Consider the following 72,089-nt stretch of genomic DNA (forward strand, 5'->3'; position numbering starts at 1 on the left):
GACTCCATCCCCCTGAAGATGCATTCATATTAGAGGATAAATAATGTATTGTCTCCTCATAAAAAGGCATACAAAACTCCAATAACAGCTCCTTATCTACGGCCCGAGGTCCAAAACCCTGACATACTTTTACTTGAATTCATTTTACAAATTTTCCAGCATGCAAACACGTGTTTAGTCGTGTAAAACAAGAGTGCAGCGCTGCTGTGAAGTTTATTTTCCCCTCCACCCATCAGAAGCAGTCTGAAACCGACACTCTCGCGATACTTCACGTATCTCATTTGAGCTGAACTGGAGGGATTTCTGTATGCAGAGTGTGGAGCTAACATGCTAGCAGTGCGAAGATAACGTATCTAACGTTGCTACTAGCCCGCTACTCTTCACAAACAAGTCAGTTCTGAGGTGAGGACATATGCTTCAAAGTGCAAACTGTGTTAACGGAAATGCTAGCTGGTTCTCTTAAGATTGTACGTTATGTAGCGCCTAAACAGTAGCTTTATTTTTAGCTGCTAGCTTAACTTCTGTTGCTGTTTGTGTTGGTGAGACAGGAAGCTAGTTTTAGCAACAGTTACATAGCTATCTTTTATTTAATGTTAGCTAACGGCTAGCTATTGGTGTTTTGTATCTATCTATCTATCTATCTATCTATCTATCTATCTATCTATCTATCTATCTATCTATCTATCTATCTATCTATCTATCTATCTATCTATCTATCTATCTATCTATCTATCTATCTATCTATCTATCTCATGCATTAGCTGACATAGCTCTGTTGTGTTGTTTCTATTTCTGCAGTATAGATTTACTGACTCCTGCTCTTATCCCTGAACCTTCCATCTCTGCATTAGAACACCAGTGACTCTAAACATGGACTTCGAAGATGACACCACTGTATTAACAACATTGAAGTCGTTCAATTCCTTCATCAGCTGCACTGACCCTCCACAGCGGCTGTCGGAGCACTCAGCAGGACCTGCAAACTTGCAGAATCAGTACAAACGCAGCATGGAGGTATACAGAAACTGACAGCATCTACAGTAAGCTTTGTGAAGGCGGTGTTAACATGCAACCTTCTGCACTGACTGACTTGTTTCTCCCTGTAGTTGTTGGAAGCAGCAGAGAAGGTTAAATCCAAGAATCGCTACCTTCAGCTGGACCAGGAGAAGAAGCAGATGGAGCTGAGTCACAAGCGAGCTCGATATGAACTCGAGAGGGCTGCTTCTGACAGCGCACGAGACTTGGAGGTACAGGTCTCACAACCTTATACATCCATATAACACAAATGAACATCAGAGAGGACATTGGGTAAAACTTGCATCTCACCTTTTTATGCAACAGCATGAGGTTGACCGGAACCAGGATCTCTTGGGGCGAATAAAAAAGTTGGAGGAGAGAGAGACGGAGGCAGCTAAGAACCTCTCCGAGCAGCTGACGGTAAATCGTTCTCTACGGAAGAACCTGGACGGCCTGAACAGGAAACTGGAGGAGCGAGATACGAGACTGAACACCGCTAACCAGGTACACACACACACACTGACTGCTTCTGTACACTGGTTATGTATCTTATGTTACCTTGACTTACTTCTGCAATCTGTTCCCAGACCATCAGTTCTTTGAAGGATGAGATCCGAGAGCTGAAGCAGAAGATTCAAAACCAAGACTCTGCAGTTTCTTCTCAAACCCTTGAAAACCAGGAACTGCAGGAACAGTTAGATTTACAGCGCAGGTACAGGCACAAACTGAGACTACCAACTTGCTACTAGCTCTGTTTCATGCTGTACCTCCGCATGCTGTTTCTCCGCAAGGAAAACGCTGACCTAACACTTCCCTCTGCTTGGTATTATAATCAGGAAGCATCAGGAAGTCTCTCAGCTTTGCCAAAGTCTCCAAGCAGCCCAGACCTCCTGCTCAGAGCACATCATCAAGATTAAGGTGTGCTACACACAGCTGACATTACTGACTATCAGAAACCTTGATAGTGTAAGGATATTGTATACAGCAATGTGGTGTTTACATGCAGAGTGAGTCGCATCATATCCCATACAAACTGTAGGTCTTCTAAACATACTCGATGTCACATGTATAGTTTATCATTTGAGTTGTTAGACATGTTTGCTTTCTAATTGTTACTTTTTCCATTTTAAAATGTTGGTTTGGAATGTTTTTACCTCACTTTTTCACTTTTTTTACGTGATAATGTTTGAATAACGTCATTCAAAGGTTCCTATATGTGAAACAAAGGGCAGTGAATGCTTTAACAGTGGACCGAATACACACGTGCTGTTGGTATTTAATTTCTCTCTCCACGTTTTGACAGGAGTTGGAGAGGCGTCTCGCCCTCCAGGAGCAAGACTTTGCCATCGTGAAGAATGTAAAGTCAGAGGTGGCCAAGGTTCCAGACCTGGAAAAGGATGTGAAGCGCCTCAGAGAGGAGAATGCCTTTCTCAGGTCAAATACATTTTCAATGCCTTTCAATAGAATCGACAGGCTTTTTCTTTTTTTTGTAGACCACCGCCTAGTGCGACCCAACAGTGGTCAGAAAGTCTGCTTCGACATGTCAGCGTGACTTTGGGTCCTCATGCCGCACGAGGAGGCATTAGGTGGTATCCTTTGAGGAGGGAACAGATGAAGTTTCTGTGAACTTGCTACTGAAAAAAAATGCCATTTCTTCATCAGAAACTTAGTCCACAGCCTTGAAGCTAATGTTGAGTTTTGTTTTTGCGCTTCTCCCTCCGGCTGTCCAGGGAGAGCAGGGAGAACTGCAGCCTGTTGAAAGAGGAGGTGGAGGGGCTGAGGAGGAAGCTGGAGAGGACGGAGAAAGCGAAGGAAGAGCTGGTGATTATGGAACTGGAGAAGGAGGTAAACCCAAGACCACGTGGAGTTGTGAAGTGTTTTTCACTCTGTAGCATATCATTATCCTGTTGAATAATTCATAGTTTTTCAAAAGTTATTTTGTTCAACTGTCTTGCTTTTGACTGCTGGCATGATAATAACAGTAGCATGGACGTCCAATACATGGACAAACAGCTGACCTAATGATTCTTGGATCCTTAGAGGTTGGCGGAGAAGCTCCGAGCCTGGGAAAACATCGGGCAATCTACCGGCCTCAACATCAGGTCAGACGCTGTGTGTGTGTGTGTGTGTGTGTGTGTGTGTGTGTGTGTGTGTGTGAGGCAGAAAAACAGAGGCAGACGTGTGTCTGGTTTTAACAGTTTTATCAGTATATATTTATTTATGAAATCTGATTGAGTACCACTAGGTGGAGCTGTGGTCACTCCAAATAAATGTGCCTCATCACTGTGGATTGATTCCACCAGCCTGTATAGGTGTGCATGTGTGCTAGTTTAATACCTGCTTGTGTGTGTGTGTAAACTGGTAATGAGAGAATGATTGCATGTTTACCTGTGAGCAGCGGAGCAGATCTGACAGATTATGAACACGGCAGCCTTGTCCATCGCATGCACGATCACCATTTTCATGATGATTAACTCGATGATTAACTAGCTGCGATGTAATCAGAATGTTAAATGGAACCATTTCCACACAGCATATCCGGTCGGGTGGGTGTGGGTGTGTCACACATCTTCCTCCAGGGTAGGAAGAAAAAGGTAGAAGTATTGTAAAAAAAATTATAAAATGAAGTATTTCCTCATGTAAGGTTTCATTTTGGTCCTACTCAATGTGTCAAGGGACCTGATGGCGTTTGTTCAATTTACAGTTATTAAGAGAGCTGGAAGGATCACAGGAAGGTAATACCAATCTCAGTTTAATATAGGTAATAATTTGGCCGGGCTGTCCATCATTTCTCTGAAAATCGTATGTCAGACGAGGCTGTCGCCCTGGGTAAATTGAGTTGAAAATTTGAAACCCTCCTGAACATTCAGGTGTTCAGACTGCCATGTCATTGGCTGCCTGAGTGCTGTAGCTGAAAAACCACCAACAACAAAAAAAGACTGCATTGCACATACAGCTTCTAAAGGGCAGCCACATGTGTGAGGCTCATACTGATCAAAAGTAAAGGTTAATGCAGCTTGCAAATCAACAGTTTAAAAACTCCTTCCAGCTGTTTTTACTGTTCACTAAATGGCCAACTTAATTGTCAGGATGTTGTTTTCCTGGGATGTGGAGCCAAAATGGAAAGCTAGAGTGTTTCATTTAGCAGTCTGGTCACCTTTCGTTCACCTGGTGCAACACTACGCGAGTACAGACTCTCTGATTTCTGCATTAGTGGCACACTGATCGCCTTTGAGGCTGTTAAGCAGACGTTATTATCATCATTTGTAATGTGCTGAATCTTTTCAGGTGCGTACGCTTCATGTGTTTCTGTGAGAAAGTGAAAGAATGGCGGCGTAAGTGAAATTGAATCTGGATTTATGTCGTCATGCTGCTTTTTGGAGTTAAAAATAATTTCATGAAGCCTCGTCTTTGAGCCCATGTTCAGGCTGCTTCTTGTTCCGTCATTACATGTGAAATATCGCATTAGGGCGTGTGGCATTTTGTGTTATTGATTTGGTAATTCCTCATAGCTGCTGCTGATGGTTCACACTTAGTTTACAAATAACTCTCTTTGTGTCAGTTGGGGCTGGTCATTAGTGGTGTGAAAGTAATATGTTGTGGAGCGGTTGTTCATGAGGAGTGAACACATTGGTGCCGTTCGTCTCCTGCAACACAGGATTTGGCTGTTTTTGCTGCACGGAAAGCAAACTTTTGGACAGAAGTGAACCCTCCCCATCAACAGTCACTGTGGCTGCCTCGCAGCCGCAGCTTGCATCTGACAGCAGTTGGCCGGTTGCTGGTGTTTATTTCCTTTCCTTCTGCTCCACAGTCTGATAACATTGTGCTTGCTTACGTGTGCACCCATGTGGCTGACAATTGAATGTCAGCGTGATGGAAATATTTTTCTGAAAATGAGGCTGTTAAGTCAGGCGATGCAAATATTGGTGAAGGTTTTCTGGAAATGGATTTCCTTTTTCAGTTTTGTTTTCACCGGCTGAAGAGAGAATTTGGGTGAGAAACTGCTTTGGGTTTTAGAGTGTCGGGTGGGGAAAAAACCCAGCAATTTGAAGATGATAATGATAATAATTAGTTGTGCAAAAGCCTGGTGTTGGCACAGTTTAATTGTGTGAATGAGACACATTTGGTGAAAATGTTGCTTAAATTGCACTTGACCGACCACAAACCTTTTCTAAAACTAAACCCACAGCACTTAAACAAGACTCTGTTCTCCAAAATCATGTTCTCACAGTTACCTCACCGTAGTTCTCGCCGCCTCGCCCAATAATATGCAACCGACCTGTTATTCTGCCGCACCAACGGAGACGACTGGCTCGTGACCCGTGAGTCGCTCTCTGCTCAGGTCTACGTGCAATTACCCACTTTGGGTACCATAGTTATTCCATCATCTGATTCATGGACTCATATTTTAGTCATGATATTATTTTCATGCCTAAGGCTCCGACCTAGCAGAATTGGAAGTGGTGATGAATCCACGCCAATCAACTTTCACGTGGCGCACTCACACATTTCAGCCTTGGCGTTAACCTCGACTGCCCAGCCTCTTCCTATATATTTCATGATTCCAGGTGTCAGGTTACTGGTGGTCTCTAGTGAAAGCTAAAGTTTGATGACTTACTGGAATAAAAAGCAATGTAACTAAAAGTCTCTTGCCTTCATGAGCACACTCCCACTCTCATGATGTCGAGCTGCATCACTTTCTCAGATGTGTCATTTGAACTGCGAGCCGGCGGCTACGCTGTGCTTTTGCGCGAAGCTAAGCTCCCCTAATGTACGCCCATTTCACAAGAGATAAAGAGATAATGGCATTCGCTATTATTTGGAGCGATCCATAGTAATGGCCAGGGTTTTGGAGGTTGTGTGGCGCGTCTCTGTTGAAGTATGTGACCTTCTGCTTTGTCGCCTTCCCATTGTGAGTGTGAGTGAGTGTGTGTGTTTTGTAATCTGTCAATCTCTCCGACGGAGTGAGTTTGTTTTGCAGAGCTGTGACCAGTATTTAGCCCACTATCCTCCTCCTCATCTCCCCCTCTGCAGCTCGTGTCATTTTCCTTCCCAGCTCCCCACTGGCCGAGTAACAAAAGAATATGAAAGCGCCGCCGCTTCCATCTATTCTCCGTCCTTTGCTGCACTCTCAGTCCTATTGATTTTCCATTGTGTGTGTCCACGTGTGTATGCTAACTGTCCTGTGTGCGTCTCTCCGTAGGAAACCAGAGGATCTGTCCAGGGAGGTGATTCAGATCCAGCAGATAGAAATTTCTCTGAAAGAGCAGAACTACACACTCGACAGCCGGTAACACACACACACACACACACACGCACACACTTCTTCACACGCACACAAAATCTCTGTTCCTCAACCTCTCACTCCCTCTGCCTCCCTTCCCCCATGTATCTATTAGAGCGTATCTCTGAGAAGTCCTTAATTGTCAGAAAGTTAATTAAACTGGTCCTGATTCTGATAGCACTCTCGACAGTAACCACTGGTGTGTGTGTGTGTGTGTGTGTGTGTGTGTGTGTGTGTGTGTGTGTGTGTGTGTGTGTGTGTGTGTGTGTGTGTGTGTGTGTGTGTGTGTGTGTGTGTGTGTGTGTGTGTGTGTGTGTGTGTGTGTGAGAAGGATTGTGAGTGAGAGCGAGAGGGAGTTCACTAATTAAACTTGTCCTGTTTAGGCAGAGGTGATGTCCGTAGGGAGTGCTGCGCGCATGCTCGGGTCTGGTCGTGCTGCAGCTCAGTCCAGCTAAGAAAGCGTTCATTAGCTAACAAGCGTCTCTCTTCTGCTCAGCGCATTGGGCTCATTATGAAATATTAGAAACGGCAGAATGGGAGAGCGCCGGGTGGGGGAGGAGACGAGGGGAGCGTGTTGTATAATTATTGTCTTATCGATCAGACCTGTCGCAAGTCGCTGCTGCAAATAATTTCTGGACGGTCGTCCGGGAATTGTTCGGTGCGCAGTATTGTTCTAAATGGACTGAATCGATTCTGTCGGCTCGTCTGAACATTCAGCACTAAGCGACCTGTTTTCCCTGGTTCCCTGCCACCTGTTATTTACCCTCCTCCTTCCACCCGTCATTTCTCCCGGTGCGTCAGCGTGAGGAGCGCCGAGCGTTCGCAGGCGGATCTCCGTGCAGAGCTGTCCCAGCAGCGCAGCAAGGCTCTGGATGAGCAGAAGAAGAGGGAGGCGCAGGACGCTCTGGTCCGCCGGCTGCAGAAGAGAGTGCTGCTGTTAACCAAGGTGACCGACCGTCAGTGACTAACACAAACGACAACAAAACCCAGACATGCAGACACACATTAACCAGCATTCAAACTCTGGCGACACAATGTTTCCACCGTCACACAATGCCAGAACTTCCCTTTTAACTCATCTGTGCCTGGAATTTAGAATCTTGGCTTGAAAGAATTCAAACAAAGTGAGTTTTTCCTCATCATTCTTTATATTTCATTAAAATACATTAGTTCCATCTTCCCAAAGACTAATATTGTACTATAAGAAAATGCCTCAGAAACTACAAGAAGCACAATCAAGTATTTAGTGTCTATGAATTCATAACGAGTTCTAAAAGATATGCAGTGTAAAAGGTGTATTGTTAGATATTTGCACAAAGTGTACATATCAGACTGAAGACAAATCGGAAGAAAAGTGGCGTTTTTCTTCATGATACAAGTTATCGTCTTTGGGTACATGCGGGTTCACTCTGGGAACATGAAGGCCCTTGGTCGATGGAAGTCATAGGCCTCATCTATCGATCTTGCTTCCCCCTGCTCTGCAGTTCCTGACTAGACCTCCCTGTGAGATTGATTTCTCACTTTGTGTAATTCCCGAGGTTAACATGCTCAGTCTGTTAGTACACAAATCACACACACACACACACACACACTCTGAGGCACCACCATAACTAAGCGGAGCTACAGGCATGCTGAAAATATGACTCGGCCTCAGACTGATTTGCCAGAGACCGCCTGCTACCATTTTCACTTAACCAAGCACTCAGAGGGTTTGAACCATCAGTCTCGATGGACTGAAGGAAAATATCTGTTGCTATGCTTTTTAAAACTTTGCCCCCTTGCTCATGATTTTTTGCTCTAACCCGCCCAATGTTTTTAAAGTTACATTAGATTTAACGACGATAGCTGAGTATATTAATGCCTTAAGTTTATTTCGTCTTTTATTCTTCATTTTTGGTTCTCGCTGTCATTTAATTTGGTAGGGCTGCAACCAATCAATGCTTTTATTATTATAACATAACACACCCGAAGTCATCATCGTTGCTTTCTGAATCAAAGTAACCTTTATCTGCAACAACAACAACATGAATGAATGAATGAATCTGGTAGGTGTCCCACCACTCCACCTGTGTGAATGACTGCAGCCACACTTTGGCTCGCGAATCGATGATGATCGAGCCGCATCTTGACAGCAGGTTGTTAAGGAAGCGGCGAAGAGGACCAATGTCATCCTTCCCTCTCTGCCACAAGGCTCTGACTCCTTTACGCTGCCGTTTGCCCCACTCGGATGTTTTCTTCTGAACATCCTTCAGCGGGACAGACTCGCTGACCCATTAGAGGCACCGTCACATCTTCACGCACCAGATAAAACAGTCGACGTGAAAGCAATTTCACAAAAAAAAGAAATGGATGATGAGACCGGTAACGATGGTTTTATCGCCCTGTCCTCCCCGCGCCCTGTTTGTTTGTTTTCTAAAATTAGAGTTTTTATCGGAGAGGAGTCGACAGATTTTTGATTTAGATTGGCTGAATTTCATTGCACGTTAAGCGTAAATAGCCAGAGGGCCGCGCTGGTTCAGATTGGCAGCATACACACTGACCTCTAAATCTTCTTCATCTTCTTCTTCTTCTTCTTCTTCTTCTTCTTCTTCTTCTTCTTCTTCTACTTCTACTTCTACTTCTACTTCTTCTTGAACTTCCTCCTCGTGTTTTTAAATGAACCCGACTCAGTCATCTTTAAAGTGATTACGCTGGTTTGGCTCTTGGCTCATCGCAGGCAGAATCTGATTAGGGTAATCATGTTTTGTTTTCAGATACAAGCCTGTGAGCTAATCTGACAGAGAAATTGCAGTCCATTATTCATAGATGTTTTTTTTTTGTTTTTTTACAACACAGCATCACTCGGCAATCAACATATATTAGATGCAGTTATCTGAAATGGTACTCACTGTTTTATTACCTTGACTCCAACCCGAGTCTCGTACGCGTCCTCCAAATTAGCCCCGTTAATAATCGACGACTGAGCTTCCATTGAAGGATGCTCCTAAGCAGCTTCGCTTTATGATGAAGGGAGCGGAGGAGACGTACCATTACAACGGCTAAACGGGCTGTTTGCTAGTTTTTAAACGGATTACTTCTCTCTCATCATGTTGCCGGCCAACCAGTACACATTTACTACATAACGCAGGAATCATTTATTACTGTCACAAGTTAAAATGTTGCTTCAGGTACATCTTTCAGACGGATTGTGCCATTTCTGAAATTGATGTCAATCACTAAATGGTGTTTTTAAAGTGTCGCAGATGATTAACCAGAGGCTGATACCATTGTTGCTACATTAATGTGTACATTAACTCAGTCAAATATCAAGTATGCACTTTTCCTTTCTCCTCAAACTTCAAATGAACATATATTAACAAGTAGAGCACAGCAGACTAGTTATTCAAAGTGCTTTTAGAAAGTGTAATGACGGAGTGAAGACGTGAGCGTGAGGATGTTTCCTCTTGAAGAGACGCACCTGCTTGATGTGTTGAAGAACTGGACAGACAATGTTGAGGACACGTCTTTCATTCAAATATTTTACAGGAAAGAATTATGTCTTTTTTTTTTTTTTGATGACCTCGTCTTCTATCAGAGAGATGAGGCAGCATGATATCATATGCTTCTCTGTTAGGACTGTCTGATTTTATTTAAAATTCATTTTGTGTCCTTTTTATCTTTCAAGACTTTTGTCTTATCACGACCGCAACCCGAAGCTTCTCTTGTCACAGCTTGGAGGAGAAAGGAGCAGCTGCCTCGTGCTTTGTTCCTCATTTACAAAGGCATTTGCAAACATGCAAACATGCAAACATGCAAGCTCAACACAGACAAATCCGAAAAACATCAAAGAGCTTTGGTATTCTCATCTCACTCACTCTGTTACACGCAAACATTACATATCTGATAGCACAACACACTGCTGAGCCGTGACTTTCTTCCTCCTCGGCTCCATGGAAATGAGTTAAGTGTACTGCAGGGTTTCCTTTTTGTTGTCTTATGTTAATATTAGGGGTGTAACGGTTCACAAAACTCACGGTTCGGTTCGATACAGTGGAGCCACGGTTCGGTACGTTTCGGTACAGTAGAAAACTATAAATGCCAGAGAAATGTACTTTATTTAAAAATATATTTATTCATTACAACTAACATCATGAAGTTATTCTTTGACTTTGAACAATGATGGAACTATACCTGAGTGACTCATCTTCTGGGGTGTCTTCTTAGCAACACATAAGCATAAAAAACCAAAACTGCTCCTTAATGTTATGTAGTATTGTTACTTACATCTTGCAAAAGAGATTTTTAATCTCAATGGGACTACCTGGTTAAATAAAGGTTTAAAAAAGGTTTAAAAAATTTATTCGGTTCGTCATGCGTACCAAACCGTGAGCCTCGTACCGAACGGTTAAATACGAATACGCGTACCGTTACACCCCTAGTTAATATATATATATATATGTGTGTGTGTGTGTGTGTGTTACAGGAGCGTGATGGAATGCGTGCCATACTGGAGTCCTATGACAGCGCGCTGGCACCCACTGAGTACTCTCCTCAACTCAGCAAACGCCTCAAAGAGGCAGAGGAAGTGCTACAGAGGACCCAGAACCACAACGCAGAGATGGAGGTGTGTGTGTGTGCGCGCGTGTGTGTGTGTGTGTGTGTGTGTGTGTGTGTGTGTGTGTGCGGGCTTGTGCACACACATACACAAAAACGCCACATGCATTTAGAGTATCCTGGAACAAATTTGAATGTGAAGCACTCATTTATGCACCTCCAAGCTGCCGGACAGTTTGTTTAGCGTCGTTGAGTGACACTTTGCTCACAGCTAAAGGCACTGTCAACGCGTGGCACTCAGCTGCTCCTTGACGACGCGCTCGGTGCTCTTGCTTCGTGGACAAATTGACAGATATCTGTGCTGAAAACTGATAAAACGGCTCTTGTGGTGGACGGGCACTGTGAGCGACACTGGAACAAAATGTGAGAAGGCTAGAGTGTCATTGTCTCAAAACTGAATGAAGTTCACACTTTGGAAAAATATATGGTATATGCCGCTGCCTCTGTTCCCTGTCATATCCTCTGTTTCTGTCAATACTGTACCTCGGTGGGATAAGGACAGGAAGCCATCTTTCAGTTTTATGGCTGAGGACAGTTGTGGCCGGAGGCATTATGTCTGTCCGTCCCTCTGTCCGTCCATCTGGTCCGTTCTTGTGGACCTCTCAGAAATGCCTGAAGAGAATTTGTTCAAAAATTGTGGCACAAACGTCCAAGTCGACACAAGGAGGAACTGATAGGAATCTGGTGGTCAGAGGTCTCTGTGACCTCAGAACACACATTCTTTGCCATAACGCAATAAATGCTAATTATGACAATTTCACACTAATTTCAAATAATGATTTTGGACAGATAGATGTGAACTGCAACATGACTGGTTTGCGGAGGCTTACAACCACGATGCGGTAATTCTAGTTTTGTATTTTTGTGTTTATATTTTTTCCCTTTGTTTTGTCCTTTTGCTTCAGGCCCAGCTGACTAAAGCACAGGAGGAGACGGGGACTTTAAAACTGCAGCTGCAAACCGTAAGTATACATGTACACGTACACACACACACACACACACACACACACACACACACACACACACACACACACACACACACACACACACATGCTTGCTATTTGTAGCTTTCTATTCTCTGAGGTACAGACAAAACATTGTTTTCTTCCATTGTTTCACATATTTGACCCTAATTAACTTCTATTCGTTTTCCAACAGTAACTAACGACAAAAACAAAAGAAACAAGGATGCAAAAAAGTGAAACGTTTACGAAAGCTATAGAAATCTTAATTAGTACTTCATGATTAGTCATTGCAACCTCAGCCATTAGCGCTCAAGCTGTCACGGGTCACAACTGTAATCCTGGCAGGTGTATTTGTACCTGTGACTCAAAGACGCTTGAAAACGTCTGTGACTAATGTGCTGACGAACAGGATTTTTTCCAGTGTGCCAAACAATGAAGTTGGTCCCGTAGACCTTTTCATTTATTTACCATCTGGATTTGTATTCACGGTGTCGGTACAGCAGCTCTCCTGCGTTGAGTACCGCCTCTTCTCTCGCATCCCGTCTGAAGTGACGCTAATTGACAGGTGACAAGAAGCCGTGTTACCGACATTGGAACCACCAGCCGTAGAGCTCACCGAGGTCTGGAGCTCGATAATTACTTCCTTTTTAAAAAGAAAAAATATCTTTCTTCATTAAGGGTTTGATTACTGAAGAGTTACAGAAAAGTAGACTGCGTTAAAATATGTTCTAAAAACGGGATAAAGAAGAGTTGGCAGGTATGACCTAACCTCTCTTACACACTCTGTGATTCTACCTCTTGTTCTACGATCTCCCTTCTTTTTGTGGTTCCTTGTTTCCATCAACATATAGCTATGGCGATGAATATTGACGCGTGAAATCCACCTGTCTGGTACAGCAGTAATTACCTATATGTCCGGGTAAAGACTGGGAGGGAGGATGAGCTGCGAGACGGACAGATGCTCTCTGAAAAAAGAGGAACATGTCTGCAAATGGAAATGAGGGCTAATTGCAGACAGGAGAGCAAGCTTGGGGTGAAAACTACAGACTAAAAAAAATCACCAGGGGAAAAGATTGTGACATTGTAAAATGGAAAATGAGTCTGTTTTGCTGATGGTGTATAAATGATGTAGCCGTTTGTCTGGATGCCTGTCTCGAAAAGATAGCAGCACACCGGCATAGAGTCCTCGGGCTCTATCTGCAGCCAAAAGGTTTGTGCAAGGCACACAGCCAAAGGTGATGTGATGTTGGTGCAGCAGGCCCATCTTCTTCTGTCTGTGCAGGTGGAGCTGGAGCTGGAGTCTCTAAAGAAGCAGCACGCCTCTGCTGCTGATAGCAGCTCTTCAGGGACCAAAGAAGAGGTCAGCATACTCAGGTAGTTAGAGCGCGCACACACACACACACACACACACACACACACACACACACACACACACACACACACACACACACACACACACACACACACACACACACACACACACAAAACCTATTGCAGACAACCAATTTAACACCTCGGACTTGAAAGATATGAATGCATATACAAGGGTGTATATATATGAGTGGATTAACTGTGAGCAGAGCTGGATTACTCTACTGAGTCAACAATTTGCATCGTCGTTATATTAATAAAGTAGTCAGTGAATGTGTGTGTGTGCCTTTTTCAGACAGAAAATTGAAGATTTGGAGGCAGAGCGCCAGCGTTTGGAGCAGCAGAACAACATTCTGGAGATGAGACTGGAGAGACACAACCTACAGGTAGGCAACAGCTTTCTGGGATGGATTTACTCGTCTGGCACAAAGGGACACATTTGAAATCCCCAAGGCCCACGTATGACATTGCAGATTGATTCTCACAAACACTCGCCATATCTGAGAGTTTTTCCGAGTACAATCGGGTACACGCAGGTGTGATTCCAGTGGAAAAGTCTCAGGACCTGTGGTTGATTTAAAATCCTGCTTTATTGGTTGAAGGGATTAGAGTGAAACTGGCTGAAATGAAAGTAATCCTTGTTGGTAGCCACCTTAACATCACTAACACACACAAACACACACACGCATGTCTGTGTGCATCTAATCCAGCTACTTTCATCTTGAAAAGTTACTGCATTTACTCCCTAAGTTATCCCCGATCCCTTCTCCTTTTTTAAATTGGCTCTTTGTGTATGTGTGTGTGTGATTCATCTCAGTCAGGTCCTCTAACTCCTCTGACTCATACTGTACCGAACTAAGCCTACCAGGGCACTTTAATGAAACGTGTGTGGGCAAGCGTGTTGTTTCCATTTAGCCGCGGGGTGAATGAAATCCATGTGTTCTCAAGCGTGACCACCACTTTTAAGGCAATTGACAACTGAGTGTGTGTGTGTCTGGCTGTGTGTGTGTGTGCACGCATACAGGTTTCAAGGTTGCGCGGTCAACGGATCAGGTCAGTTCTCGGGAGTCATTTTTATGACTCCTCCAGGGTCTGATGCGCACAGAGAGACGTCCACATCAGACCGAGTGGAGAGATGAGTGACTGAATGGCGAAGCGTTTGAAAGGAGAAATAAATGGCTGAATGAATAGGCACTGAATTGAATGCTTGAATGAATTGACAGCGGGGGGGGGGGTTTCATTACATAAATTTGCATGTCAGGTTGTTGTAGCATAACCCGTCGTTTCCGCCCCGTCTTTTTATTGACATCACATCGACGAGTGTGACTGTCAGCCGCTCAGATTACCAGCGTAATCAGACTGCTTGGACTCGTGCTCCATCATCCCGCCGGTAATCTGACAGGAGGCACTCCTGAGAAATTCTGATCTCATTCATCGGCATGACAAGTATATATGTATTGTACAATGGACACTTTAAAGAGATACGACTCATGCATCCGATTCAGTCTGCGTCATGCAATTGTGAAGTAATCATCAGGCATATGGCAGTGTCACCTTTTCATGCTACAATTGAAAACTTTTTAACACTGCTCTCAGATATATCTGTAACTTACTATAAGTCACTATTACTATATTAGAATCGGTTCACAGCCGGAGGACTCTGTTCCTTAAACTGGCATTCTCTCAAACGGCAACATGGCAAAAGGTCCGATTGTATAGAAGTCTCTGAGAAAATGACCTCAGTAAAACAAATACCATTGTAAACATGAGTTTTATGGTCATAGTCTACAGCATGATGTTTATTTAGTAAATTCTAGTTTCATTTAGAGTCAAATAAACCATAAAGCAGGGCTTGATTTAGGGCGGGGCCACATTGTGATTGACAGGTCGCTACTGCTCCCAGATATACAGCATCTCTACGTCACGCCTCCGCTGTCTAAACATGGTCACTTCTGTTCACTGGTTGCAAAATAAACAAAGATGGCGACAGTCAAAATGCCGAACTCGAGTCCTCTAAACGGCAGCCCACAAACCAGTGTGTGGCGTCCCGACGGCTACGCCCACTCCTTGCATACAGTCTATGGTTACAAAGCTGAAATGAAACCTTCGTCACAGGCAGATCTGATTAATTGCCGCCTTCTTGAGGCAGCCAGTGTTCTCATGCGTGAAATGCATCTTCTCTCTCTTTATCGGCAACAAACTAAAGCCAGACACAAGCTTCAACATGCAACATGCAATTATTTAAACAATCAAACAAACACCAAATGAGATTGTTATCTTCTGTCTATACAATCTGCAATGTAAGAGCTGTCACTGTCCTCAAAGGCCTCCTTGCTGTGCAAACGTACCATTTCTAATACACTTCTAGTCTTACTAAACATACTATATTCTAGAAGTCAAAGTGGACGCATACATTTGAAATGTGAATGTGTTTTGCCAACTTCATTTCCACAAGTAATAATCAATGACTTCTGTGTGTTTTGGGCACATCTTTGAAAGCGGTCATATTCCTACAGATCTTAGCTATCTTGAGATTCCTACAGATCTTTTATTTAGGCGTAGAATTCCCCTCACAATCAAAGTGGTCAGGTCTGTGTCTCTGCTGTTAGTCATGCCAACTAATGAGTTCTGGCAATGTCGACATTAAGATTTAAAGTATGCATGTATGGGAAGGAGCAGAACTGCAAAGCTTTCATCTTTTTTTTATTTCCAGAAGGACTGGATTCTCTTTTTCATTCCAAACATTCATTCTTGTTGACGGAGAAGTAAACACGTTGGGTCCTGTTAGTGGTCCCACCACTTCGGAACAGTGAGTGTGGAGGCTTGATGAGTTGGTTTCAGGTGCTACTAGTTATTATTTTGCGGGGTAGATTTGAGCAGAGCGTGCTGGATGATTGTTGGATTGAATTTTGAAGGGTGATTTTTAAGGATGGCCGTCTTAAAGAAAGCCAGTCAACAGTCGGTCTTATTATGACGAACATTCATCATTTTGAAGAGAGAGTTTTCAGAAGCTGTCGATAGTCTGTTCTGCTCTCCTCTTACTTTACGTTGCCCCTCTGTGGTTTGGACCCGGTTTACTGTCTGGTGAGAACAATAGTGGACTGTGCTTTGTCTTGTTGCTCGAGCTGTCACGCCGGTGTCTAGACAAAGATAATTGTTGCCATTGCAAGAGGTTGCATCGACGTACTCTCTCTGTTGTACGTGTGCTGACATGGGCATGCCCCATTGTGCTCCTCGGCCACAGCAACATCATGATTATGTCTTTATTGTCAGATAGAGACATAGTACGAGCTGAAAAAAGCTTTTTGTATTTTGCCTTGACAATGGCATGCTTTGTGGCCAGTGGAGCAACTTCAGCTACAAACTAGTAAATGTTTGGGATTGATACCATCTGAAAAAGAGCGAGTGTTTAAAGTGTATTTGTCATCTAGTTATTATCTATTTACGTTTCTTGTGTAAAACTCTCAATAACACATACAGTAATTTAACTTTGGTAATCATGTAATCTGATCATTCATGCCAATAAAGCTTATTTGAGTCTGATTACAATGGATGGATGTATGTTTGCTGTTAAGCCGTGCGCCTGCTGTTGTAGTGATGTCAGGTGAAGGGTTTTCATTTTATTGGCAGTTACCGATTTAAAGGTTTAATCAAAGCTGAAATCATGAAGACAGTTTCAGCATTAAATATAGGTGAACACATGTGTAAGGCCTGCAGACAACCGTGAGGCTGCATTTTTGCTTTTGTTGCTAAAAATATGGTTTGTTCTGAATTTGGAGTTTTATGGCAATGTGGCGAGTTGTTAAGATATTTTGCTCTTACACTAGGTAATTGCCAGCAGCTGACACACCAGGGAAAATAGAATCTTGGACAAATAAAACAACACTTACCACTTTCATAACATACCACGTTTCCTTCGGGCAACCTTGTCTCTGCTATATTTCACTGAGACGTTTGAATACGATATTGTCAGACATATTTTCATTGGCAATGTCAAAGACTGGCTATTTACCAATGTCCTCTTCTGACCGCCGGATCCTTAAATTAACGAGGCTGTTGCATTGTGTGGACAGTTGAGCTCAGACTGATGATAATTGGTGGCTGAAGGACGGCAGCGACAATTGAGGGCAGGAAGGAGGCGTCTTTTCAATCAGGTTAGGGTTTAAGTGTCCCACATCGCACCAGCCTTCCACATTCCAACCTTCATTTAGAATTTGTCTAAACTTCTGAGAGCCTTCCCTTTTGAGACTTTGACGCTTTTGTTCCCGTGTTTGTAACTACTCCCACCAGACGGCGTGTCTTTCCATCACCCGTCACCGGTCTGGCATGTAGGGAGTTGTGTGCATTTGGTAGGGAGAAATGTTTCTGTGTGGAACTGAAAACAGCCTTCAGACTTTTGAGGCAAAGAGATGATGTCAGCGCTGCTCCGTTCTTACCCAGTAAAGCGGTGAAGTGATACGAGACGTCAGAAAAGAGATTCGTTATGTACAGGTGAGACGTTCAGCGTGATCAGAGTTTGATGAGGAAGAGGAGGACACATTGCAGTTACTCCTGAGGGAGTCGTCAGTACTTGTTTAAGAGGTGTGATATTAAGGAGGAAGAGGAGAGACCTTACATGGAAGAGTCTGCCGCTCTGCAGACCTTTGACCTTTGCCTTGTGTATCCATGAACTCTCAAAGGCTCAGGGCCCTGTGGCAGAGCCCACCAGACGTTCTGATGCTCATACTAGATGATAGAAAGAGCTCTTCAGCACCACCTTTACCAAACCCTTTCAGCCTGGGGTCCTCTCAGCAGTCCCAAAGCACAACCTTGGCTGCTGTTTCTTCTTGCCATCATGGTTTTGGAGGGAACGGGTCTGCTCTTCTGTAAAAAGGCCCAGAGGCTGTAGTCTGTCTCCAGACCTTTTCCTTCTTCTTGGGGTTTAGCGATCGATCTGTGGACCCTCACAATACCAACTGAAGACATTGACATGCGGGTGCCGCCTTTGATGTCTTTGCTGTTGGTTCTAACCATAGAGAAGCAAAATGGTGATATTCATGCCCTGCCATTTCAACTTGCCAGTACTAGATTTACACCACAGAATCAGGAGTTCACCTTCAGGCCTTTACACACCAGGGATGGTCCTTTTTACTTTTTGTTTTTGTCATAAGTACTTTCTGCTTTTAAGAATTTATTCAAACTTCTTTTGTTGAAAAATTGTTGCAACTGTCGCAAATTAGCATCGCTGCCAGTATAACTAGTTTTGACGCGAAATACTCTCCTGCGAATAACTTCTGTGTTGTTTATTCGTCACGTCCTTATTTTATGAGGAGGGAAATGCACTCGACACGTTTGTTAGATCTCAAAGATACACACAATGCTTTCTGGTGAGTGACACTGAATGTAAACATGACTGTTGTTGATTTACAAGAAAGCTCCACAGGGTCTCTTCTACCAAGCATTTAATCAAAGGATATCAGATATTTGTGTCGTGGACTAAAGCCTTACACATTAGCAAACAAATCTTTTTCAGTGTTTAGTGGATGCTGTTGCACATCTGCCATTGCTCCTCACTTCATTTGTCTTATTTCTCCCTAAAACATCTGAGCAGCAGCTAGCTGGTCATTTTCAAATGTAGCCCACGTAGGAGAAACCCACTGAAGTGTAGCCTCCTCCTAGATTGCTCCACGGTACCTGCTTAGCAACAGCCCGTATCACAAAGAGCCACAGTGAGATTTCTGCTTGTGGTGATTGCGCTTTTATTGACATCACACTGTTGTCGAGGAGCAGTTATCAGCAGCTTACCTCTCGAGCTACACTGCATGAAGCACATGTGCCACATTTAATCCCACATGTGATAGATGGAGACAACCGTGTCTGACATTGCTCGAACAATGTTGACGCATTATTGCCATCAACCAATGCACAGTACAATATTCATGAACATCTTTACAAAATCATTGTATACTATTTTAGGATGGCTTATAACCATTTATTTTGACTAGATTTCTGTCAATGTATGTTTACAACACAATCTCTTTTTATTACATTTATGTTATATTACATCCAGGTTTGATAACAGAAGTACTAGTGTTAGAAAAAAAACTTGTATCGCTCTACATTTTTACTGCGTGATTACAAAAAAGGGAATAACTCAAAAGTCGCATGAAACGAGGAACAAGAAGTTCCTCAGTTTTTCTTTTCATTTCACTTCAACAAATTAGACTATTCTGTGTGGGTCCCTTACATCAAACAATTGTAATGCAACACAATGGTAGAAGCAGCATGGGGTAGAACACTTTAGCATGTGTAGTTCGTTTGTAAAGGAGAGGGGCCCCGATGTGTTTTTGGATGATGTGACTCAAAAGAACAGGTTTGCCTCTCCAGTGTCTCACCAATTCAACCTCTCACTTCTTCAGTTCATGGGGTTTAACTGTGAGCTTTTATATTTGTTATTCTTTTTGATAGTACCCCCTCTGCTCGCACACTCACCCACCATCAGTGTGTCACCTGTTCCATCCGTGACTCCTGTGTCCCCTGTGGTCGGTGCAGTATTTAGTATATAAGTGGTTGTTTCAGAGCCATTTGTTCAGCGGCGTTAAAAACAGACATTGTTCCCCTGGACTGTGATCCCCCTCCCTCTGTCTCGCTCTCTCTCTGCCTCTTACTCTTACTCTTTTTCACAACCGACTCTGCTCCCTGGTATTAGATGTGTTGTTATTGTTGATCTATGAATAAGAGATGTGTAGCCTCGGGCACTCGGGAGATGTGTAGAACGGCTCTCCACCTTGCTGCACTGTAAATACTGTGGAAGAGCAGACTGGATATATGCATGTAAATGCACACACACACACACACACACACACACACACACACGTACAACAGGCCACCTGTAGTGTTAAGCAGTTTGCTAACATCCACTTTGAAACTCAGGCAATTTGGCGTTTTTTCTGATGTTGCGGCGGCAAACTAAATTATAATTTATGAACACGAAGTGCACCGCTTTCCCTTTTTTTTCTTCTCAAATGCAGACTTGCCTGTGCAGTGAAAGGTAACGACACCTTTTTGCATTTTATAAACGATTGTCTCTGTTTGTACTTTTAGATTTCATGTTTTCTACTTGCATCATACTTAATCACCTGATTACTCCTTTATTTTTTTCTTGCCCTCTTTTTCTGCACTGAAGGTAAAATGGAAGATGGCCTCCCCCCCCCCCCCCCCCCCCCCCCCATTTTCTCACTTTATTGTGATGCATGAGGAGAGTTCAACCAATTAAAAACAGATTATGCTATTTCCTGGCTTGCTCTGGAAGCGATGCGCTTTAATGCCAAAGAGAAATACATTTCCTTTGTTATTGCTGTTGAGCAGTCAATTACGACGTTGCCCCGCGGCTGAGTCCAGGCAATCAAGAAGTAAAGTATGAATTCCACGGCCCAATCATTCAAATTTTCTTTCGCTCGGCCTAATTTCAAGGAAGTATGTGTGTAAGAGTTTTTTTCCGCTTTTTGACAGGACGTAGCTGTTGGCTGCGTTTTGAGGACTTGACTCTTCTTTTTGCGCTCTAATCTGTATTATCTGTCTCACACTATCTGGCTCTGCCTTCTATTTTCTCTGGCTGTTGATCACAACACACCCATACAGAGGCATCCTCGAATAAACCCTCCGTATACAGATGTAGGACTTCAAAAGATTTAGCAAATAAGCCTTGACTTTATCTGTGTGTGCGCGTGCAGTCCGGTTGAAAATGTTGTGATATAAATACACGCATTCTGATTTTAGAAAAGCTCAATCACTCCGTTCCTTTTTAAATGATACAAAGCGTTATTTATAAGCGTGCGAGGCCTTTTTCCTCTTCATCCATGCTGTGTTTTCCCCCCGTCCGCTGTAGGCAACGTTACCCTCTTTGTTTTCACCGTGTTCTTTTCCGTGTCCTGCTTCACCATTGCTCCTCGTCTGCTTCTTGCTCTCTCACACGCCCGCAGTTTATTTGGCAACAGTCGCTTGGGGGCACGTGTAATCTAATTTAGCCAGTAATCCGTGTGTGTGTGTGTGTGTGTGTGTGTGTTCCTGTTTTGTGTGCGTCTCCTTTTATTGGCATTAAGCTAAGATAGACTCTTCTCATTTACCCAGACCCCATAGAGTCACAAGCAATCAAAGTAAGAAAAGAATGAAATCATGTGTTCCGCGGAAAACAACAAAACAACGTTCCCATTTTAGCTTTTGCTTCCTGTTCTGTGTTTTTTTTCTCTTCGCTAACATCCATCTGCATTCACCACTCATTGGATGTTACGTAATTTGCTGTTAGTCTGTTTTGATGGTTACATTTTGGACTGTGGTGAAATGGCATCGAGATATACACAACAGCACATTAACAGCTCCTTGCGTTGGCTGTAAATCAGAGCGGTACCCCTCTGCTGCTGTGGTCGACTGTGCTGAGGGCAAAGAGGAGCACGCTGTGAAATAAAGCAGGTAGGCAGTGCGATGCTCATAACTTCACTGTATGCTCCTGTAGCCTCTGCAGAGAGGAGTTTTGGCAGGCTAGGCAAAGCGGACCAGTCATAGGTTGCACAGAAAATAAACAATCTTTGTTGGAAATGAGGCTGCTCGTTTTGAATTCCAAATGCCCCGCCTCCTACACAACGGAGCCGCTTCACCCGTGCACCCAATAACCGCGACCGTAAGCTACAAAAGGGGATCAATAGTTTGCCGCTATACCTTGTGAGAGTCGGGATGTTTGCAAGTTTCGTTCTGGAAACCCAGGAAAAGAAGATATTTCGCAAAAAAGCTTTCATGCTTGGCTGAGCTTGAAAAGTCAGGGTTCAGATAAAAATAAAATGCGACGAAGTGCAATGGAAACAGACTTATCAAATATCTCTAAACTTACCTGAAGCATGTGATATATTTGTCATGACATAAGATATGTGCGTACCAATGTGGAGACTTGTTCATTTGAAGAAGGTTCTAAGCAAACGGCATGAATCCAGCCTGTTGTTCCACGTCCTCACCCTCTCACCCACTCTTGTTGAATCAACAGATAACCTTTGTGCAATGTGCAGGGTGGAAATATTCCTCTGCTTTTTCTTTCTTTGGCACAGGCTTGACGCTTAACCAAGAAAGGTCAGACTTGATAATATAGTGACCTAAAGTACTAAAAAAGAATGCTTTCAAACTTTCATCCCAAAAAAACCAGTTTGTGTTTCACTACCCACGGTCTCACAGCGGTACACTAAGAGAATGTGGACGAGGGCCATTTATTACGTCCCAGAAATCTCTTTAGCAGCACTGGAGTCGACAAAATGAAAACTAAATATCAGCGTAAATGGCAACAGAGTGCTTCATATTTCAAATGTACAAGTTTTCAGAGTCATTGTGACTGAAAGCATGGATTGATTTCCTGGAAACCACTTTTATACCACTTGGGTTCTGTAAAACTCTTTGATTATGAAAGTCTGTCCATGTTGTTTTCACCACACGTATCTGGTGTTGTGTGTGCTGTAGCTTTGTGCAGAACACGCATTCTAAAAGCCTGTGTGTTATTATGAGCGAGAACTTCAAATGCGGTTTACTTGATCAATGGAGGGGGGAGGACAAGAGAGACATTTTCTCTCCTGGACACAAATACTCTTCAGCCCCGTGTCCTCGTTCATCCAAACCAAGACCAGACGCTCCTGGATGGACTACGGATGAATGAAGGGCTGAACAAAGGCTGACGTTGTATAGTTGTTTACAGCCGATATATAATTGGTTACTTGTTTACATCTTGTTTGTAAACAATACATGTCAACCGTTCTCTGGTTTCAGCTTCTTCAGTGTGAGGGATTTGAGGCTTTTCTCTGTTTTTGGTTAATTGTGGATGGATTATCTTTGAGTTTTGGACAGTTGGTCGAAACAAAACGAGGCCTTTGCAGATGTCACCCGGGACTTTGAGAAGATATCCTCCTTTCTGACTATTTTCTGACTTTTTTTGTCAAAATATGAATCAAATAATTGTTCATTTTAAATACTAAGTCATGGCCCTACAGTCAGGGTCGGAACTGCAACTTAATGGGTTGCAGTTTGCAGATGGGTTGCAGATTACAAAGCACTCCTTCACAAACACATTTTAGACTCTTTGAGTTTCTTGCCATTATAGGAACATGGAAATGATGAGAAAATGGTTAAAACAACCCACTGGTTCAGCGTGTCATGTCTATTTCTTTAATTCAGAAGATTGTATTCCACTCACGTTAATGAAACCAGAAGACAAGCTTTCCGACTAATGGCCGTCTGCTCTTTCTGTCTGTCTCTGTCTCAGGGAGACTACGATCCCATCAAAACCCGAGTTCTCCACTTCAAAATTAACCCGACCGTGGCCGCCAAGCAGGAGCGCCAGCAGGATGTCGAGGCTCTTTGGGAGGAAGTGACACGTCTCAGGAAGCTGGTGCGCTCGCTGCAGGATGGAGGAGGCACTGCGGCCCATTTGCAAGACGACTCCGGTGTGCACGCCGCCAGCCTCAGTTTACCGCCGTCGAAGGAGGTTCTGGGTAAGCTCAACAGACAAATAGACAGGCATCACAATACCATAAGTACTTTATGGCTCTGAACACCGTGTGTCGATACTAGAAAAGTATCTGCTGTTAAAACCGTTCAATACCCCGTTTTATTTGTGCCGATACTTGAAGTGTTTTCGTGTGTGCGCAGCGGGAGAAGCGGCGCTCTGCCTTCACCTGCTCCAGGCACAGTAGACGTTTCTCTCTCTCGGATGCACTCTGCAAATACAAGTTCTCTCGCTGACCCTCCGGCGTTCTGCAAGTACTGTAGCTTAAACAAATCGGCTTCCACTACTGCTCCTTCTTATCGCTCTCTGGAGAGATTTGAACGTAAAGCTGAGCTAATTTAAGAGTTTCTCCACAACCGGTTGGATATTAAAATGTATTAACACACTATGGTACAATAGTACACTGCTGTAGTTTTACGGCTTATTTTCCCTCCCTCCACTGCCTTGAAATGACATCGTCAAAACATGTCCTATTTTTATATTAAAGAATAATCATAATTTAAATGGTCTGTCATCTATTATCCCGTTCATTTCCCTGATGTTTTTTGCCATGGTATCGTTTCAGTACCCAGACACTTTAGGCCGGTATCGTATCAAAGTCATAATTCCAATATCGTGACAACACTACACAGCCGAGCTTAGGGCCGGACCTCTCTCCGCAGCGCTGTGTCAGCAAAGAGTAAGGTCTGCTATAGGGGAACAACACGCCCTGCTTTGTTTGTATTTCTTTAAACCTATCACTGTCTTGGGGCGGCTCCAGGCACAGGATGCAGCGATCGTGCTTTTGCAAATTAGTGCAGATAGCAGAAGGGGAAGAGAGCGCTGGCTGAAATAGGGGAACAGTTGCCGGTTTGTACCCACGTGTCGACCAGTAGTCCGGTCCAGTTCCCTTTCAGACCGTTTACCGGCGCCTTCTGCTAGCTGCCACCTAAACCTATGAGGATGAGGAAAGTCTAGTCATGACGGGGTTAAATATTTAGTTGGAGTTCAGGGGCGGTTCATCGCCGGAAGTCAGTTTGCCAAGTTTTATATTGGAATATTCTCTCGCTCTCTCATATTCACTCTTCTGTCGCTCACTCGGCCATCTCCTCTCTCGCTACAACTTCCATCAGTCTCTTTCCTTCTTCTTCTTTTTTTTTTTTTTACACTTCCTTCCACGCCCGTCTCTTCTCCGTCATTTCCCCCCCGTCTGCTTCAGACCCATTCTTCTCCTGCGATGATGATGGGGTTTCTTACCGGTGTGCTCAATTTAACTTGTATTCGAGAATACAGACGAAGGGGCCAAAGCGAAGTCTGACAAAGTATCAAAGATAAACGGAGTGACTGTCGTGTCTTTGAGATTGGCACATATTTCTTTAACAAAGTATTACTTCATATGAACATTAGTTATAAACCCGGTAGAGTCACATGTGAAATTAAGAAATGATCACAAATAGACCTTTTGAAAGTTATTATCTCCTCTTAATACAACAGAAATCCCTAATTGTGCTGCAATACACTGGATATTGAGTCATTGTTAATAATATCATGATTTTAGTCAGTTGGATCATTTTTATGTCACTATAAATTAGTGATTGATGTCTTATCTTCCATATATTCTCCATAAACAGTATCTCGTAGATTTGTGAAATTGCTGTGGTGTGAACACAATGAATGCGCTCGTGAGACGTTCATTTACATTCCAAAAAGATTTTTAAATGCAGCCGGAAAATGTGAATAGACGTCGATGTTTACGTGAAAGTGAGCCCTGCTGTCAGTGACCTCAGAGCTAAGTATGCGAAATTTCTAATTTTCTGATTTTAAACAATTAGAATTTCAAAAAAACATGTAAAATGAAGCGGAGGATTACAGCGACGGGACTTATTCTTTAATTATGCTCATTTTTGCACTTGAAAACCCTTTTTTAAATTGAATTAAACCATTGCATGAAGCTGCTGTTGGTAAGTATCATTCCTAGCTTCATGCATGACTGTGTTTTGATGTCTTTTTTTTAATTTATTTTTGCTGCTGCTGCAGCTGAGGCACATCCTGAGGGTTACTTTGCAGTGGAAAGTTTAAAATATGATTGAACATAGTGCTTTTGAGCGCACACTTCACTTCTGCTGTGGGGCTTTTACATAGATTAGACTTCAGTGACAGGTTTTAACAGTGGTCTGTAATGTAGCCAGGGATTTAAGTGCTTCCCAACCTTTTGCCTTCAGGGACAACTTTCCCCATCATGGAGTAAACTGCATTATATTTCATATTTAATTCAATGCATAACTAACGGCACAGACCAACTGATACACTGCACAATTAACCCAAATAGTGCACCCAATCACTTTGAATATTGCCTCTGATGTAAGTTTACACTGTAATCTATAAGTCTGTTCTATCTTTTTTAAATGTAAACAATCATATTTAATAGACTTCTTCTTTTTGTGCTTTCCTCTCACCGAGGCTTGGCCATTGTTCTGTTGTCTCTATTGTTGTTTTAACTGTGTTCAGGTCTGCACCTTGAGAGAGAGAACAATTCAATTTAGTTTCCTTCACAGAAATGAATGAAATGCTTTCCTAAACTCCGGTTGTTTTTTTTGTTGGTAAATTTGGTGATTTGTGTCATTACCCATTTTTTTTTTTTTTTTCTCCATGTTCCATTCTACAGATACCAGCCTTTGAGCGTAGTTCGGGTTGGAAACTATATAGTTAAGCGCCTCCCTCAGAATGTCTTGACAGGTTTTAGGAGATCCGCTGAGACCAATTAAGGGCAAAAGTCAGAAACCACTAACTTTCTCAAAACTTGACAGTTGGTGTAAAAATCTTCTTCCCCCGAATGCTTTGAATTAGCAACTAAACACACACATTTGGCTCACGAGTGTGTGTGTGTGTACACTTCTGTCTTTGGACGGACAATAACATCCCCCCCCCAGTTTATTTCCCAGCATTTCGTGTCCGTTTGTATGCATAATGCAGTAGATTGAAACGGCGTCTACTTCCTGCTGTCACTTGAGAATTTACATCCATTTTGGGGGCTCTTTGATAGCTGTCATACAGTGACAGGTTTGCCACAATGCTGAAGTCTTGAAACGGTATTTATCGGCGCTGACTGACACTCAAGAGGAGCCCAGGAGACGGACGGCGACCCAGGCAGACACGCAGTCTCTTTGAGTTCATACTTCCTGGCCATATACGTGTTTGATGACAAATTAAAATGCAATGGGCTAAGATGTATGAAAAGAAGATTGATGAGGAGGAATGCGTGTCGGTCGAGGCAGGAGTAGAAGCCCCAGGCTCCTGCAGGAATATGAGACGTATGTGTTTGTGATGGCACAAGAGAATTGGTGACTCGTCGGTGGTTGCCTTAAACGAGTCAATAGTCCTGGTTGTTTAATCATTCGCATCAAAGTAAATTCACATTTGAAATGCTTTTGACCGAGTAGAAACGAATGAACAGAAGCTAATCTCGCCGTGTTAACAAACGAGCGTTTTATCCGTCTTGGTCTGAACAGTTTTTCACCCTTTTTTTTTCTGGTGCTCTTGCCCGTTTTTATGGCTCTTGCATTAATACTTACATTTGTTTCACTTTGGCAGAAATGAGGAGACCGCCAACGTACAGCAGCGTTTTGTAAATGGCAGGAACAAGATTGAGGAAACTACTTTCCGCTATTTATTTCGAGCAATTTGTCCACTTTTCATGAAATCTTAGTCCGTTTTGCTCAGACAAAGTTGTTCCTCTGCCTTCTCAAATCAAGTCTTCCAATTAAAGTCCTCATCGCAAATAGATTTTCAAGCTTCTCCTCTCTGCTCCCGGTTGGGAGACGCAGCTGACTGCTTTAGTTACCACGACACACATTATCGTGTTTAGTTGGACCCTAAGTGAGCAGATGGAGGGCCTCAAGGAGCGTGTAGTTGATATGGAGACGTCCATCGATGCTGCATTAGCGTTGGGAGTGGAGCATGTACGTCCGTGGAGAAGAAGACTCGCAAGTGTTTCAGAATCGTAGAGGGGAATGTTGATCATGTACATAAAGAGAGACGTGATTTTAAAAATACACTGTGAGAATGTCTGACTGTATCCGCCCTAACTTTTGTGTGTGTCTTCAGATTTACGCAAGCAGATGGGGAGCTCGGAGCTCAGGAACCAGAGGCTGAAGGAGGTGTTCCAGAGGAAAATCCAGGAGTTCCGCACAGTCTGCTACGTCCTGACCGGCTATCAGATGGACATCACCACTGAGAACCAGTACAGGCTCGCCTCAGTCTACGCAGAGCACATGGACGACTCCTTGCTCTTCAAAAAGGTACATGCATACTTCACATATAGGGCCAGAATCTTACAAAATACCGTGATTTGCATTTTTGGTCATACCGGCCAGCCCTAGTAGGTAGATAAGCCATCCAATAAAGTCATTGCTGTCAGAAAGCAAAGAGTTTCCACGAATATAAAGGATTTTAGTAACGGGTAAAAGTGATGCATGAATAATGTGTGACAACTTGAAACTGGATATCTGGGATTTTGTTCACGTTAGTCATATATATGATACGGTTTCATGTAACGACATCAATGTATTTCTAGCTTTACGTACATCTATATACCTCCACGCCTGCTGAGATCGGATGTGGTTGCGTGTGGCTACGAGCCTGCGGCAGCGTGTATTTCTGTAAGCGTCGCGATCATTAACGGAGATGTGTGACGTTGAAAGGGAAGCGCTGTCAACATCGAACCTCCTACAGGCTGTAGCGTCTGTGAGTGCTGGTATCCGTCTCGGTGGGATCTTTCAGGAAGTGCACATTTGACCTTGCAACGGTGTTTATTTTGTTCTCCCCTTTTTCCCCTTTACTGAATCATCCACATTTATGCACCATTACACCACGTTACAGCTTTGTACCCAGCTGAGAGGTGTGTGTGTGTCTCAGGGAGAGAGTGATGACTGGGCAATGTCACAGGGTTGGGCTGCATTAATCGATCACCGCTCCCCATACCCTCATTGAGAGGTCGGGATAAAACCTTCATGTGTGTCCGTCCCTCAGCTGTTGAACGAATCCTGTAGCTTCACAGTAAAAAAAAAAAACATCCTGTTGTGCTCCCTTCTTTCTCTCCTTCTTTCCCCCTCTCCCTCATCTCTCCTTCCTGTCCTGCAACACTTTTTTTCCCCGTCTTTATCGCCCTCTTGTTGTTTCTCCACGCCTCTCTCTGTTGCTCTCTGATCCGAGTGTGTAGCAGAAGCTAATCACCGTGTTGTTGCCGTGTTGCGATATGATAGGGGGCCCTCTAGCTAGAACCGACGCCGCGGAGAGAATCCGTACCGGCGAGGTAGAAGGCATCTCTATTATCTTGGCAATGTGATTACGGCGGTCAAGTGCTAGACGACTGCGTCTGTTCATTGCTGCCTTGCTCAAGGACTCACTTGAATGCCAGTGGAGTAGAGAATAACACAAGAAATGGAAGGGGGTGTGAACACGGCATGTGGGCGGACGCATGTATGCTTTTTTCTCTTCTCGCTGGTGTGTCGAATCTGGTCCATCGAACACACCTGCGACCCTGCCGGAAGAGATAACTCACTGTCAATATTCATTAACCTCAGGCTGCGTCCATAGATCGCACACAGGCACGCACGCACCCAGTCGTAATACCCTCATAGTATGCACTGTCACACTCCAATGCACAATCTCAACCCCCCTCTCAACGCGCATGCATACAGATGTGCAAAGACATATACACACACAAGAGACAGATGCTAACACTTCCTGTATTAGTATTCAGGGTGTTCTGTCTGTATGACACACACGCCTGGTGGCCTATGGGAGCAGAGAGGCCTGTCCTACTAATGGCATACAACACTCACACACACACACACACACACACACACTTAAAGGAACACACACAGGAATAACAATATACACAACATGCTCTTTACACATCTGTGTGAGTGCAATCTGTGTTATGAGAATATAAATGGACGAATTGTGGGATGAGGATCGTGTGAGTGGAGAGCAACTGGGGGATTTTGGACGGGAAGTATAGTCGTCTCTACAAATAGGATTCTAATGTTATTCACCTCAGCAACAGGGTTGCCAGTTAATCCTGCTAATATCCCCTCTCCCTCTTTTCTCATGCGCTCATTTATTGTGTCTCATTCGAATGCAAATGATTTCTTCACCCTTTATTCACGTTCACTGTTCAGCTCCTAGACATCACCATCATTTGGTAATTGAAATGTTTCAAATTGAAATGAGATGCTTTTCTGTCTGTTTCACTCAGTCAGTGTGAGTTTGAACAGGGATGGTGGAGACACAATGATGATGGTGGTGATCATGACTGAAAGGAATGTTTAGTTTATTCTGTCTTTCTCTGTCACTCAGAGGTTGTAATTCAACCTTTAAAGATTCACATGGATATATTTTTGTCATTTTTAAGAGTCAAGGGATCTTTAGTTGGAGAGAGCAGGTCACCAGCGACCAAAAATCCCCCCCCCCCCAGTTATATATGATCTATGCAATTCCAAAAATGCCATGCAAAATGATTGCGTGTTAGTAGATGCATTTTACCGTCGTGATATGGTGAACGTACAGACGGTTAGTCGTGTTCAAAGTCACCGATTCGTTTCGTCATGGCATTGACTTCATTTCCTGTTTAATCAAGACCTGCAACCCCGCAGTATTTACCATCACAGGTCTTGGCTTTTACAGACGTTTGTAGACTTCAAAGGCAAAAGGAGTCTAACCATGATGGCCCCTTCATGCTGTTGTTTTTGATCAATATTTCAGAAGAAGTTTGTGTGTGTGTGTTTCTGAGTCGTGGCAGATCAAAAGTTAATCAAAGTCGATAAAGTCTTTTATAATGTTGCAAACAAGAATCCAGTACGGTGCAAACGCTCCGCCGTCATAGCTAGTTTATGTGGATAAATGCTGTTTGTCAATTAATAATGGATGATAATGTTATGTTAAAATGCCTGTGATGACAGGATTATTCAGACGGGGGGTGTTAGGCTAACGTGAGCATGTGTGTGATTGATATTTTTAGCTCAACCCTAGGTGAGAGGGCTGATTAGCATCAGTGATTAGGTATTTATGAGGCTCTGCTAATCAGCGAGACAAACGTCCTCGCTGTGAGAGCGACTGAGTATTTATGTTTCCTCCTGAAGTTTCAAGTAGAGGGAGGCACTGCTTGCATTGTTCGACATTAACATTTATTGATTCAAAGGTTCAGATAAACACAAAGTCCATAAAAGGCAGTCTGACACAACAGGACTTGGTTTGTTTTATGCACACTCAGTGTTTTTTTATTCGAAAAATATACAACATTTTCATCATATAATGCTGACAAGAGACAGAATGAAGACTGAGACTTAAACATTGACAAACTCCAGTTGAGCAACTTTAGTTGAGCCATAATAGAAAAACAACAACAGATAAACAAGTCATACAAGTTGTGTGTCTCTGTAAGTAATCTCCAGAAGCAGACCCTCTCCCGGGCTTACACACCTCTACTATTGATTAGCTCATTAACAAATAAACAAACAAACACACAAACACACACACTCCACAGCAGAGAGTGTGTTCCCTGTCCACATGTTCCCTGTCGACCGATTGACTCCTCTGTCTCTTTCTTTCCCTCCCTCCCTCGGTCTCCTCCTTCACTTCCTTGACTCTCCCTCCTTACCTCCTTCCCTTCCCAATGAAAGCAGAAGATAGAATCTCAGGGCCAGCTCATTCACGCACACTCCCAATTAACGTTCACCCTTAGACAGACGGCGGGAAAGCAGAGTGTTCGGAGGGTAGGTGACGCGTAGACGGAGCGGAACGTTTAAAAAAAAAACCCGATGGTTTTGGAGAGAAAAAAAAAGCAACATAAGTTGTGAGAGTGGGGAGGACAGGTGATGAAGTACAGTTTGTGAACACTGTCGAGTCTTAATGACCTGTCTCTGTTTTTATCAGCCGCTGGGGAATGATTAACGCCACACCGCGTTTGCCTGTGAGTGCGTGTGTGTGTGTGCGTGTGTGTGTGTGTGTGTGTGTGTGTGTGTGTGTCAGACGGCGTGTATAAGCCGTCACTGCCTGGATGGTTGAGTCGTTTGTCCGGTGAAGCTTCATTTTTAAAATAACTTTACAGCTCAAACCGTCAGGGTCCACGCTAGCAACGGGGCCAGAAGACAAGCCATGGGAGCGCTCGGTCGGTCGGGGAGTACGGTGGCCCAGCGGGGCCACAAAGGTTCACGTGTCGCCCTTTATCACCCGGTGGGGGGCCTGTTCGCTCTGCCGCTCTTGTTTTCAGACAAAGCACATTGAATGTCACTCGAGTGTTGGTGTTATTTGCAGCACGCACTGGGGCGGCTACTTAAAATGATGAGAGCCGATAAAGGTGTTTTCGTCTTAAGCCATGTCTTTTTATTGAACGGTAAAGGGGAATGAGTGAGCTCATTTTCTACTGAATGGCAGTTTAAGCACCACAACAACCCTATTGACTGCAGCCGGTCGGGTGTAGAAAAATCATTACGGCTGATTTTAAGAAGGACGACAGTTGCAGAACCATCCTGTTTATAATCAGGGTTATCCTTTTGCTGTGGCACTGTAGTATACCTATGTTAAGCTGGATCTGATCGATATGTATAGGCTGCGCATTTTATCGAATATCAATTGCGATCAATCAATTTTGGCTTCCCACAATCAAATGAACACGCTCAACTGAGATGTTGACGATCAAAAGTCGTGCTCCACCAGGGGGCGATGGAGAGCTTTTGGGTAGCACCCGCAGCACCCAATGAAAGCAGCGCTCTGGTGATTTCATTTTGAGGGACAATTTTATTTTGCTTGTAGAGAATGCGCTGTGAATACGTTTTATTTTGATCACAGATCTGTAGCAGCAATGTACGTGCTTTAAATGACAACATGTAGGTGAAAGCAGTGCTCCGTTTATTTAAATGTGTGCAGAATCGTGATCTCAATATTAAAATGATCGTGATTATCATTTTAGCCATACTCGTGCAGCCCTGCGATGCAGAATGAAGACCAGTGCAGGTCTAATATAATGCTCTGTGAAGTGTGTGTGTGTGTGTGTGTGTAACGTATGCTAATCTAAAATCTCTCCCAGTTTTAAGTTATCTAAAATGACTGTGTGTGTGCACACGCATGATCTCTTCGTGTGTGTGCACACGCATGATCTCTTCGTGTGTGTAATACCGCGTTGACAATGAAACTAAAAAGGAAAGATGAACGGCTGTTTTTAAATGTTTTGGGCAGAGACGGAAGGCATGCTGGGACTGAATCTCACTTTTTGCTGCCTGACTGAAACAAAACACTCTGCTAGATCGCTGATAGCTATGAAGATAAACACGAGCCAAGCACGAATAAACGGTAAACACAGAAGGCTGATGGGAATACAACAGTGACTAAATGAACCGCTCTTCTCCGTGAATACGACTTTTGTGTTTTAAAACCTTCAGAGAGAGAAATCTCCGAGTTAGAGTCCCAGAGAAAGCAGAGAATGTTGACTCTGATTTCTCCCGACAGTTTCCTGTCCTGCTTGCCCTCGGGGTGTGTGTGTGTGTGTTTGTGTGCGAGCTTGTCGGCGTCACTCCGGTCGATCGGAACATATGTCTGCTGTCTCCATGGTAACGCGATCCGCCAGAACAACACTGAAGTTCAACTGAGGTCGTGAGTGTTCCTGAGCGGAGCAGACTCACTCATCATGGTTGTCTTCACCAGTCACTCGTGTCATTTCACCGGCACTCTGTGTGCATTTAGAAAGCATCAGTTTGACTGTCATGTTTCAAAATGGACTTGAACATGATCTCGTGTACTGTAGTAGAGTGAATGGATGCTATTGATGACAATCATCTAAAGGGGGGGGGGCACTGGGTCCAGAGAGAGCGGCGTGAAGTCTGATCACTGAAGGCGACACGCGTTTGAAACATCTGAGGGTGTGGAGCTGGAAAGAAGCAAAGATTACTCGACCTCCGTAGCTCGAGGCTAGCAGCTCGCGGCTACTAGCGTGATATAACCGAACCGCACCGACCCAACGGCCCGTTGCATTGCGGGTAATGTTTGGCACCAGGATTAAAGACGACATTTATTCAGCTGCAACGACTTTGATCCTTTGTGAAGTTTTCCCGTGACTTTCCCCTCAGTAAGAACAGATGAGCGGGATGCTAGCGGTGCAGATCTGTAGCATGGTTTTGCTGCAATGCGTCGTTGTAATTAGCCACCGAATCTCATCGCTCAGAAAATGTCCCTTGACACACAAACCGGGTTTGTAGAAGACTATTTAAGTGTCATTTTGTTTTATGAACTTGATGTAGGTTTGTGTTGTTTAAGTCTATTTGCAGCTACGTGTACTGTGCATGTGATGTACTGCAAACCATCCATGATGATTTTTGTGCTCATTTTCAGGTTCATATTTGTATTTTGGGTTTTGACTAGAACACTCTTTTTCTCATACCGTCTGTCCTAATATACACGTCGTCACCCTGTGTCGGAAGCTTTTCACATTATTTATAACTCTTAGACCTTATTTATAATAAAGAAGACATTCAAATATCACTTTTTTAAATAATAAGCAGAAATAATTAAAAACCAAACATTTGAGAGGAAAAACAAAACGATGGAATTGCAGTTTAAAACCAACAAGGGCACAATTAACAGTTGCTGATTGCATTTCTGGGAGATTAAAAGCTAATGGAAGGCTCCCAACATCTTGATAAACTCCTGCCAGAGGTAGAACAAAGCACAACAAATGTTCTTCATACTCTCTAGATATGAAATTCTAGATTCTTTAATAAATGTTTTACTGCGAAAGTGGTTGAGTTGATGGATATTGTGGGACTGTGTTCCAGCGAGGGGAATGACTCATAATAAATGTGATGTTTAACTCATTTCAGAATACGGACCCGGGGCACGGTGCACCACAACAAATAGAAGTGTCCGTAGTGTTTCCAGGTTGAGTGTGAACTTAAGAAGAAGGCTTTAAAATGAGTTATCATTTAATTTAGGTTTCGGGTTTATTAATAGGCATGGGTCAAAGATGGCTGCTACGCCGCCGCCTCGAGGAATGCGAGTGTTACTGTGACCTGGAGGAGTTGATTCATTTAGACTCGTCATGACACAGCCAGGTTCCAGGAAGACACAATAAATCAATGTGATTACCTGATATTAAATCATTTACTCACGCAGCTTTAGACGAGTCCACATTTAATTATCCTATTTTGTTGCACTGTTGCGTTGGTGGTGTTAACTTTGATTCGGTTATTTTGTGAAACTCTTCTTCCGTTTGCTTTTAATTTAATTAACTGAAATGGCCGTGGGGCAGACAGTCTCTATGGGTTTGTTTTGGGTGGGTAGCCGCAGAGAATTGACTTAAAAAAAACTCTGCTTCCTGATCTCAACTTTATGAGATGACAAATAAAGTAAAAGGATAACATTTGGAAATCTTTTCTTTTTTTGTCCAAATTGTGCAAATCTCTGTTTTTATTGATTTATTCACAGGCCAACATTTTCTATTTCGGACGTGTCAGTCTGGCCATCGGGCAAATAAAATGTTTCAGCTACCAAGTGGCTGACGGAGTTTAATGTCGAGTCCTGACGAGATATATATATATATATATATATATATATATATATATATATATATATATTCGTAAGAACAAACAGCTGAAATATCAAATATGATAGTCTGTGACGAATGTAATCATCTATTTATTTAGCCGACATCGTTGTGAAGTATTTGATGAGCTCGAGGAAACATTTCTCAACGTAAACAAAAGACTTCTTTGACATGTAGCTGCATCTGAAGTTTTAAACTGACAACTGTAACTAATTCATGTTTAATGTATTTGTGCGTGTGAGCATCAGGTTGATGAGTCGATCGGTAAGCCACGCAAACAATAGTTCCCTGTTAGATGTACGTCGTCATTTGTTAATTATTGCCCAGACGCATGAATACCGCTTTAAGAGCGGTAAACAAACCGCTGATTAGAATATAAATATGGATAGAATTAATTATTTTTGGTGTGAGCTCTACTCTCTCTCTCTCTCTCTTCATCGTCCCCCCGACTGCAGAAAAATGCCAAAATCTGCATTTAAATTGAAAGCTATTCATCTGCATATTTCTGATTGTTCACTTAGTTTGCCTTCTGTTTTTTTTAACCAGCAGCGGAAGTGTTTGTTGTTGACGCCGCTGCTGTCGGTGGGACAGCGTTGTGTGGAGGCGGGAATATGTGTGGGTGAAGGTGGGATCTGAAAGGAGGCAAAGGGTGTAAATGAAAAAATTTAATTGGATGTTTTAGATTTTCTATTCGTCTCCGCCGCTGCATTGAGACCAACTGGAGAGAAATCAATGCAGCAGACGGAGGACGGAGCAAGACTGGTGAAGAGAAGTCCCCCCCCCCCCCCTCCCCCCGTTAGCGCTGGAGAGCGGAGACGAGGGGTCAACTGATCTGTGAACTGCGTGTCGCCACCTCAATATAAGCCCATCTGTCACGTCTGAGGCCTCTATTTTAAAAAAGGAATGAAGTTGCAAAGTAGCATGTCCTGTCTGCAGGGATGGTGGAGCTGCCTCACAGCATTTAATGAACGCGTAAAGAGCCGGGGAGAGTTCGGCTGTAAAGTGTAGGAGAGTGACCATTAACCGTTTACAGAGAATGCAGAGAGCTTCTCCAAGTTGTGTGCTTTCTTGTTTTTCTGTGGTTGATTTGAGTTTTATTTTCTGCAACATCCAAAATGAGTATAATAGAAGTCTTTACAGCCTGTTGTGCTGACGTGATTAATAAGGTTTCATTTAATCAGGTTTGGTACATTTACGTGCAACAATAATGTAATTATTGGTGAAAGAAGCAATAGTTTATTATTAGCTGTTCAATTACAACAATTACAACCACAATTCTTCCTTATCTCGTATATCTAAATGAAAAGTATATGTGTTTTAAGTATAAAAACGCCACTTTAGTCAGACACATTGGAAAGAGCGCCACGTCTCGCATGGCTGTTGCCCATGGTAACCCAGTGCTTTTTGGATGAGCGCAGTGTGGCAGACGGAGACGAGGAAGAGCGAGGAGGGGGGGGGGGTTGGCAAATGGATTCGTAGAAAAGAGTCTGATATGTGCAGTCTGGTTATTTATTTGGCCTCAATCTGGTGTGTTGTTGTTTTTTTTGTGAGATTGTGAATGTTCTAAGTGCACTGAAGGATTGTGGGTAACGACACTTTTCAGATGTTTCAGATTCGGATGCTGCAGACGTCTGTGTGTGAACGTTAGTGTAGAAACAGATACTGTGGATCTTAAGCTTGCTACAGACTGCTCTACTGGCCTTCTCGTTAGAGTTGCATTCATTTTGCATCGCTGTTTTTTTTAATGTTGCTGTAAATGAATCCTCTAGTTGCAGAGATCTTAAAAGACGAGACCAGCATTACTAGGATTTCCATATGGTTTGTTGCTGCTGCAGTAGTGGGCCGACGCATATGTACAATAGAAGGACTCCTGCTGTGATTGGCTGCGAGCAAATTGTCACGAAAAGGATTAATTGCAGTTAAGAAATAGAAGTTTCGATACTACTGTGTTATTTTGGTCGATTCCTTTTGAGGTAAAAGTTCAACCTTTCTCCATGTGCATGGCCCAATGCATGCTGTGCAGCGCAAAACAAAAGATAACGTTGCGAATAAATACAATTTACACAATGTAGAGGCAAAGCTCGTTTCGAGAGGACCTGCAGCGTTGCCTCTTATCTTCTGAAGCTCGTGCGTTTCTGGCTAGCACCTTCACTCTGACGCCGTCTACTTTGGGAGTCGGAGCATGATTGTCATTCCGGCAGCATGCCGCTCCTTGGTTGGATGAGGTCACTACAAAGCCCCGCCCCGCATCTCAAGCCAGGAAGTATCGATTTCCTTTAATTGGACAGACGAATGAAAGGAGGGGGAGAATGGGGTGGCACTCCTCATCTCCATTGTTGAGGTCTGTTCAGAATCTCCCGTCTTTTGATTCTTACCGCTGATCCCGAGGAAACAAATCCACATGTTTCTTCCCACTCGTGTCTGTTTTTACTCCTATTAGGGAGAGACGGTGGTGTTACTTTAACCCCACCGTACGTTTGTTCTGCATCGCGCTCACGCCGCTGAATGAGTCGAGTTATTCTCAAATATAAACGGCACCTTGTTGTTTTCATAAAGGTCGGATATTGTTTAAAACACCCAATAAGGAAGCGTGAATATGCAAATGTCCATTGATAAGGTCGATATTTGAATAAAGCTGATTTCGAAAAACCTCTCTTGACCTTTTATTAACTTGTTTTTGAATTTTTCCATCCAAGAGGAAAGAGACTCGTAGAATAAAAATAACATGTGTTGCTCAATGTTTTAACCATCAAAAAAAGGCCTTTTCCCACCTGTGACTGCACTATTTAGCCCTCATATAATACATGTTGTAGTTTTAACCAAAAACTAAATCAGTGAGTCACCAAAATATGACCTTTAAAGGTGGTAACAAGCAGAAATTACGCAGCCGCTTCATCTGAACCCAAGAGCACGATGTGTTTACCAGATAAGATCATAATCACACGACGTCACTGCAGATTAGCCGATACAAGTACAGCCTCTGTGAAAGCATGCTAACTGTATTTAGTTGTTCAGTAACGCACGTATATTTGTGTAGCAACAATCAATTATTTATTAATTTTTTTTCCAACCTGTTTTTCGTCCTCGTGACAAACCGTCGCATGTTCTCCGACTTCTCTTCAGCTTTTAATGCCTCTGGTTTTTGCACAATCGACTTTATATTCATAAAGAAAGATTGTCCCAAAACAAACTAAGACATCATCAAACGCTATCTTCTTTATTTTACACTGGTCTGACACACACATGTATCCGAGAAACACAAAAAAAGAGACGCTATGTTGAGGAATTCTGCATTTATGGGTTACATGTTGTGTTGTTCAGTGGTGTAACTCTTCTTTTTCTCCATTTACACCAAGCTGAGTGTAAACTGTTATCATGTTAGAGTTAGGGAGGAGAGACATGTTGAACAATGGGAAACATCCCCGGCATGACGATCACTGTTATTACAGGCTTTACGCTGCAATGTAAAACGGTACGCAGCATTATTATACACACACACACACGTGTTACACACACTGAGTTCTCCATGGTAACTGGTCTTTGATGCATGTGTCCCATGTTCCCAGAGCCCCGGCCGTTTCTAGTGCCGCGTGCACACGCGCGCACGTTTAGATGAGAGCAGCAGCCTGAGGACATGGCGTGAGCTTTCAGAGAGGAAACAAACACCCTGGACCGTCGGGGAAGCAAAGCCACAGAGTGAGGACGACGTGAGAAAGCTGCAGTGATTAGAACAGGTTTGCCCGGCTGCAGCGGCCAGGCCTGTGTGCTACAGATGGCTTTAGATGTGGCAGATGCGTTAACGTTGGTCCATTGTGCATATGCTATTGAGAAAGTCACAGCAGTCTTACTCATGAAGCAGATTATTGGAGATGCTTTTGAATTATTGGACCCCTTTTTAATGACTATCATTTCCGAAACAAATTAGAAGGTGGGTAACCGGCTGAGTGTAAATTATGTTTGGTAGGAGGAACACATCCCCGGCATCACCAGAGTTCTCTGATTAACGCTCTGGATGCAGCAGGTAGAGGATAATGAGAAGATAAATTACAACATCGTCACAAAGTAGCTGTGGGACCGGATCAGATTGTTAATGTGATGCGTATCGGTCACAGTAGTCTTACTCTAACGTATCGAGCAGGTTATTGGAGCGCCGTCGTTTGAATTGTACGACCTGGAGTCTCTGGAAACATTTAGGTTGCAAAACATAATGGAAGCGAAGCCAGAGGAAGCAACCCTTTTTCATTTTCTTTTTTTTTAATGAAAAGATTTCAAACTTTTTGATAATGACCCAATTAAAGACAGCGGGAGTTCACATTTCAACCAGCGTGGTTGTGTGTCATGGTGGCCCAGTAGTGTGAGGTGCTCCCCATACATTCAGCTGGAGACCTTGGTTGCATGTCGTCCTCCATCCCTCCTTGATTTCGTCTCTCCAGCCTCTCGCCTGTATACCATCATAAAGGGCTAATTGCCAATAAATACTGCAGAGGCGATGCTGTTGCTTTGTCTCTCAAAGCACCTTGTAAACTCTGTTTTTAAAGGCGCTATATAAATAAAGTTATGATGATTATTATACCACTAGGGTCATACCATACGACTTGTTAGCCAGTATGAAAAGATTGTTAATAACACTCGTAAACTGTACAAAAAAGCTCCTCAAATATGCCGATTCTTTCTTTTTTTCATCATACAAAACTAAATATCTTTGGGGTTTAATTGATCAGCAGATGAATAGATAATGACACTATTTGTAGGTTGTTGCCCTGATTTGAATAATAGCGTCATAAAGTGACTTAAGGGATCATTTGAAGTACTCTTTGAGGAGACTCCACTAAAGCAGAATTCTACCAGATGAACCACGTTACGTCTTTTGAAGCAAAGATGAAAACAGAGCTTTCACTGCCATAAAGATCCACCGGTGTTTTAGCGGCGTGCTAGCTCGTAGTCAGCGCCGGCTGTGTGAGCTCCTGTTGCAGCATGTCTGTACGTTCGGTTTAAGAGCCACATTGAAGCAGCAAGTCATTGGGCCCGCTTCTCTCCCGTGTGTTCAGCCTCGGTTTAGCGCTGTGCAGCCAGCCAGCCGATGCCATTAGTTCAGTCATCCTCTCCGCTCAGCCCTTGGAGATTTGCCGCTGTAGACACAGAAGTGAACAGCTGAGTTCACCTCAGCCTGTTGTGTGTGAGGAAGCACACTAATTGGTTTATCAAGTAGGTTTCACAGCACCACTTTCTAACGTCCTGTAGCTGAAGTCTATTACATTTTCAAATGATAACGCTGAGCTCAAGTGGGATTCATTTTTTACATTCTATATATTTTTAAAGGTATTCCGCTCCAAATCACACTGAACATTTACTGAGTCGGGATTTCAGTTTAAATAAAAAATGTCCATGTGGGAAATCGCATAATGCCGTATTAACTTTTTCTTTGCGGACCTTGGCCGTCTGTTTTACGAGACTTCTCACGATGCTTCAAATAAAGATCGGTGTCTCTTGCACACATGACACGGGACGCTCCTCAGACGTCTCAATATCTTCCCTGCATGTCGTGGGACTCTGCTCCTCGCTGCCTTCCTCCATCCCTGCGATGCTTTAATTACTTTATGCCTTGCTTCTCTCATCCCTTTCCCCTTCACTCCATCGCCCCGAGCTGCTGCTCATTCCTTTTAATTAATCCACACAGATTTAGACACCTTCACCCTGCTGTGAATGAGTGCCCCACACACACACACACACACACGCCCTGACAATCCCCTGTAGACAATAACAACTTTAAGTGTTCTTGCTTCACTTTGAAAGTTTTTCTCTGGAGATGGATGTAAAAACCCATGTCTCATTGTTTGATATTGTCTTTTAATAACTGTGTGTGTGTGTGTGTGTGTGCTCAGGGCTCCAATGGAAGCATGCAGCTCATGGAGACCGAGTTTTCCAAAACTCTGGGGGAGATGGTGAACCTTCATCTGCATCACCAGAAGAGCATCCCAGCGTTCCTCTCCGCTGTGACCCTCGACCTCTTCAGCCGACAAACCGCCGTCTGAAGTAACTTGACGCCAACTGTTTTCCGCTCCCTTTCTTGCCGTTTTCTCCGTCTTACACAACATTCACAGAGTTCTTTCAACGGCTCTGACATGTGACGAGTGTGGTCGATGCTGTGTGTTGTGCAGGATGAACACCTTTGATGGAACACCTCCATCTTGTATTCAGAAAGGCTTCAGAAGGCAGCTTGGTGTTCCTATTTGTACGCTGAATATTTTATCAATGAAATATATTTTTTCTTAACATGACATCATTGTCATGAAAATGTCACACGAGCCTCTGATATTTGGGTTAAGAGCGTGCTGTTTTTACAGTGTGGCAGGTTGAAGTACATTTCCCACCGCGTTATTTTTTTTTTACTGTCGTAACCTTTTTGACACAGAGCGAAGTCTTTGGACGTGAATCGGATCGGAAAGAACGACATCGATTCCTCCTGTTTTGAATTCCGTCAATGATCGCGCCCGTGTGTGCGTTGGCGTGAGTACGGACTCGAGATAAGACGAGGGACATGTCCAGGCAGCGACAAAGCGACAAAAGGCAGAAATAAACACGAGCTGAGGAGGAAGCGGCGGAGCTGTCGGATAAAAAGTGGGAAACAAAAGGAAGCGGAAAATAAAGCCACTTATCACTGCGCCAGTAGAGGAGCGCCAGCTGGTGCAGCCATATGTCTCGTGTGAAAACATATTCTCCTGTACTGCACATGCCACATACTGTCCTTGTTTATTTTTTCACACTTTTTCTCACACACACAATCCCCCCCCCCCCCCCCCCCCGCAGCTCTAACCTAGAGATAAGATAGGAGAGGCTTTTATATGTAAAAGGTGTGATGTAAACAGTACTGTAGCTTCATCACGACTGTCCTCATTCAGTAAAGCTACTGTACCTCCTGACTGTTTTCAAATGTGATCAATAAAGCTGATGTGTGACTTGACTTGAATGAATATTCATTTTTGCAGCAGCTGGTCGACTGTACCTGTGACCGCGACACGCTGTGTCCAGAGTCTGAGGAACTGGAAGAGTCTGTGACACATTGTTGATGTGTGCTGTGTTGCCAGGTGTAATGGTTCCGTCCGGTTCCCCAAAGGCCGTCACGCCCCAGATCAGCAGTTGGACTAAAGACCTTTGCACACCAAGTCCTTTTTATCTCTCCGAAGGTGTTGCGCCTTTAAAAAAATGACTTTTCCACTCTGACTCAGGCTCCAGAGTTGTTAGCTTTCATCCATGTTCATCCACTCAGCTTTCATCCATGTTTATTTTCCCCCCATTTCATTATTCCACTACCTTTGTAACCTTAATTGTCTTCCTTCCTCCTCATCTTCTCTGCTCTTTCCACTCTTTTATTCATTCCTTTATCTTTATTTCATCAGCCCATCATCTCTCAGTTGAAAACAATTAGCACGCCCGCTGATACCTCATTTACTGTGAATGAAGTGGTAGACTGAGATTGAAAATGCCAAAGCTGAGCTTTATAAGCGCCGCAGCGTACATCAGGATTTCTCACACCAATCCTCATCAAGCCGTAAACAATCGTGCTTTTTAAAAGGAATCATTTCCAGGCAGCACGAAATCTTTAAAGGCGATTCTCGTGCATGTTTAATTTATTAAACTATCGGAGTGGCATTTCAACTTCATCTCTTAGATTATTTATTTTTTTCACCACAGAGAAATATTGATAAGTGAGACTTGCTGTGAAGAGACATCACCACTACAGAGACGAGTCAGCTGGCGACGGAGAGGCCGATGGGACAGAAAGGGAGACGGGACCTGTCACGTCTCTCTTTCATCTCTAATCCCTCAATCCTTCCAATCTACATACCTTCCGTCGCTAAAGTCTTCATCTGCCTTCAAATCGCACAGGAAGCTCTGCATCTTCAAGTGATTCTTTCTCCCACTTTGTCCTACAGCTCCTCGTTCGCTCCTTCTGCAAAGTCCCAACAGAGAGAGAGAGACCGAGCAGCTGGCATGCTTTAGTTCAGATCTGAGTAGAATAAGCATGATGCTGTACTCACTGTGTGTGTGTGTGTGTGGTCCAACATTTACCTGAAATAGTGTTTGTGATTGTAGTTGAGCATCTTTTAAAGGATTGTTCCTATTTATTGCAATTTATTGTCATATTTTCACATTTCCAGCTGTTACAATAAGCATTCATCACAGTTCACAGACAACCCACTGGTTGATGTTTGACCTACTGTACGTCATGTAGTTGTGCACACGTTCTTTTTGTTCGTATGAATGTGGGGTTATTTCCAACATTTACAGCACACAAATGAGACAAAGTCCATTTTACATCCAGATCAAGCGTGTACTTGAACTTGATTTGAACTTTTACTTCTTTACATGTCTGAACGTCGGACTGCTCTGATTTCTTGCCCTCTCGGTCTTCATTGCAAACGCTGACTCCAGTAACATCACTCGAGGCAATTTATCAGATTCCACGCAGCGGAGCCACAGACGTCTTTTCACAACGTTCTCTTCTAAACGCAGTAGAACTCCTTCATGTTGTGAGCAATTCAACCAAAACATGATTTATCCTCTTAAATCCTCTTAGACAAATGAAAGCATTAGATCGACGAGCTACAGTATTTGAGGGAAATTAAAATGTGTCCAGCATAATGTGATTTCTCTTTTTGTTTCTCGCATGAACTCAATGAACAGGCAGAGCTTCTAGAAGTTGCTCCTTCCTCATGACAATAACATAACTGACAAAAACCCTAAAAGGAAAAGCAACGGTTTGTTGTGATGGCTTACCAAACGCCACCACATTGCAAGCTTCTGCAGGTTTTCATGCTCGTCTTGCATGAACTTATTACCAGAGGCAGGTGGGAAATCAGTGTTGAGCAGCAATGCAGATGGTTTTCAATTCGCTCCCAGGTGATGAGCATCTGATTACGAAATTGTCAGGGTGGCAATAGATTAGATTAGAAAACTTTATTAATCCCCAGTGGGGAAACTCATTTGCCACCCAAAAACTCATACAGTACACTCATGTAGTAGTACACTCATGTAGTAGTACACTCATGTAGTAGAAGAAACCGAAAGCCACGCAGACTGCTCTAGCTTTATTGGATGTTTTCCTTAAATACAATATACTTAACAAAGTAAACTAATAGATGCTTTGATGACAAAATCAATACACAAAGTGACTTCAAGCAACACTAGAAAGCTTAATATTGAAATGGTTGTTTATGTCCCGATTACCTCGTACCCAAAACAATTGTGATTCACAATATTATCTTGATCTTCAAATATGCTGTTTTTTAAAATAAGGAACAAATATTTCTACTGCATCACAGATAGGACGCTTACCCTTTTTTTGTGAGCAATCAATCATAAGGTCCTGCATAAATACATCAATACAAAATTGCAGCATTTTGTTAAATTATAATATTTTTCTACTTCTTTACCACGGTAGCTGGCTTATTCCAAGTCATTCACGACGATATTCACGATTATCCCGATAATGGAAATTCACCACGATCAACTCGTGTGTTTTTTGATCCGCGATAAAGTTCGATATCGTCCCGTTCACAGTTGTTTAAACCTAAAAATTTAAATTTGCGGTATTTAGTTTCTGTTAGCATGGGCTACGAATTCACGATCCTCCTCTGGCATAACAGTTATCCGAGGCTAATGGTGCGATGATGCTCTCGGAGTTGGTGCGGGACCAGGAGAAGAGATTTGGCCGGAGCTGCACCGGGGCAGCGTTTATACCTCTGATGATGTCGCTCCGCAGAGCCGTTTCATTAACACATCTCTCTCTCCGTTCATTATAACGCTTTGCAGTGCTGAACGTCTGGCAAGTGTAATTCTCAACAGCCGCTGCCTCTAATCCTCACTCCCAAACAGTATATGTGGCTGATCAGAGGGCCAGTGGAAATGTGCAGGCCGGTCTCCAGGCAGACCTCCAATATGGCTGCCAGAGCTGCAGAGTGACGGTTTGGCTAATTAGAGCGCTTTTTAATTTGCACTGCCTTGATCTTTCGTCTTAACCTCCTTCAATCTGGGCGCGTGTGCAGGACTGCGCGCTGGCGTGCACGCGCTGGTGTGCGTTTGTACATTTCCAGCAAGTTTCAGTGTCACCTTGTGTGGTAATTTGGAAAAGTGAGCTAGTTTGAGGAAGGCTCTGTCATTTTACCTCCGTCACACTCTGTCCAGCCACTACTTCTCATTCTCTGCTGATTCATTGTGTCTTTTATAAGCGTGATTCAGTTCATAGCTCTCATCTCGTTCCTGCAGACGACTTTCAGGGTCAACAATCATCAGCTCGTTGTCTGTGCTTTAAAACGCAGCTGGCCTCGTTTTAACAGAGTTTAGGCTGGCAGTGTTGCTGCTCCGCTCCCCGAGCACATCTCCCAAATGATTGGCCCGTCGTAAAGACATTTAAACAGGAGGCAGTCAGAAGCTTTCACCCAGTCAAAGATGAGATAACCACTGTAACCGCTGACCTGATAACTCGTAAGTCATGTTGCTCGCCTCTCAGCCAGCCTCGACCTTTCCACAGTGTTCTCTCACTTACCCTGTACATTATTAATGCTGCTTGGCCGATGCAGTGAGACACAGGCTCCTCTCTTTAGCGGGTTGATTTTAATATGTAGTCATATTGTGGGAATGTTTCCCTTGATGACTCTTAGCATTGAGCTCGATCAAGCCGCCTCCTTTCACAGGCTGACCCACATTAGGCGCTGACGGCGAGCCCCATTCCCGTCTTTTGAAAGGTTATCTCACAAAGACAACCCCCAAGGCTCTGAAAGAAATCAAAACACTGGAAATGAGCAAAGAACCCCGGCTGTCTGTCCTCTTTTATCTTCCTCAGCCCCTTATTCTTAACTCCGTTTCCTGCTTCTTTCTGTTTTTTTCCCCTCTCCATCCCTTTCTGTCCTCCATCTCTGCCGGAAGTGTCGCTGCAAATGCCACGTGGAGAATGAAGGAGTTATTGCGTGTGCCTGGGGAGGGCCTCTTTTTTTTTTGTACTGGTGGACGGCTGTAGAGTGATGGGGGCGTAGACGAAGAGATTTTGGTCACTGCGGCTCCGGCTGTGACGAGTCTGACAACTACTTGTGTTCGAAACCCTGACAGCGGGGCAAGCTGGAGGCTTTCCTCTCCGCTCGGCGTCAGACTGCTTTGATAAGAGCGCATCTAGAAAGGGCAGCCCTCAACCACAGCACTCGTTGGTTTATGAGTTCGCGCCGCGACGTGAGAGCTTGTGAGCTCGCCGGTCTGTCTGAGCCCCGAGAGTGAGGGAGAGATCTGAGGAGGGAGGAAAATGAGGTTTGGGAGAAAGATGATGTAACCGTAGAGACATACCAGACTCACCTGCCCTGGGTTAAAATCACACAGGACAGATGGGAGATGTACGGATAATGAAAAGACCCCGTTAGGACATGTTCTCGTCTTCATCGAAGCCTCCCACCGTCAGGCCCTTTAGCCATTTGTACCGCCGCACTTTAAAGATAAGGAGTGATGAACCTCTTCGGTGTTGTACTGAAGTTGCAATTTTCTCCCACTCAGTTCACGATGGAGAAGGATTGTGCTCCATTATGAATTATTATCATTATGAATGGCTGATTGTGCTGTGTCATTGCCCACATGTGCGTTTGACGATGAAATTGTGTTATGAATTAGAAATGTCGCATTTAGATCAATTACATGCTCCTCTACTCTTTGAGAACATTTCTCAATAGAACAGACATTTCGATTTTCCACAAAATGCTGATTCGCTTAAATGACAGGCAGACACAATCATTATTAACATGTTGCTCTTTAGGGATGTTTTCAGGAAAAGGCAGATAGCTTAGCATAGCTCTGTAACTAATTTACACTTACAAACGGAAATTAAAAAAGAGCAATTTGTGGTTTTAAGGATAGTTTGGCGAACCACTCGGTGAAGTGACTTGCCAGACTTTCCGCTGTTTGCTTGGCAACCTCACGGTATCGCAAGACCTGCTGTTTCCCTCGGCCTTTATGCTAAGCTAAGCTAAGCTAATCACCTCCCGGCTGTAGCTACTTGCTAAGCTGAGACCAGTCGGCAAGAAAGTGAATAAGCTTATTCCACAAAAGGTGAAGCTATACCTTTTAAAGCGTTTTCATTTTTTACTGATGGCATTAATCAGTAAAACTTTTTTTTTTCAGTTAAACAGTGTCATGTATTGTATTTAATTTGTTACAGTCTGAAAGTTTTATTTTCCTCAGATATTCCTGACTTTCTAAGTCATATTTAGCACTGTAGTGGTATTAAGTACTCGTATCTCATATAAATATAGACACTGGTATCGGTGCGTCCCTACTGAGTCGTAACTCGGTTAAAAACAGATAAGCAGTCGTGTTTTTGTGGTGTAACTGTAAGAAAACGGCTGTGTGGGAGGAAGAAAGAAAGTTAAGAGCCCCTTTTGTAACTAACGGTAGCCTCGATTTCAGATGATGTTTCAGCTGCTGACGGGTTCAAACTCCAACCACGTCAAACCTTTTGTTTGCCACAAAACATCCTGAAATTGCTGGAGAAGCATAGGTTACGTCATCGAGCATTATATCGACTGTGTAGTTCTTCACACACACGCTCACCAAGGACACGCTCCCAATCGGCCTTTCATCCACAGCGCCGATGCAACGTGACATTATTCCATTCTTCCCTTTTTGAAGTCTTTCTTGAAGCGGTGTTTTGACGGAGGCTGCCCTGGGTTTGTCAGTAAGTTTTCCAGCAGCGCATTTGACCCGTATTTACCTTTACCCAGGTTTCGCTTGGACTGAGACATAAAAAGTGTAGATATTCCAAAATATTTTTTTATTTAACGGGATTATATTTAACTACAAGCCAAAAAACTGTTCACAGATACCAGTCAGTCATGGATTTACCAATTTGAAATATTAATGATTGTGATGTTTTCATGTTGTTTGATGTTATAAAACTACAAACTGGCTACAAGTTCGACGTGAAAGCAATCATTACTGAACTCTGTTTGACTTTGTGCAACCACAGAGTCAACAACACATCAGATAGCAGGACACTGGCAAATTAGGTTTCTCATTTGCTTCTAGTAGTATAGAGTCAGACAGATAGTTTTGGGTAAATCTGTCTCAGAGACAATTCTAAACAAACACATTGCTGTTGAATTTTCTTGCCATGCTAGCGGCATTTCCACTGATCTAGTAAAATACCTCAACATCGACTTGGATGATTGGTACGCAGTTTTGCACAGAGACATTTATAGAGATTCACAATGTATGCCCATGACTTTCCCCACATGTTCCCTTCAGGATATGATGGGAATAACTCTGGCGGTCCCTTAATTTCTCTTCAAGCTCAATCATCTGGTCAAAATTCCAATTTGTCCAGTGCTTTCGTTTACAACACTTTCCCATCAGCCTCAGCGGCACAGACGCATGGCAGCGTGGAGACGTTAGCATTTAGCTGTTAGCCAAAGTCTCACAGATCTGCGAGCATGGCCGTCGGCTTTTTGTCTTGTTTTAAATGGCTCGATGCTGTGAGCACCTCAAACACAATGTCATTCGTCTTCATCGCGTTGGTTGGAGGCAGATACGGGAGACAGATCGCAACCTTTGGCAGTGAAACCCAAACGCTCTGTATGGCAGGATGCCCCTTGAGGTTAGGTTAGAAAATGCTGTTTTTGAACTCTTGCTCTGTCACTTTGCACCCGACTAGATGAGCTGTGGTTCACAACGGGTCCAGATAGATGTTTACGACCATACTAACTGAACCAGGGATCTGAGCGGTCCTCACGTATATGAGTCAGAGAACATCAACATCATTCACTGCAATGGAACCATCATTATCATCATTGTATCCGTGTTGCTAAGCTGGTACTGCTAATGTTGGGAGCGGCCTTTAGTTTCCTTCTAAGTTCAGACTAAACTAGTTTTTTTCATTCTCCGAAACAGTGTCCCTATTATTTGGGAGGTAGTCCAGAATAATAGGAACACTGACCATCAACAGTTTTCACTGGAACTACTTTATGGAGAACTTTAGACAGTGCGGTCTGTGGGTTGTTAATAATAACGGGGACAGCGATATGGAATTTTTTTTAACATGTTTTTACAAAAATGAGCACCACACTTTTGTTTGTGTCCGTTGTGTTGTGGTGGAAGCAGACATTTCAGAATCTTAATATCTCAAAACCTTAAACTGCACCACAAGCTATCCGCTGCTCGATACCTGCACATACATGCTTATGATTTTGGCAAACCGACTCGTTAAGGATGTGCTGAGGCAAAAGCAAACCAATCAAACATCAGTTGTGAAATGTGAAAGTCCTGAGTGTGTTTAAAACGTCTGCCATACGTATGGTTTCTCCAGGAAAGGAGTCGGTGAAAGAAAAGCTATTTTATTGTGCTCATTTCGATTTTTTTGACAAGAAAAGAAAGAAAGCCTCGGAGAGATCCTATGGCAGAGCGTTCTCTCTCTCTCTCCTGAGTCATTCACTAGAAGAATGCAACACAAGCGTCCACTGAGGATTTCCTTGCATCATGCTCCGTTGTTTCTGTCCGTTGTCAGTAGGACCTCTATTTATTTCCACTTTCTAGGCATTGTAGTTTCAAAAACAGTTTTATCTTCTTCACGCTTCAAAGAATAGCAGCGCTGACTCGGTCACCGGCGACTGGTCGCCTCGAACCGTCAGCTTGTCGCTGCCTGACTCCAGACGAGCTCTGCTACTCTCTGACCCGCGAACAATTCAGGCCATTATTGTTCATAAACAGAACAGGAAAAAAAACCCCAAAAAAACAGGACTATAATACATCGCTACATTGATATTACCGTTACTCAAAGAATGCTCAAGTGAGGCTTTAAGAATCAAACAATTATAAAATTGCAGTCATGAAAAGTATAAGTTAAGAAACCAGGAACTTTTAAAAAAGATGAAAGAAAATCGAATGTTTTTTAAGGCTGTTGTTAAGTTAAAGCCACAATCTGGGGGGACGGACGTGTAATGCAGAAACAACCACGGCTCATCTGTTTCCTTCTGGATCAGAGCTGGATTGTTTTCTGCAGCAGCAGCAGAGGAACCATGTTATAGCTGCTGCAGTATAAGGAGAGGAACAGAAACACACACTCATGAATGTGCTTTTGCAGTGCTACAAACAGCTGTGGTGATTTCACTAACCCACGATTATGGCTTTAACTGGGCTTGATGACTTGAACATTCTGAACTCATTATAGCAGAGAGAGAAAAAAAACAATTTTATACAGCGTTTCCCTTCACCAATACACTTCTCGTTGTTTGCCAGCTCTGTTGTTTCCATAGTGTAGTTTTCATCGTTGCTTCAAGGCTGGAGTCATTTCTGTTTCAATTCAAAAAGTCCTCAAGCATTTGTAATTATAAATTGGTTGTCAATACTGTGAAAACTTCAAGCATGTTAAATTAAAAAAAATCCAGTGAATTGAAATGTTCTCGACTCCATCCCTGGTTTACAGTCCTCTGAAATGAGCTGCTGCAGCACAGCTCTGTGTAGAATAAACAGCAGTGTTCTTTATCACATTTTACTCTTTTTCAGCCTCCAGTATTTAGGTCCCACAGATATACATGTAGTCCCTTTTCATCACGCCACTGATTCTCATCACGTTTCACCACAACACTTCCAATATCAGGAACATTTTCCTCTGAAAAACCTTTGATAAGGCAAAACCCCATTGCTATTACTTCAACAGACGTCTGCAGTGGCAAATTCTGGGCTTCTGGCGGGCAACATTTGGTTCAATCGGTGACTCAAACTGATGTGGTGAAAGTCGTCCATGAGAAATCTGCCCTGAGCGGTCAGATCTTGCTTTGTAGAAAGCCAAATGTTCATTATTCATGTCCGGTTCTGAAGCGCGAGTGGCCATCTGGAGAGAGGTTTCTATCGGACAGACGAGGACACTGTTCGGATACAGCTTGTACATTAGAAAACAGAGATTCCAGCTGCTAAACAGTATTAACTTCTCAATGAATACATTCATCTGTGTGTGGTTGTGTGGGTACACTTGAATGTGGATGCATGTGCTAGAGTTGTTACTGCAAGGGTGACGGTGGGTAACCAGCTGGGGGTTTAGGGGCTATGGGGGTCAATTTACTACCACAGTACTTTGGTCTTAGAAATGATTGGAGGATAGAAGGGGAGCAGTGAGCCAATGGGGTTGGATCGTTTTGTGCAAATTGTTGTTGTTCTGGCAAACTGATGTGTGTCGATGAGGAGGAGAAGAGGTAGTATTTAAAATCATTTCAAATACTTCTTGGTGATTTGTCAAGTTGGCACAATGGCACCACAGTGGAACCAGAGGAATCCAAAAAAAAACAAGTGAAAACCTGGGAGACGGGAGGAGAGAGGAAATAAAGGAAATGATTTGTTGATGGTGGAGCTACAGCGTATCAGGAAGCTGAGAGTTTTAGGTCTTTTACTAAGAGTGTTTTTTTGATTTTGAACAGTGCAGATATGTTTCCCCCTGTGGGAATTAAAAGACATTCATTTGAAGATTAGAATTTTTTTCGTTCGAGTTCAAAATCAAAAACGTACCGTTTGTAAGTGAGCAGGTAGGTAACTAACTTGGGGATTGTGGTTTCAAAACCATGTTGTACAAACAAAACAGTCACCTCTGTTGCAAATATAGAACTTCTCTCTCTCGTCTGTACAGCGGTGCCTCTGTGGGAGGATGAGGATTCACCGGGAGAAACCACGGGCCTGTTCTTTTGTGGCTCAGCGGAGAGCACGTTCCTCTTGGTAGAAAAGAAGAACTCAAATGTCTCGTCCGTTATTTGTCTCTGTTGTTGTTCACTTCTCAGCTGAGAGGTTCGGGAACAGTCAAAACACAGTCACACGACAGAGCCATGCCATATTCAAATAATAGAGTATCAAGGATGTGGAGCATAGGAATAATAAGAAGACCAGTAATGTAATAAGAATAATTAATAGTAATAACATATCATTCTAGGTTTTTAAATTCTCTATATAAAAACAGTGGTGAGGAGACGTTGGTACACAGTAGGGCTCTACTATCCCCCCCCCCCCCCCCCCCCCCACTTGGTTGATTTGGCACACTACACTCACTTCCTGGTGAGAGCTACCTACTCATTCTCAGCACAGTTGAATATTACTGTTGCCTGGCGACCCATCCAGAATTAGTCATTTTGACGTTTTTAAAATCTCCCAAATCACGGCAGATCTTTTCAAAATGTCTTTTTTTCTTCTTTTTTTTTGAACCGAAGCAGAAGCATCGCAGGGCGCGATGGAAAGAACAACCTTTTCCCCGGCGAGGCAACATCTTAATCAATCCACCGCGGTGATAATAATTGGAGAGGTTAATCTGCCGCGGTCAAGTGTGATGAATGTCTCGAGGCAGATTAAAAGCGTATAGCCAGGAGGTTCAGGATGGGTTGCCTGGCAACATTTAAGGTTTCTGCTCTCAATGTTGATTTTTTTTTTTGTACAAATAGCTACATAAGTCTGAGCTATAATGTTTATTACATTACAAAAAGTAACTCAGTCTCTCTATAAGCTATGATTTCTGTTGTTCAATATAATATATTAGTTTGGTCCTCCATGTTCTCAGAAGCAAAGGCTTGGTTTGTGTAAAGGGTTTGTGTAAAGTGTGTGCGTGTGTGTGTGTGTGTGTGTGTGTGTGTGTGTGTGTGTTGGGTGTGTGGGCAGTTTGATTCCGTAGATCCTGCGAGTCGTGTGTATTTACAGGTCGTTTTTTGTATCAGTCTGTGTTGTTATTTTCCGTCTTCAAAGTGTTTGGGGTCTCCAGATGTGGGTTCAGGTCTTCTGCTGGGCGGACACACCCTTCCAGTAGTCCAGTATGTCGTGAAGATCCTCATCCTTGGCAAACTGAACCTTTCGCCTCAGGGCGTGTCCGGCTGCCACGTACCCCTCGTCCTCCATGGATGCCTGCCGGTGACGCTTCCGGTGCATTTTGAACCTCTCCCACAGCCCCAGGGTCGGGGTGCAGAGGAGCCCTTCGTCCTCCTCGTCCTCGTCTGGGCTGGAGCAGTAGCTGAGGTTGTGGTACTGGGGCGAGAGCGGGTAGTGAGGCGAGAGCTGGGAGTAGGCCAGCTCCCGCTGCTTGGTCTGCCTGCTCAGGGTGAGGGGGTCTAACATGGAGGGCTTACGGCCACCCGGGTGATGGTGGAGCTCCTGCAGGGCGTGGGGGTGGTGCTGCAGCTCCTGGAGGTGCTGCTGGGAGCCGGGATAGGAGTGACGGTGTTCGTTGTACTGGCGGATTCTCTGTGCTTCAGCTCGTAAGATAGCCGCGGCAGGAGTGACCGTACGAATGGCCTCTCCGCCTCCCCTTTCCCCTCGCTCTCCGGTTAAGTTCCTCTCGATGTAACGGGTCTCCGACGAGTGGTAGCCTCCCTCCGAGCGGAATGAGCGAGGGCTCCGGGCAGAACCAGGAGAAGAGGAGGTGCTGGGCCTTTTGGAGGTCGGAGGTGCCTCCATGCTGTGGTGTCGCTGCAGAGAGTGATGATAGCTTCTCTCCCTCTCTTCTCTTCCTCCTCTTCCTCCCTTATACACCGGGGAGAGGAACTCGCTTCCTCTTTCCCTCTCCACTTGCTCAGAGAGAAGCACCAGCTGCGGCTCTGCGGTAGAAACCGCCCCTCCGCCTGCAGAAGAGGGAGATTTAATCCCCTGTTGGAAGGAGGTAGACTCCGATTTGAGAGCATCTATGCAGTTGTTGATGATCTGGTTGACTTTATCAACTTCTTTAGCGATGGTTGAGATCTCTGCTACTGAGCCCTGGGGATTCTCTTGTGGCGACATCTCTCTTTCTCGCTCCCGTTCTCGATCTCTCTCCCTTTCGATGCCCGACCCTCTCACCTCCATGTAGTTAAGTTTGGCAGGCTTGTGCACCGGTGTTTCTATCACTTCCTGCAGCTTGTATGGATCAATCTCCCCGCCCTGAGGAAGGTAAGGCATTCTGGACAGACTCTCCCCGGCACCAATCTTCTGGGAAACAGGTCCTCCGCTCCCTCCCTCGATGTCTCCTTCGCCACCGTACTTGAGCTCTATCAGAGTCCTTTGGATCCTGCTCATCTTCCTCTCCTTCTCCTGCATGATCCTTTTCTTCCTCAGGCAGTGGACGACAAGGCCAAGAAAGAGTAACATGCCAAACAAACAGCCCAAAATAGTCATAATGTAGTGGGTGGCCGACGACTGATTGGCTATCGTCTCTTCTCCGGCTCGGCGGCCAGTGGAGATGGTCAGACAGGTGTGGTTGAAGCGCAAGGAGTTTCTTATAGAAGCCACACAGTATGTGTAGTCGGTGTTCGGTTTTAAGTTCTTGAGCTCAATATCTTCCCTTTGATTTTTCAGATTCTGGATATCTGAGAAGAAGCTGTTGTTGTAAAGCACCAGGATGTACATTTTCCTGTACGGGTGAGGAATCTGAACCGTGATCACAGCGCTCAAGTGAAGCACCTGCTTTAGCATAATTAACGGCTTGATGTCAGAGAAAATGGGGCTTATGTTGATGACCTCATCGGGAGGCGTCCCGGAAGCACAATCGTCCAATCCGCAGGGAGAGGCAAAATCTGGGGGCGGGGTGGTGGAGTCTGCCATGCCGATGGTGTAGTAGGTCGTCACGCTGCTGCCGTCGTCTGTGCAAACAAGACTGAGCACGTGCAGAGCGTTGCGTTGGGTCGGCATGCGGGGGTTCTGGCTCAGGAGGTTGTAGCCGAAGAATCCTTGAGGGGAGTCGCACACCATCCTCTCACTGGTCCTGTTGGGGAAGGCCGAGAGCCAGCGAAGGAAACCTAGCAGCTCACAAGAGCAGTTGAAGGGGTTGGTGTAGAGTTCGCAAGTGGTCAGCTTAGAGAGTGTAATGAACAAAGTGCCGTCCAGCACCTGGATCCTGAAAAGGAACAAAAAAAGAATCATGGATTTTTAGATAAAAATATAATTTTCAAACTTCTAGTCTTCATACTCCTCAAGTGACATCACTGGAGGCAATTGATCCGACATTGAATTTATATTTTCTGAACGTTTTCCACATATGCAGTGTTCCTCAAGACCTGTAAACAGACTTTAATGATCAAAATCTACAGGCTCTCGCTTTAAATCCACTTGTGACTTGGTCTTCTTGTACTTCAGTAAAACATTTTCCAAAATTGAACAAGCCCCAAAGAGCAGTTACACTTACATTCTGCTGTTGCTTTTCAGTCAAGAGATCAATACCAGTTATGGTACTAATAGTATGAACAAGACAGTTATTCCCACTGAGAAAAGGTATCTTGACTTGTGTTGAAAGAATGGCGTCTTGCAGCTTTGCAACATGCTTTAATACTGTCAGTGAGAAGGAAAGAAAAGTGTATCTATGCATCTTCTGCAATGCTTTTTTCTCAGCAAGTCTGCAAAACATCAGTGCAAATTGCTGACTTTAGAAAGCGGCTCTAGATCTTTGATTATGGGTTGATGACACCAAGCCTGACATTCATCATTGATGTTTTGGCTGCATTTAAGAAACTTAATATATTCTCCGATCTAAAAATGTTTTTAAGTCTGCATCATACACCAATGGACACAGAGTGATGAACCCATAAAGAAAGTTGGATTGCGATGAGCCTTTTTCAGCTTTTCTGTTAAATTCCCCTTCATGAAACAGATCTGAAACCAAATCTTGATAAGTGCTGAGTATTCTTTTCTCAAAGTTATGTAATTGATTAATCTACAAACATGTTTTCTCTCTCTCGTTAGACACACATGCATGGACCCAGGTGTACCTGTTCATGGAGAGGTCTATGTTCTCTATGTTAGGGCATTCCCAGAAGGTGTTGGGTGTAACGGTCTCGATGAGGTTGGCTTGCAGGTAGAGATACTGCAGCTTGCCCAGGCCACGCAGCATTCCCTCCGTCAGGTTCCTCAACTTGTTAAAACCCATCTGGAGAACCTGGAGAGGCAAACACAAGTGGGATTATTCTAATCTCTGAAGAGCCGGCCAGTGCCAAGCATTCACACACTCCAAGCTGGAAACATGCAGAACAAACAGACGACGGTTCAGTACAATTCATGTTTCACATGGTGATCTAAGCCTCTATGCTGTGCTCAATTTACTAAGATCTTTTTTGTTCACATTCTACCTCCTGGCACAGCTCCAGCAGCTTGGGTAGTGTATGTCTAAGGACGCCAGCTCATTATGGCTGCGTTCAGCTCTGGTTGGTGAAAACACTTTTGCCTGAATAACGAGCGAGCGGTTTCTTTCTTTGTTTTTCTGTGTGTCCATCTGTGTGTATAATTCTGGAATAATTTAGATCCTTCACCCAAGTAAAATTAGCAGAAGTAGCACAGTGTGGAAATACTCCCCTTGATAAGTCCTTCAGTCACAATTAGCATGAATTATTATGAAGTGTTGAGTAAGTGATAGTAGCCATTATGAAGAACTTAAGAATGTTCAGTACCAATAACAAAATTATACCTTTTTTTCTATTTAACAAAAGAAAGCTGCATTTTAATATTGCTGCTGGTTAAACCGGAGCTAACTTTAACTACCGTACATACTGTCTGGTAGTTTAATTTGTAAGAATGCTGATCAAAGCTTCACAGAAATCAACTTAGTTAGGTTTAGGCAACAACACCACTCAGTTGGGTCATGGAAAAGCTTGCGGTTAGTGATAAGTGTAAGTGTTCGTTGTGTAATTAATTAGGCGATGCTACGTACTTGAAGTAAGTTAAGTATGTTAGGTCATACACTACTTTAAAATAACTCAACACTGACTTTCAGTTTCGCATAGGACATTAACAATGGCCTCCTGGGTGAAAGTCCTGCATGTTTTGACCTATCTTTATGCTATGTCCCCTAACTTTGCCACAACTACGGCCACATAGAGCATCTTAGATTGAAGTGTAGGGTTACTGACCAAGCTGCTGTGTTAATGACTTGGAAGTGCGAACGAGCTGATTTGTAAAGTATCTTAACATGCTGTTATCTTAACATACCCAAATATGTCAACCAAAACACAGTACATGGTGAATGCACTTCCCCGTATTGTGTGCATGTGCATATCCATGAACCTGTGTCTAGAACTGCTCACCTGCAGGTTGAATTGTGCTGAGAACGCTCCGTCTTCCACATAGCTGATATCGTTCTTGGTGAGGTTCAGATAGGTGAGGTTGCCAAAGCGACTGAGTGAAGAATAATGGACCGACCGTATCTTGTTCTCATTCAGCCTCAGATCCACAATAGTGCTGTGGAGATAAGTGTGAAGGCTTTAGATTATTTTTTCTTTGACAAAAGGCAAAATAATATCGAAAAAACTCTTTTATCCTAAGTTTCCTCACCTGTTAATGTGGGAGGGGATGGCCTCATACGGCGGCTGGTTCATACTGCAGATAGCCAGCCACACAAAGCCTTTCTCGCCTTCGATAAGCCAGCAGTCAGCTGTTACCATTGGCAATCGCATTATTGACAGCAGGGCGAGCCAACAGAGGAAGGAGCTGGCTGTGGACAGGACCACTGACGAAGAACCTCCGGTCACGTTATGTCTCTGCCGTCCCCGTCTTGTCCTTTGGGCCATTTGGGATGTCGTCACAATATCCATTGGAGAAAGCCGGGCAGAGATGCTTGCCATCGAACATTCATTCATTCAGGCTAGCGCCATTGGAAAGGGAGCGAGGGCCTGTTGGTACAGTGATATCTCGGTGTTGCCTTTTTTTGTCCGATTTGAGTCTATACTGCTAAAGAAGTCACAGCATGGTAAAATGTCCCCGTTTCTCCTTAGCTTGACCTGTAATTGGACGTCGAGTTGACTAAAACTCGTGATAGGAATTTGTGATTTATCAAAGTAGAAATGATAAATGCAGGAATGGGACGTATCACTTCATTGGCAGTATACGTGTCAAGGTAAACTGTTTCAGTTGTTCAATTATGGGGTCGCATTTGATTTGTTATGTACAAATTGGCAAGAGGAAGTCGTCCTGGTGCCAGATTGGCTAGTGCTCATGTCTTCTGTGGCCATCTGCATCTCTGATTGGACAAGCACCTCTTTTCTTTCTTCCTCATTGCTCGCTGCTCTGCACTTGGTGTGAGAACTCGCCCCTGGAGGGAAAAGGGGGAGAGAGAAAGAGAGAGAGAGAGAGAGAGAGAGATGGGAGGAGGGTGTTAGAAAAGACTCGCTAATGAAACACAGCGCTTTATACCAACAAACACAACCCTGTTACCAGCATGATGAGATAGGGGTAGTTATTTCTTCTTATATAACCGCCTGGCACTCAAACACACACAAATTTCTGCATGCACACTCACTTCCTATGCTCAAAGGATCTTTCTTGACAAGTCCAATTAGAGCAAATTGGGGCAGATACACAATAGGCACCTGCAAATCTTAAAAATACACACCGCTTGTAAATGCTGTGCGTGCGCACGCACGCACATTTTTCTGCCACGCTATTAGCATCGGTGGCCTTGATGGACCTGGGCTAAGAATGGCCCTTACTCCGATACTGTATCTAATTAATTAATCCGCTCCAAATAAAACACTTCCTGGGATAAAAAAAACAGCTGATGTCTGATGGAACAGGAGAAACGGAGGGAGGGGAAGAGAACAAGGCTTGCAAAGGGCTGCGGAGCAGCGAGGAGGAGGATGAAGAAGTGGGTGCAAGAGAGTGGTGAGAGAGATGGAGCGACGAGTGGGGTAGAGGGGAGGGATAAGGCAGTGAGAAGATAAAGAGGCAGTGATTCTGTGAGAGAAAGAGTAGGCTGGGAAGAGAGAGAGGGGTGTAGAGTGGCTCTCTGTCTGGCGAATTTGCTAGAATAGTGGCTCCTCTTCTCTTTGAGAGCCTTTTTTTCTCAGCTGTAAGAACAACAAACAGGATGTGACATTATGGAGGGGGAAGAAGACCAAGAGGTCCGGCCATCCTCTGAAGCATCCTTTGGCTGCTGTTCCCTCCTTATTGATTGCAGATGAATGCCGAGGCAGAGAGGTGTTTCACCTCTACTCTGAGAAGGAGCGCAAAGCTCTTTTTGAGAATGGGACAAAGCCTTTCTGAACTTTTTGGTGTCCTTGTGGAGAGCAAAAGTCCTGATGTCACTTCCTGGCGACCCACCGTTCCACTAGCTTCTGTGACGCCTCCTCATCTCTCAATAGAGCGTCTCTTTGATCTTTCTTTAAAATATTCAATATTCAACCAGACTGATACCAAAGACTCAACCCATCTCATGTTAGATCTCATTGTAGACACATGGACGCTCTTCTTAGTGCATGGCATCTTTGTACGCATCACAAATATAACATTTCTGTTGTTAACCAATAAAAACCGTCCCCGTGTGTTAACGTGCACGTGATCAGGTTATTAACGAAGAACAGTAAAAAGAAGTGCTTGTTTTTGCATTTCATTTGTTGTTCCTGAAGATGTATTCAGAAGCCTTTTAATGATGAACGCCCCCCATAAATCATGACACATGGCTCTCATCTACACAGTAATACATTAGACACTTTTAATAATGCAAGCCATTAGCGTTGATGATTCTGGCCCTGGTATTACTCTGCATCGTATCGAAACCACATTTTGTGACATTGCCCTCCCCTACTGTTGGTCCCTCCTTGTTTATTCTCATAGCTCGTCACTCAAATGGCCTCAGTCTGTCAACCTGGTGACATTTAGTCAGCAACAGTCTTGGGCTTGTGGGAAATGTATTTTAAAGGCAGCTGAAAACAGAAACATGACACGTTTTTAAAAGAATGTTCCCTCGCTGTCGAGACAAATGGAGTGAATCACACAACACATTGCCGAGCATTTGTAATGCGTGTTGTTGCAAATGTGAATGAGAATACGAATTGGGTGTCCAGGTGGCCGAACCCGAGCAGATAGAGCAGAACCCGGAGGTCCTGACTTCACAGGCTCCGCGTATAAACGTCACAAACGCACCCTGGCGTATGTGGGCGTTTGTGGGCGTTTGCGCAATAGCAAAAGGCTTTTCCACCCAGTCAGCACCATCTGTAATTGATGGTGAGACTTCCTCCCACGTAGCATGAGACAAACTACCCAGTTAGGCCACCAGAGAAAGCGTAGGAACCGCTGCCAGCTACTCACACGAACAAACAAACGCACATATGCACAGGAAACATCCATTCTGCTGACTAAGGGTTAAGCTCGGGTAAACAAACAGCCGAGAACGGGGAACATGGGGGTGTAGCGGGCGGGCGGGGGGGGGCTGATTTCTGCTTCTGCAACAGAAAAACATCTTCTGGTATTTCCAATGTTTGATGCTCCTCTCAGACCTCTCTGCGTCATAGAAGTACAGCAACAAAGATCCACACTGTGAGTCAGAGGGGTGTGTTTAAAGCCTGTGTGATCGGATGTGTTCTTGCTGCTGTGTTACCAGATCTCAAAAAAATGTAAAATATTGATTATAAGCGTATTAATGATGGCCAAAACTAAATTGTGATGAATTTTTTAAAAAGTGCAGAGAATTCAACTTTATTTCTTTTCCCCCTTGCTTCAACTGCAAAGTCCTTGATTTTACTTTGAAACTCTCTTCGGTTGCTCTGCGAGCCCTGTCATCTGCAGCTTCTCCCAATACTGTATGTTGACATATAAGGCTATTTTAGGATTGCTCCCAAATAATTTAGATATTTATGTAACACAGAAATATGGGCGTTAGTGGTGTACAGCGCTTCCCTTTGTTGCCTCGAGCTCTGACAGAGATGCGCTCGACAGTCTCTACGATGCTTTGAGTTCAACGTGTAAATGTGTCTGCTTAAAAGCTTGAAACTAATTTCTCTGCCGGAGTTCAAAGCCTTCGTTTGAGCTGCTCGAGATGAATCCATGGGAGTCGTCTTTGCTCTGAATAAGTTTTTTTTTGTTTTTGTGTGTGTGTTTTTTTGGGATGCGAGGCGTCTGTCTCTCATTCAGTCCGTCTGTCCACAGAACCGTCTCCTCTCTGGTGTATTTATTTAAAACTTCATCTGTAGCATGCTGCCTTGTTGGTGAGGCCTCCATTGAAGAGTTTGGATCTCAGGTCTAACCTGGTAAAATATAGATTTAACCAAGAAAATCAAAGTTCCCTTTGTATTCCTTTAATTATGAAGCTTATTGATTCCCCAGGACGCAAAGATGTCAAGCCGTGGACGAGCTTGTAAAGAATAAACCTTTTCTCGGCGTCTTGGGAATTCACATCAAACCACATTGCACAAAGTGTTCTGGGCAGAACCCGACTAGCCCCCTGGTGTATATGCACTCACACATGCAAACACAGACACACGTTACGGGGCTTAAATGACACGTGTGATTTGTGCGATCGATGACAGTGGATTCGATCAGATCACAGAGCGAGAAGAAGTGAAGAGGGAAGAAAGAGTAGAGGGAGCGACGGGAGTGAAAGAGAGTCGGACCAAACCGCAGTACAACTACACCGCTGTCTGTCGTCCGCACGAGTCAAAGACATCCATGAGAATGTAATTTGTTTGGACTCCCATCCTCACTCATCCGTTTTACAAGCCTCCCCCCCCCCCCCCATCTACAAGAGTGATTGACTTTTACAGAAATAAGGCTGCAACATCACACATCCCTGGAGAATGAAAGCCTACGTCTTTTCTCCCCCTGTCCTCCGCCTCTGGGGTTTTAAAGAAGGGGGGGGGGGGGTGTTGATGGGTGGTGGAGTTGTGGGGGTTGAGCTGACATCCAGACTTGGCGTGATGGACATTTCTATAAGCGATATGGAAACACGGAGCGTGACGGACATTTCTATTATAGAAATAGTTCACTGCCTGCTACGAAGCCTGGTGTGGACGGGGGGGGGGGGGGGGGGGGGGGTTCACTGATGTGTTGTAGTTGATGGCAACTGGGCCAAGATGGGGGAAATAAGAATGCTTTTCATACAGGATTTTATTTTTCTCATCACGGTGTAACATCTTTGTCTCATCCGCCTCTGTCTTCTTTTCCTGAAGCAGTCTCTCACTGTCTGTCCTTCCATCTCCGTCTTCGCAGTGTGGGGGTTACGCCAGAATAATAGGCACTGCTGATGATATGAATCTCCTCCATCGGCCCTGCGGTGCTCCACTCGTCACTCCCCTGCAGAGGGAAGTGAACATGTGAGATGCCGTGGATGATCCTCTGTGGCGAGGCAATGTATGGTTACGTAATGCGTTTAGTATTCAGAGAAGAGAAAGGGGGGGGGGGGGGGGACAGATGAGAACGGCGACAGAGAAAAGATGTGAGGCAGTGGTGGAAAGAGTCAGAGCTGCATGAAAGAGAGTCGAGAAAATGAGAGCGGAAATATCTTTATTTACAACAACACGCTTCCAGCTTTGTGGCAGAAGTTTAGTTAAGGACCTTTCCTGTTTCAATATGACAAATCCCTCCAAAAAGAAATTATTTTCCAACACTGGCTTCGATCCAACAAATGGAAGTCTGGATGAAATTGGAGGCGGTTCTTATCGCCCAACACCTGTGGCAAACGTTAAACCTCATCCACATTAATCACAAACAGGTGTCGTGTTTGGTTGTCGACCTACTTTGCACAATGTGCATTGCCTCAGGTATTTAAATGATGGATTAACACAGAATTAAAACTAGCAATTTATATATTTTTATCATTTATTTACTCACTTAGTCATTTTGCATTCCAAAGTAAAAGCTTTTCTTAAATTAATCTTGTCAGTACAATTAATGGACAAATGTCTTGATCCTCCAATTTGTTTTTTTCAATGCATCATTTAAATCTGTTTAATTCACTAATTTATGGTTGCTTTTAAAGAACATATCAATCTATCCATTGATTATAATTAAACATTAAAAAGTCCATAAATACTTGTGTGGGACACTAAAGACTCCGCTGGTGAGATGAGGTATCGAGGTATCGCAGGGTAGATGGTGTGAAGTGCACATCCGAAAATTACCACCATCACCTGACGAGGAACCTCACAAAAACAAACACAGGCGTGGTAACTGTGTGTGTGTGTGTGTGTGTGTGGTCTGTCTCTCTGAGTAGGCAGTAGGCCAAAGGGGGTTTTAACACGCTTAATGGGATTTCACACTCCGAGGTACACACAGACGTACACACACTAATGTTGAAGATAAACATGTCTGAAAGCTGTGTGTGAACACGGACAAATAAACACACGCACACCCACACATGCACACTCTGATATAAAAGGACTTGTCAGGCTCCAACATTGCACACATGCAAAACTAATGGACTCCAATATCCACACGGTAAACATCGCTGCTGCTCACTCATTTCCAAAAGACGAGGCTTTACACACCTGCCAGGATGAAAAGGCAGACACACAGGAAGCTGTATCCTCTGTGCACATATGCCATGATGTCTGTCCAGCATCAGCGTTGCACTAATGCTACAGAGGTCATTGTGAGCAAAACTAAGTGCATTTCCCTCCGCCCTGTTTTTTTCGTGCGCAAATTTAAACGCCAGGAATTTGGCAAAGATAAGTGAAAATATTGCAAAAGACTTCTTAAGCTTGCGCGACGGGGAAAAGTTGGGATGTTGATTAAAGCAAAACGTAAGAGTGTAATGGAAACCGACTTAGCAAATGTATCATTATGTCCATGAAGCATGTGACTTAAACATCCATTGAAGATGCCGCGATGAAGAGACTGTAACCTGTAACAAACATAAAAGCTGTATCATGTTATCCAATGTTATGTTTTATACAATCATCTTCTACCTAGTCCACAAAACAGCACGTCGTGCGACAGTAGTGCGGTGTACAAATATGATGTTGAGTGTGTTGACTGTCAGAGCACATGTAGTCATTGCATCACCATCACATCTATTCCGCGAGGGGGCAAATTCTTTTCACAGAGCTCCGTTCTGGTCGAACCGCTCACTTAACTGCCGTGAATCCAAGCTGACTAAAGCTGCGACAAACCTCTCAGAGCCACCTTTCAAGCCTGCAGGCGGTGAGTGTTTGATACTTGGGAGATTGATTTTTGTGTGTGTGTGTGAATTATGAAGAGCACATCTCTTTAGGCAGATAATCCTCAAGAACTGCTGTGTTACGGATCAATCTACAGCTGCTCCAGAAAATAGCTCTCTGCCAAGTGGGCTGAATTTCACCAAACGCGCAGCTCTACCGTGGTTATTTGTTGTCTTCGGAGGATGCAGTAAAATATGGGACCTCTGAGAGAGAGAGAGAGAGAGTGAGTGAGAGATTTATCAGCAATAGAAAGAGCTTATGTGCTCTGGTAGGTGGACCGTGTTATGGCCTGTCTGAAAACTTTTGCAAAGTTAGACTTTAGAACTTTGCCAGACAAATGACCACGACTACACATGCCATAACTCACGGAGGAAAGCATCTCTCGCTTTCTGTTTCTACAGTATCTGTCTCTCACACACACACACACACGCACGCACGCACGCACGCACGCACACACGCACACGCACACGCACACACACACACGCACACACACACACGCACACACCTAGCAGCAGCTGAAGAGGCATCACTCAGACACCTCAAGCTGTTCATTTCCCTCTCGTCTTGATACATGCAGCCAAATGTAAAATGTTATAAAAGCAACATTGGTGTGTCCGCTGAGCACACACACACACACACACACACACACACACACACACACACACACACACACACACACACACACACACACACATCCCTTTTTCACTGCCACTTCCTGATAAACACATTATGGTTAAAAGTATTCACACGACCTGTAACTCTGGCACGAAGCTCATGTTTGTACGTCTGTCAGCTTGTGTTGTTCACTTTGTGTGTGTGTGTGTGTGTGTGTGTGTGTGTGTCTGCTTGTGTGTGACAGACACCAGTTGGTTGGCGACTGGTTGAACATAATGGGAATGCTGCTCACCTGCTATCCAGGCTGCTGCTGTGATGGTGGGACTGGCAATTGAGATAAATGATGCAAATAATGGAACACTATGGAACAAAAACACACACAACTATAACATATGTTTCGGGTTTTTTTGTGCAGCACCCGCACTGTGACGCATTATGATTACAAACTTTCAGAAACCATCTGCTTTAACACACACCGGGTAAAATTGTAGCTACAAATGGATGCTTTGAAGTGAGCAGATTGTGTTCATGGTCTCTGTCATGATGTCATTTATGGAGCTGAAGCAGCCAGACTGAGGCAAAGAGTACACGCAGGTTGCAATGGAGCGTGTTGGGTTACTTTACTTGGTGCACATGACAAGATTTTACAGCAGAAATGCTCATTTTTGTCCAAATGTCATTCATCCACAGCAAGTCCGCTACTCACACACCATGTCTTCGACCGATACATAGGTTTTGCAATTTGCAAAGGCTAAAAATAAAAGGAAAATACTATAATATCAAAATATAAAGGGAGAAACACCTTTAGTGTGTCAGAATATCATGTGGGTACCATGTGTCCATTTGGGTCTCCAAATGTGCTTTTAGAGCTCCGCCTGGATCTCTTCATGAAGAAACTCTGTAGAATGGTCATACTTTGTCCAATCATCTTCAAATTTGAAGCAGTTGTTCACTGATAGTGTATTTACAGCCCTATACTGTCCTTTACCTGTACAGATACAGCCACCGGCAGTTATTTATACTGAAAGATACTTTTTTATTTATGCGGACAAAAACCTTCAATTGTTACTGACTCCAAAGGCTCTGCTCTGTTTCTGTATGACCTGCAGGTGTTCTGACACTTCTGATGCATATAGTCAGAGTGGTTCAGAAGCTACAGCCATTTTAATTTGGGTATGTCATTTTAGGCGGTTTTGCTCCAAAATAGGGGTGGAGTTGAACAGGTAACAATATAGTTGTTGAATACAAATCAAACCAAGAGTGAGATCAATGAGTTAAACTAACAGTGTTAATATTTGAATGGGCCCCGGGACACTTTGTACTTGGAAAGTTGGGCCCCGAGGTCAAAAAGGTTAAGAACCCCTGCCCTAGGGGACGCCCCTCTCGCTCAAAGCATGGCGTTCTCCTCGCAGGCTGCAATTTTGCTCGCGCGAGCAGAGATATTCAGCGCGGAAATAACGCTCGCGAAAGTAATTTACGTGCGCGTGGATCTCATTTGTGCTCGCGGGTTTTGACATTGATTTGACTCCATAGGCTTCCTTTGTCTTTTGTCAGTACCATTGCAGCCCCGTCTGGCCTGTGCAGCATCTTTGAAATTGTCAATTTGGTTTTAATGATTCGTCCTAACATTTTGCCCCGCCTGATTTTGCCGTCCTGCTCCTCCAGTGCAGCTCTGGCCCCGAGCGGTGACCCGGCCACTGAATGAAATGACAGCAGCTGTCTCGGCTGTACTGCCATACAAAGCCATCTTTACTTTTTTACTGTGCGGTCTTGAACTTTGCGATTATGCACACTGGCAATTTGTAAGGCTTTAATGCCAATCAATCATCTGACATAATGTCAAAACACGATGTAAACTGCACATGGCTGGACAATCCTTGCCAAAGACAGCTAGTAAAGTCCAGCTTTCACTTGATGTGAGCTGTGACTCATCTCTCCAAGAGAAACTGTTGGATAAGAACTTATGAAAAGATTCAATTAAGAAGAGAGTGAATTATGTTCACCCAGCTACATCGATTACACAAACACTCTACTGTTTTACTTTGAAACGCAACTGATGCTGAAGCGTTGGCTTTATGTGGGCAGGAGGACGCTGGATCTCTACTGGTAGCAAAACAACAATACTTTGTACAATACACACCAAATCCTCTGTGTCTCATTTAGTTTGGAGTTCTTCTCTAATGCTGCTCTGCTTTGTGATTCAGGCTGGTAAATGTTTTGTAGTTTCACATAAAAATCCCGCCCAGGGCTCCTTTAACAATGTAACCAAACATTTCTCAGCTCTTTCTCAGCTCAGTATTGTCCTGTGTATGAAGTGTGTCATCTTTCTCAAAAATCTAATCGTGTATTGTTCCCTAGTCTGCACTAAAACACAAATTGCCAAACAGTAGCTGCAGGGCACCTACAGTCTCGACATCTCAATGACACAATGGACCACATGGTCTCTCTCTCACACACACACACACACACACACACACACAAACAGGCTTGAAAAATGTGTATGCCTTTGTGGTTGCTCATGAGTGCAAATGCAGTTGTGTGTCAGCAGAAAATGCAGATACAGAAACACACACACACATGCTTTATAGAAACACCCAAAGGAGCATCATTTCATCTGAACCCCTCTGAGAGTCAAGACCAGTGAGTGTGTGTTGACTGGATGGGTGTGCTCATTTTGTAATTTAAAAGGTTAAAGGTTCACGTTACGATATATTCAGAGCAGTAATAAAGCAGCATACAACTATTTGCAATGTAAAGATATAATGGAGTACTTTATACCTGAGCAGAGAGTGAAATTGCTCTCTCTCTGCGTATATATGTAGGAACTGGAGAACAAGATGTGAGGTTACGAGTCTTCAGGTGTTGCTAAATAAGAGTTGTTTGAGTGTAAAATATGATGTTGCTTGAAAGGCGGCTCTGAGCAGTTTGAAGGTTTTCTCTTTTCTTTGCAGAGGATGACGGCTGTGACTTATTGGAATCCACAGCTGTTACTATCGATCCCAATGGTGAGTCATGGCAAAACAAAAATGCGTCAAAACGTTTTTAACTACTTCTGCACCATAATCCATCTCTCTGCTGTTGAAGTGTGTGTTTAGTTTGTTGGAAGTTTTTTTTTTATTCACAGACTCTGGGTCACTGTTTGAATCCATTGTGAGGGCCGAATCACACCAGCATTCATAACCGCAATGCTTCAGACCAAAATCAAGATAAAGCGTGCCTTTGGCTGCATTCACTCGCAATCTGGCACCTTCTCGCAGGTTTGTAAGGAGGTGTGGGTCTGTTTATTTGTGCTCCAGGACATAACCACCGCCAAACAATCATCAAAATAACATTTTGGTCCCTCTCTCCATTCACTCTCCAGCTCGCCCGACCACTGCTGTGCACTGCCCTCGCTCACTCGTCGAGCCGGAGAGGAGAGGCCAATTTTGAATTCTGTGTCAACAACAGCAACAGACAATGTGACCACAGATCATATAATACAACGAATGCTATTCTAGGAACACATTGCTTAAAGGCTAATTAGGAAAATGGATTTTTAAAAACAAACTTGTATCAGTGGCAGGCAGTCATTTAAGACATTGGAGATAAAAACATGTTTATGAATATGTCGGTGCTTTCACTCAGTAGAGCCGGTGTGTGTGTCTGCTTTGTGAATGTGTGTCTGGAATAATGGAGGAACCAATGACTGATGGAAAGGTTAATCATTCTTGACAGATGGTGTGTGCTACTAAATCAGCATTAGGTGAAGTCAGACCGTGTGTGTGTGTGGGGGTGGGGGGGAGTACGTATAACAATGTGTGCCTGCCTGCTTAAGCTCTAACGAGCGGGTGTCTGCCACTTGATTGGCCGAGAGGGGAGGGCGACTCGGCTAGCCGGGCATCATGGGAACCAGCAGCCTCGTTACAGCCTCAGCCACAATGCTTGCGTGCGCTACATACATAAAACATGATTTTGTGTAAACAAAATGCCTTCGCACGAGCAAACTCCCGCTCAGCACCCCAGAACACGTTCGCACATTGGCTGGAAAGGAAAGGAGGAGGCAGCGAGCCACGGTTAGCACAATGTGTGATAAATGTGTTGTTGCATCCCGGACACAAACACAGAATCACTCTCGCGCAAACACGTCCACTGACGGAACAGGAAGGAGGGAGAGAGAGAGCGAGAGAGAGAGAGAGAGAGAGACCAGGTACCACATGTCTTCAGGAAATACATCCCAGAATATTAGGGGGCTGTTACAGCAGCAGATCGATGCCCTTGGTTCCAGAAATGTTCAAATGAGTCCGTGACAGTAAACTGGAGAGGCTGCACATTGGGCTGGATTTGCTTGCGACAAGGCCCCACAAATAATTAACCAAAATAACGGCAAAGAAATGATTTCCCACCTCCACCGTGTGTGTCAATACTCAACAATCGCTTACTCCAGCAGCCGTGACAGCTTGACGGACATCTCTGAGCCAGCTGGAGGTGCGCGCATCACAGCTTCATTTCCACGGTCACGCTTCCTCTCAGACACATCAAGCTATGAATAATCAGTTTGGCCACCGTCGTATTCCACCAGCGCTTCCTTTCTTTTATTCTGCTCAACCTCCACATTTCATCGGCATCATGTTTGAACACTTGGCGAACATGCACATATTGAAATATTGGACATATTGGACACCACTCGGATGCATCGTAATGCCTGCTACGCCTTTTTTTGTTTTTATACGTTGTCCACTGAAGATTAAGTCCATCCATAAAATGTCAGGTCGCCGGGTGTGGAAATCACAAAAAGAGAATAATTCAAACTCTCAAATCTGATTAAATGGAACCAGAAAATAAAAGGAACTTTTTTTAAATTCCTTGCCTGAATCATCTTCTCCATCAAGTTACATTTCTTCTGAATGATTTATGATGTTTTCTACCAATGTTCGTTTTTCCCAGATTTAAAACAAAAACATTTATTTCCTTCACAGATAAACCAGCGCAGTGTTTGCCATATTGGTCCTGATAGAAGTCAGACTTTTCAGTCTGTGTCTGTTTTTTGTTGATATCCTGTTGATATTTCATCATAATTCAGCTCTGACACGCTTGAAAAATTTCTAGCTTCTAGAACAGCAGGAAAATCCACGACACTTGATGATTTCATGGCCTTATCTTCGAGATGTCACATTTTCCTGAAAACATGCGATACGCTGTAATGCAGCCGCGTTCAAAGACGCTCCAGCTGCAGATTATAAATGTGTCTTCATCAATTCTCTCAGATCACATCACAAACACACACACACACACACACACACACACACACACACACACACACACACACACACACACACACACACACACACACACACACACACCAGTGTCGTGCACCAGTGGACCCGCCTGCTCCTACAGCAGCAAGTGACCTTTGCGTCTGTGTGTTGTAGTTATTATTAACACAACAATACGCTCTAATTTGAATACACTGTCTGAATTGAACTAGCTTAACATTTACCCATCTGCTGTACACATCTGAGGTTGTTATTGCATTAGCATGTGTTGCCGCCTTATAGCTCTACTTCACGACATGTTAGATGGAAAACATTGTACTTTTTAGACCACTGTGTCTATTCACCATCTGTAGTTACTTTGAAGAAGAAGATTTTACACACAAACCAAATGATCCAACATTATATTAAATGAACTTCACCATAGCCCACCAGTGTCACATGCAGAAGTATAGTTTATATATGAGGTTGCACCACGACTGGTGAAACGACTGGATTTCTTTTCTACCCGGTGAATGTAAGTTTAATATTTACTCGGCTTTAAGCTCGTTAACTTTGTCTGTCCGCTGTTCGGTCCCGCAGTTGATTTCTTCACAGCTTTCGTCCAGAAAACCACTTTTTAAAATGTACCCCATACCTCACAGAAATATTCCGCTGGATAGAGAGCTTTCCCAGATGAATATTCATGAGGTGAAACATAGTTTATTTTTGGTTTTCCTCTGCCTCCGACGACAGTCGGGCATTGTTTTGGATTGGTGATGATCTCATAGTGTGGTTCAAAAGAGAGGACGGGGGATTATTCTATTAGTCATTTTTTCCTCACCAAAATAATGTACCGGGGAAGATTTAATGTGGTTTTAGGTGCCGGGTGGAAAAGATCTGACGAGGCTGCAGATTTACAGCGAGGTTTCGGCGGTTTTGCACAATCCCAAGAGACATCTGTCTGTGAATGTGAGTCCCACCGTGAGTACCACGGCTATTTGAGGCTCATCTTTGTTGCCCCAGTGGTTTTCTGCCCCACTTTGAAATCTGATTCTAATTAAAACCGTAACTTTTTGAAGTGCGTGTGGTGTTGTGGAGGGTGTGTGTGTTTGTGTGTGTGTGTGTGTGTGTGTATGAAAGGAAAACCGTCAACCAGAAACTTTCCAGCTGCAGCTCTGTTAACCTGTATATCACAGTTTATCATATTTGTTCATTGGGGTTTCCTTGTTTACATTAGTCGATAAAAGCACTTTTTAAAGTTATGTAAGGCCCCCACACAGTAAAGGCACAGACACACACACACACACACACACACACACACGAACACACACACACACACACACACACACACACACACGAACACACACGAACACACACGAACACACACACACACACACACACACACACACTGTTGTGCTCCGTCCCACTATGTTCCTGGTAGTTCCTCTGCATACGAAACACACCACCTCATACTTCGTTGCCCGTTTTGTTGGTTTTCCTCGCGCGTCGCCTTGCCAGACAATCGTCCGTCACATCTCGGAGGCGTCTGTGCACGTGGATGCGTGGGCCCGTGTTAAAGCGAGGAGAAGTTATGTGGCTGATTTTGATCTTCTTTCAACTGTCAGCCGGCACTGCATCATATTCTCTCCGTCCTTCTTTTGCTCTGTCTGTCTCGCTGTCTCCAAATGAGACAAATGAACCACGAGGCTGCTGACAGGATCTTCCTGGGACTTTTTTTTCTTTCTCACATGCATCATGTGCTATTGCTTTCGCTAAGCTTAGCATTTCAACATAAGCACATCATTACCACCTACATTTGAAGACGTTAGCATAATCAGTGCAAGCTAAAGAGACTGAGGATTGGCGGCTTCTTACTTTTCCTCTAAATCCCTCTGAATCAGAATTTGTGGGTTATCGGAGGTATTTTTCTGTGAAACGTACAAACTTCTCACAGGGGCAATGTTTGGATGAAAAGCTGCTCATGAACCAATTAAATAACTGTCTGGTTACGACCTCGGCGGGTCCGCTTAAGGGTTCAAATC

General features: G+C 43.8%; 2 protein-coding genes across 2 annotated transcripts; one reads left to right on the top strand and one right to left on the bottom strand.

The window, feature by feature from the left end:
* The first annotated feature begins 296 nt into the window (after window positions 1-296).
* Window positions 297-42,253, top strand: mad1l1 (mitotic arrest deficient 1 like 1). The gene is made up of 18 exons (XM_079279396.1): window positions 297-402; window positions 852-1,014; window positions 1,107-1,247; window positions 1,342-1,521; window positions 1,605-1,729; window positions 1,854-1,935; window positions 2,321-2,451; window positions 2,748-2,862; window positions 3,058-3,119; window positions 6,221-6,307; window positions 7,103-7,247; window positions 10,764-10,904; window positions 11,800-11,856; window positions 13,142-13,233; window positions 13,526-13,616; window positions 23,504-23,732; window positions 27,830-28,023; window positions 41,204-42,253. The coding sequence occupies exons 2-18, from the start codon at window positions 871-873 to the stop codon at window positions 41,351-41,353; spliced, it is 2,166 nt and encodes a 721-aa protein (XP_079135522.1). The 5' UTR covers window positions 297-402; window positions 852-870; the 3' UTR covers window positions 41,354-42,253.
* Window positions 42,254-53,060: 10,807 nt separating this feature from the next.
* Window positions 53,061-57,895, bottom strand: LOC306784271 (protein ELFN1-like; the record flags this gene model as incomplete). Its single annotated transcript, XM_079278172.1, has 4 exons — window positions 53,061-55,182; window positions 56,051-56,217; window positions 57,359-57,512; window positions 57,606-57,895. The coding sequence occupies 4 exons, from the start codon at window positions 57,893-57,895 to the stop codon at window positions 53,091-53,093; spliced, it is 2,703 nt and encodes a 900-aa protein (XP_079134298.1). The 3' UTR covers window positions 53,061-53,090.
* Window positions 57,896-72,089: the final 14,194 nt, after the last annotated feature.

The sequence above is a fragment of the Melanostigma gelatinosum genome, assembly GCF_949748355.1.
Source record: "Melanostigma gelatinosum genome assembly, chromosome: 11".
In the NCBI taxonomy this organism is placed as follows: Eukaryota; Metazoa; Chordata; class Actinopteri; order Perciformes; family Zoarcidae; genus Melanostigma; species Melanostigma gelatinosum.

Bases quoted from the DNA above. Each gene is read 5' to 3' on its own strand.
- mad1l1 (XM_079279396.1), top strand. From the start codon at position 871: ATGGACTTCGAAGATGACACCACTGTATTAACAACATTGAAGTCGTTC. The intron at 2,452-2,747 runs GTCAAATACATT...CCGGCTGTCCAG, and splicing joins GAGGAGAATGCCTTTCTCAG to GGAGAGCAGGGAGAACTGCA. The intron at 2,863-3,057 runs GTAAACCCAAGA...TTGGATCCTTAG, and splicing joins TTATGGAACTGGAGAAGGAG to AGGTTGGCGGAGAAGCTCCG.